The sequence below is a fragment of the Cajanus cajan genome, chromosome 2, assembly GCF_000230855.2.
Source record: "Cajanus cajan strain Asha chromosome 2, NIPB_CcT2T_4, whole genome shotgun sequence".
Lineage (NCBI taxonomy): Eukaryota > Viridiplantae > Streptophyta > Magnoliopsida > Fabales > Fabaceae > Cajanus > Cajanus cajan.
In genome coordinates, this window is record NC_138518.1 from 19,231,897 (window position 1) to 19,303,985 (window position 72,089).

The 72,089-nt window shown below is 36.2% G+C and overlaps 1 protein-coding gene and 1 long non-coding RNA gene across 4 annotated transcripts; one reads left to right on the forward strand and one right to left on the reverse strand.

The window, feature by feature from the left end:
- Positions 1-15,962: 15,962 nt before the first annotated feature.
- On the reverse strand, positions 15,963-17,161 carry LOC145955265 (uncharacterized). Its single transcript, XR_014431897.1, has 3 exons — positions 16,678-17,161; positions 16,175-16,423; positions 15,963-16,089 (listed from the first exon to the last, which is right to left on the reverse strand). It is a non-coding gene; the product is annotated as an uncharacterized LOC145955265 (long non-coding RNA).
- A 7,363-nt stretch (positions 17,162-24,524) lies between these two features.
- Positions 24,525-30,257, forward strand: LOC145954201 (GPN-loop GTPase 3-like). Of its 3 annotated transcripts, none has more exons than XM_083068012.1 (10): positions 24,525-24,680; positions 24,956-25,164; positions 25,447-25,555; positions 25,652-25,733; positions 26,001-26,086; positions 26,416-26,519; positions 26,656-26,786; positions 26,870-26,963; positions 27,706-27,761; positions 29,889-30,257. In XM_083068012.1, exons 2-10 carry the CDS (start codon positions 25,120-25,122, stop codon positions 29,983-29,985), a joined length of 804 nt encoding a protein of 267 aa, XP_082924138.1. In that variant the 5' UTR covers positions 24,525-24,680; positions 24,956-25,119; the 3' UTR covers positions 29,986-30,257. The 3 variants fall into 3 exon arrangements, with proteins under 3 accessions (XP_082924138.1, XP_082924139.1, XP_082924140.1); XM_083068013.1 differs by having other exon boundaries at positions 24,526-24,680; positions 25,051-25,164; XM_083068014.1 differs by having other exon boundaries at positions 24,558-24,680; positions 24,965-25,164.
- Positions 30,258-72,089: the final 41,832 nt, after the last annotated feature.

Consider the following 72,089-nt stretch of genomic DNA (forward strand, 5'->3'; position numbering starts at 1 on the left):
GAGAGAAGAATTCACACCCAATTTTATACTAGTTCAACCACATCCACTTGTGACCTACATAAAATCTCCAACCAACCCAATTGAGATTTTCCACTAATCTTCAATGTCAGAAGTTTTACAATCAAAATACCACATGCAATACACTTCTACACTATTAAAGAAACCTCTTCTTGAACCCTAAGCATCTACTTATAGCACCCCACTACACGATTCTCTCTTCTTAAGAAACCTACTTAAGATAACTACAAAATCAAAGAATTAATGGAACGAATTCACTTGATTTACATAACAGATTTAAGAAGGTGAATCAACCATGTAGCTTAACCTATCACCCTATGAAGATGATGATCAACTTAATTCTTGATACTTTCTTGAGGTTACCACAAAGGTCAAAGAACCTCTTTCTTGTAGAGAGAAATGTGTTATAGAGAGTATTTTTCATAAAATTATTCACAAAGATTCAAGTTCTAAGAGTTATCTATCCAAGGTGTGAAAATGATATATATAAGTTTTCTGAGTGAAATAATCAATTATTTACATGGATAATCAATTATTTTATTCTTAACAATTATGGTATATATATATATATATGTTTTCTATGTGAATTTATTTCTTGTTTATATATATTTTGGATTATGCGACTTAGCTGAGTTCGAGGGTGTTTGACCTTCGGCATATTGGTTAGGATGATATTGTAACATAGGTTTATTTCTTGTGTTGATCTGAATTATTGGAATAAATTTTTCGAGGTATATAAATTTATAGTTGATATGTTGTCGGTTTGTTTATGACTTTTCTTGTATTTTATTTTCCTTGGAGTGCTAGTATGATAAAAATGTTTTGTATTGTTTTCTTTCAAATTGGTTAGTGATAATTATGGTATGTAGAATTAAGTATTAAATAACAAAGTTTGAGTTATGGCATAAGGAAACTTTAAGTGGTCATGTGGATAATTACATAGATACACCGGGGTACAGGAAAAATGGTTCTTTTGACCTTGGGAAGTTGGAAAATGGTAAAACTGACCGGCATTTGGTGTACACATTTGACATGTTAGAAATCGTAGGCCTCACGTTCCATTTCTAATGCTGATGCAAGCTGTACTTTTAGCCAAGGGGTCGTATGCCCCGACATTGTATCTGTTTGGAGCGTTGACCAACCGGTAATTATCCACATGTGGCATAAGACCATCATGACTTAAAGGTTTTGATGGCAATGTTTGGGCCCAAGTTAACAAATTAATATGTTAATGATTCTTTTAGATACTTGAGTAAATTGTTGAGAAAACCATTGAGAATTGTTGGATGATTATGCATTTGTTTATTTTATGATGTATTATTGTATTTTTTTATGTTTGTGGAGTTTGAGGAGTGGGGGAAACTCACCCTTATAGCCCATATTTCAGGAAATGAAAACTCCACAAGGAACAATCTGTCTTACTAAGTATCGGTATACCCATAGCCATAGAAGCTAGGACACATGTATTTTATAGTTATTATAGATTTTTGGTACATACCTTAAGCGAGCAACCCCAACCACTAATTACAATAGAGGTGAATGTGACTTTTATGATGCCTTTCAACTGGAGGCCAGGCATGCAAATCCATCATGTACGATACTACTACGTTTATTATGGCATAGAGAGACCTGCAAATGCTTTAAGGTTTTATCAACAACTTTTTGATCATGATGCTTTTGGCAGGCCTACCCGTTAGACTTTTCAACAAGACATAGGAGTTCAAGTATATGCTGATGAGGGAGACTTTGATCTTGAAGCCTTGACTACAGAGGAACGAGAATTATGTGATAGTTTGTTTGATGAGGGTTAGTTTATATAGGTTGTTGTTTTTCTCTCTTATTTTGGGTAGATTGCTCTACGTATAGGTTATTTCCTTTTTGGGTTGTATATTTGGGATGAGAAATTTTCTATACTCTCTACGCTAATACTCAGTAATATACTTAGTACTTACACCTCATAATAATTTTTGGAGTTGCATATTTCATCTCTTTTGAAAAACAATCATGAATGTATATATTGTAGTTGTATGTATGACTTATTGACCGTTTTTGTACATTAAGTTACTTGTCTTTTGAATTATCGTCCTTATTTAATTATGCTTATTTCATCAATATAGGTTCAATTTATTTTTATAAATTTGAAGGCATAATTGAAATTTTTTATTATTTAATTTTATATTTATTTTATTTAACTTAACTTTATGATTTAATTTGGAATGATTCTAATACGAAAATATCTCCTTAAACGTATACATGTCTTTGAAAGAAATAATATTTGTATGATTTGTTTCCTTTAGTCAATGGTTTTAAAATAAAAAGGAAATATATTTTAATAGCATATTTTGGGCATTACACCACACGTAACTAACCCTCAAACCCGACTTTGGTTATAAAGACCAAAATTGACATTTTCAAAAAACCTTTTTCATTCTTCGATGTTTTGTGTAAAATATCGGTGGTGACTCCTTTGAACCCTTTTCAAAACCATCAAATGGAAGATTAGTCTAGTCTTTGGGAATTTCGATTCTAGTGAGATTTTCAAAACCGGAGGTCTAAACCATCTATTGGCAAGGTCAGAATTTTTCGGGTTTCAATAGGAATAATTTGAGAAATAAAGAAGATGAACTCATTTACTTGACAAGGCACATGGAGATATATCACCTAGTGTTATTTTCTACAGCTTGGTGAAGATTTGAGCCCAATATAAAGATAACATGATAAGTCCAAATGCACAGGATATAGAAGAAGCATTGATAGGCTGCAGTTTAATTAGTTTTGGGGCTAAACAATTTCTTAAGCCCATTTTGTTAATTATTAATATAATTTTTTTATTTTTTTATTCAAATAATTCATATGTATTTTTATATTATTTAGGTCAATTTTTTCAATGCTTTTAGACTTCCTATATCATAATGATAGTTAATGAGATAGTGGATAATCAATTCTAGTAGAAATTAAGTATTAGTGGAAAAGTAGTGGGAATTTAAGTCTTTTTGCCTATCCAAGCTTATAAATAGGAACCTTTTGCAAAGATTGTAGACAGAGAATAAATTATTTAGAACTTGGATATTTTTTCCAAATGAGAGGATTTTCTCTTTCTAGGTTCTTAGGAGCTACTTTTGATTCTTATCCTTGAATTTCCTAATTTAAAGTGGTGAATCTTTCTCAACTTATCAATCTTCAGGGATTTTGGCGTTGTCCTTCCATTTCTTACCTCAATCCATATTTTTCCTTTTTAATTTGTTATTTTTCTTATAAATATTGTTCAAAGAATTCATGTTTTGAGATGTTGGAATATTGATCCTATGAGATTCATATCATTTGGTATCCAGAGCCAATTTCAACATCTAATTTATGTCTTAAGGTGGCTGATCTAACTCATAATTGAGTGGAGATCTTCGCTGGCCTAAACCGAAGGTGCATGTTAATTGCAATTTGGTGATGTTGGATCCTAAAGTTGGTGTGTCATTAAGCTAGTTCACATCCTAATTCCCGATAAAAAAACTTAACCTTCACTTGTTGATTCATTACCATATCTTCTTTTTCATTAAGCCATTATAACTTGTAAGGTTTAGGATGAGGAATGGTAGTGAGGGCTAAGTTAGTAACCAACCTTGTACTACAACAATTTGAACTTGAACCAGTATCAACAATGAGAGAAAAAGTTTGTTCTAAAATTTTACATCTTATATGAAAGATGTTCTCTTTGTGAAATATTAATTTCACAGGGTTGACTTCCAAGAAGCCTTCGAATCAAGGTTTGGAGGTGAACTATAGTCACTACCATTTTGAGAAGTGTGTGAAGTGTTCTTTGGCATAATGCAAGTTTTTTAGAAAAATGTTTTTCCTATTCTAAATGAAATACAACCTAATGTGTTGTAAGAAGTCTTTGAAATCTCTTAAACACTGCAAAGCTTGACAAATAAAACAAAGAAAGTGATAAAGAAAATAAAGATGCAACTAGTTGTGTTCCTATTTGAACACATTTGAACAAGTACTAAACAAAAATTACTAAAGAAATTTTACAAACAAATTGGAAATTTTAAGTAGGCACTTAGGACCTCACAAAATCACTTCCTAGCGAAAGGCCTTTTCAAAACCAAAATTAAAAGGTGAAAATTGAAAGCTTAAAACAAAGGTACAAGTCTTCAAATATTCAAATATTCTCCTACACAATGAACAAAATCATTAGTGTAAGAGAGTTCTAGTGTTTGACACTCCACTCAATGGTGCTTAGCTCACAAGCTCCTCGAAAGGATAGCTTTTCCCAAGGAGTCAAGTCTCCTAGGTCTTTATCAACTTTCCAAGATGTTACCTTTGTGGCAAGAATGTTGTTCACCTTCACAAAGAAACTAGAACACCAAAATAACACTAGAAAGAAATTTAGAAGACAAGTAATAAAAGCACAATTAAAAATAGGCTAAACTCAAATGAAAATAGATGTGACAAAACTACAAAAAAAAATAATAAGCAAAAATTAGACAGGTAAAAATTAAATCACAATTTGGGAACTATGACAACAAAGGAGTAATCTCGAGATAGGTTCTAATTTTGGATCACAAAAAATAATAAACACTCAAATCTACTTCCAAATTAAATAAAAATTCATATATGGTTAAATGTGACAAACATTTAGTATTTATTTTTCACAAAATACTACAAATATATTTTTTTATCACAAATATTTTCTTATTTTTCTCTTGTAATTTCTTTGCATTTTCTTTATTCATTTTTCTTTTTACATTTATATATATTTTTTCTTTTGGAGCTATTTTATAACTATTTTCTTTGTTTTAGTTACTACAATAATGTCACAAAATGTTCCAAAGAAAAACACAAAATTGCAAAAAATTTAGAAGTAAAGAAAATTCAAAAGGACTCCAAAAATTGGTGAAAACAATGCTACTACAATTGTTTTTGACTATGTCTTTGATTTTCAAACTTTTTGAACTCTAAAAAGATAATTCAAATATCATACTATTATAGCCTCAAGAGTTTTAAATGTTTCATCAAAGCTTGAAATCAAATTTTATAGAAAATTTCAAGGAAACGAGAAATAGTGGAAACTACTATACACATATAAAAACCTTACTCTAGTAGGAGCATGTGAATGATCTAATAACATGCATGAACTTAAAAATCATAAGCAAAAAATCCTTTACATTTTGGTCCAACACATGTTATAACATATATTTTCAAGATTCAAAAACAAAAAAATACTACTAGAAGTGATGACATAACAAGAACTAAACATGACAATTAAAACATAGGCTAGGCTTTTGCATAGATTTCAAAAGCAAAAATGACTCAATCACCATACAAATTCCATGCAAATCATTTTCAGATTTTATACACTAGATTAAACATCAAAAATAAAAGGAAAGCTCAAAACAAGAATCCTATGGTAGAATATGCAAAAATTTATATCTAAGCAACAATTACTACACAAGACATATAAGGAAAATGATGGAATAACACTAAGGCCGAGAAGACCAAGAGGTGACATACTAAAGGAGGCAAGAGGAATGGGATAGTAAGGCCATTTTTGGACCATTAGCTCCTAAGTTTTATAGCATTTATTTCTTTATTCCTATTTTGCCCTTGTCTTTAATTTCCAATTTTACCCTTGTATTTTGGGGTATTTTAGTCATAGAATTTATTTTCTTGTATTTCCAATTTTACCCTTGTATTTTGGGGTGTTTAGGACTTAGAATTTATTTTCTTTTGTATTTCCCATTTTACCCTTGTATTATGGGGTGTTCTAGATGATTAGGGTTTTAATTTTGGGCTAGGGTTTAACATTAGGAGGTGACGCATTTTTTTGGTGACCTTGGACCTATTTTTGGTGTTAGAAAGGTTTAGGCCCAAGTGGAGGGCAAAGGTTGCATGGTCTTATCATGCACCTAGATATAGCCAATCTAAACCCATAGATTCCATCCTTGGCCACCAAGTTGCATCTAGGGTTCATTTGCATTTCATTTGGAATGCATTTGCCTACTCCAAATGCAACCCTAGATGGCTCCCCTCCTATAAATACCCAACACCCCACCACTTGTAAATACTTTGGATTATATGATATTGAGTGAGCTTTTATGCCTCAACATCTCTTCCTTAGTCATTAGGCTAACTTCGGCTAGCCTCCTTCATTCTCCACCCTTGGAGAGTGAAACCCTAGAGTGGCCTCCACCTATACTTGGAGTGAGCCAACCTTGAGCAACCAAACACCATTCACCTAAACATTTCCGCCACCCTAAACCTACTTCACGCCCATTTTCCTTTTCCCATCATAAGTCACCTTTTGTCTACCCTTTTGTGAGCCTAGATCAAGGGCAAGGAGTCTCCTTTCAACCACTATCATCATCCATGGAAGGAACTACTCCATCAGAAAACTACACAACATGAGCAAGTTTAGAGAAAATTTCCATGGAAGAACATAAGCTTATGATATCAAATATGATAAAACTAGCTTGGAGAAGATTGTTGAATCTCTTCAACTAGCTTTTAGTGCTCCCCATCTTCTTCCATGGATTTTAAAACATTAAAGAAAAACTCAAATGATGGAAGAGGAAGGGTTGAAGTTCACCACTTCAAAGTGAAGTTATGCAAGAGGGAGAATTTGCCACAAGGAGGAATTCCTTGATAAAAGTTAACAAGGATAGAATTTCTCTAAGAGAGAAAACTAAGACCTTAGAAGAGAAAAAATCTAAATTTTATTCTCACAATGATCAAAAGTGTTCGACCAATACAAAGGAATAACTATATATAGGGTTTGGTAGCTTTGTGGGGCAAGGTAGACTAACCTAGGTTAAAAATAACCTAGGTTAGGTTAACTTGAACTCAAGATTACTAACCCTAGTCTATTTAACCAATTTGACCAACCACTCCCAATATGTCACTATCTTAAATCTAGAATGGCCATTGATAGCTTGCCATGTGGCAAAGCAAGAAAAGTTTAACTCATCTCACCAACCTAGATCTAGAAGAGCCAATGGAAGGTTGTCATATGGCATGGTGTGTTAGGTGTGACTAGACAAGGTCATGTGACATGTTAGATCCTTGAATAGCCAAGGAACATCTTATCCCCACCATATTTTGGATGTCCAACCTACTTGCACAAGCAATTGGATGTCCACATGGTCCAAAGAAAGATGTTCTTAGGCCATGCAAGCCCAATAAGACAAATATCCTTTTTTAGTTGCACCCCGTCTAAACTGCTATTTATTCCCCTAAAATAAAAATATAGGACATAAATTGTTATACTACTTGACCCCAAATACAAGGTCAAAAATAAGGAAAAACTTTTGCAAGGAAAATTTATACACAGAAAAAAAAGTAAGCTATTAAAAAAGAACCCAAAGGTTAAGAAGATCTTGGGCTTTCTTTCTTCAAATCTAGCCCAATCCTTTTGATTCCATTAAGATTTAGCCCCTAGGCATAATGTCATCAACATACATCAGAATATAATGGAAATTATAAGGAACAAGAATCCGAAGGTCATACAACAAGATTTGGTTCATAGAGTACAAGATCCAAAAATTTTGAACCGAAATTCTCAAGATAAGAATATATCTATCAAGTATAGCTAATATGATCATCATTGCAACAAACTTATCATAAATTCAATTGGTTGTTAGAAAACATCCTCTAACATTCCACTTTTAAAGTGCTACAACTAATACACAAATTTTATATTATGTTTTCCACACCACAACATACGTCAAAATATAATGAAAAACATAAGGAACAAGAATCCTATGATTATACAATAAGATTTGGTTTATAGAGTACAAGATCTTAAAATTTTGAACCAAAATTCTCAAGACAAGTGTAGATCTATCAAGTATAACTCTTATGATCATCATTGCAACAAACTTATAAATTCATTTGGTCATTACAATAACCCCTATAACATTCCACTATTAAATATAACCTTCATTGTTGTATAGTTATTTCATTTACGTACCTTCACTTCTCGATTTACTTATTCATTTTTACTTTCTTGACCAAAATTAGTGTTGAGCTCAATTACTCATTAATTTTTAGCTTTTTGAGCTTCTACTCAATAGCTACTAACACATTTGTTGATGGAATCATGCCTAGGAAGGCAAGAGGTGACATATTGAAGGAGCCAAGAGGAGTTGGTTAGACATGAAGGTGTGGGCCAGTCAAGGCCCAATGGGCCCGATGGGCCTGGGAAGGCCCAAGTTGAACTTTTCATGGGCCATATTTTGTTATAGCTATTTTCATATGTTTTGTATACATCATGTTAGTATAGGTATCATATATTTTGGTCTTGTATTTTGGACCACATAGAGTAGCATTTTAGGTTTTAGGCTTGTTGGGCCTAGTTTTGGGCTTCATGGGCCTTTGGGCTTTTGGTACCCAATATTGGGCTCATTTTCATTCTTGTAATTTTTCCTTTCCATTGTATTTGTTTGACCATTGTATTTAGGTCATTAGATTAGGAATATACAAGAATTACTTAAATAGGTAAATTAGGTTAAACTAGGTTTAATTTGGAAGTCATTTAAGTTACATTTGAGTCACATGTTTAGCACCATGGGTGGCTGAACATGTGCCACTCAAATTAACCCTAAATAACTCTCAAATCAAACCTAAATGCATCTAGGCACCTAAATTTTCGGACTAGCACATGGGAGCCAAAATTTGAATTCAAATTTCAAGTTTGAATTCAAATTTTGGGCGCCACATGTAGCCTTGGATTTAGGCGCCCAAAGTTGCACACTTGGAACCCTACTTAAGTGATTCTTCCACTCTTTGTATTCACTTTTGAGAATAATGAAATTTGAGAGCTTATTCAGCCAAATTTCGTTCAAGAGTCACCATGAGAGAAAGCTTCACCTTAGGAACCCTTCTAGGATTTCCTCCTCTTTGAAGTGAGCTTTCCCTTGCACCTTAAGCTTGGATGCTTCCATCCAAGGCTTAAGCCTTCTTCCTATCCGAGAATCTCCTCCATCTAGTGTTCATCACGTTGGTTTCTATTTCCTTGAAGAAGATCCGTGCATAAGGAGAGCTAAGGAGAAGAACATTCATCACTCCTCCTTACCTTCTCCATCATTTTTGGTATCAAGAGCAAGGTCTTCAAGGAGATAAGTTCTTCATCTTGTTTTTGTGTCCGTGCTTGTGTTCTTGTATTTCTCCTTGTCTTGTTTGAGTTTCTCTTTGGATCTATATGTTTTAATTCATATTTTGTGTTCATAGATCCATGGTTGATTGTTCTTGATTTTCTTCCACAATCAATGTTTTAGGAACTATTTGCTTGTGCTTATTTTGAGTTTATTTTGAGTCTCTCCATTCCTTGTATGTGTCCGTGATTGGACCTCATGCATTGCATTTAGATTTTGTTTTTGAATCTTTGTTTTGTCTTAGAAGTTTATGTGTAGTCCTTACATGTTGCAAATTCCTTGAATAACATGTTTAACTTAGTTTTATTTTGAATTTTGTGTCTACATGTTGCTCTCGGTTTGCTTTAATTTGTGCCTACCTATATGTGCTTTTTCTTTTACCTTATTGTGTTCATAATTTGCTATTAGTCCTAGCAAGTTTCTTTAGAGTTAGGTTTCCATTGTGTACTTGAGTTTTCAAATCACTTTCCATTGAAAAATCTTATAAAAATTTTTGTGAATCAAAATTTCAAGTGCTTAATTCTACTTCTAGTGCACTCTTTCTTGTGGATTCAATTTTAAAAAAATTAGAGGCTGAAAACAGAGATAAAACAGAGCCTAAAACAAAAGAAAAGTTCTAAAATTCAAAAGAAAAGTGTGCAAAAAGATTTCAATACAAAAACCTAAGACTAGTGCACTAGTTTCCTTGTTTTCACTTGAAATTTGACCTAACTTGTAGTCTCGGTTTCTAGAGCTTGGAATCATAGAAAAATTTGAAACAAAAGGAAAATATACTCTCTGGACTCTTAACTTGAAACTGGAAAAAGAAAGAATAAAAAAAAATAGAGAAAGCAAATTAAAAGGAAAAAGCCGAGAGGTGTGTATTGATAAAAATCACTTGATTCCTTGTTATTGTTTTGACTACTACTTGTGCTATACTTATCCAATTGCTTTCAAATTTTTTTTTGTTTTGTTCATCTACTCTAGTACCTATCTAGGAACATTCCTAACTGAGTGCTAGCTTTTATTTGGAGTCTTAATTTTCAGTTTTACTTGTTGAACTTCTTTGAGTCTTGTCATATACACCTATTACTCTCAATTTTGGTATAAGCTTTCCAAATTGTGCTTTATTGCTTGTCTAGTTTTCTTTCAATAATTTTCCTGTGCTGGAAGTGGCCTCAAATCCTTGCTCAAGGATCAAGCATTGCTCAACAAAGAGTAGGAAAAGTTTGGACACTAAGACCTAAAAATTTGACCTAAATTAGTGACCAAAACTTCTCCTAAACTTCCTTCACTTGAGTGACCATTCCTTTCACTTTGTGAGGCAGCCACCATTAACCTCTTTTGTTGTGATTCTTTGCAGGTCCAGGAGCATCAAATTTGAAGGATTAGTGGCGGATTAAGACACTTAAACAAGTGTTAGAAAAGTTGAACACAAAACCGTCACTAATTGGTCACCAAAACTGCCATTTATTGCTTTCTAGGCTAGTTTAAATTTTGCAATCTCTCTTGTATTTTAAAATCAATTTGTAAAGCTTGGAGGGAGTATTAAGAAGCTGGTCAGGTATATCTAACTCCTTGTTAGTATTCTCACGTGTAGTACTAGTGGAAGTGGCTTGAAAATTTCATATGTTTCAAGCTTCCACCTAGGGCAAACCGACTAGTTGATTATCCTTGCTTCCTTCAAGTGTTTGAACTTTAATTGTGTTTACTTAGTTGCTTAAATTCGTCTAGACTTGTGTAGATTTACTTTTTCACGTTTAGTTTAGTCTCAAAAACAAACAAATTGTGAAAAAGCATTCAAAATTTTTGTGAAAAGTTTTGGGGAATTGGAAGTACCACAAAGGAGTTTAGTGATTTCCACTTAAAAAGGCTTGGTTATTAAGTGGCTCTTTGTAGCTCACCTCCCTTGATAGTGCAACTTGTACACTTAGACTTCCAAGTGTTATTTTCATTCCTAGAAAATACCAAAAACATTTTATAACTTTTTGCATAGCATATACAAAAAATTCTTTTGTTTAATCATGAGAAAATATTTCTCAAGTGGTAGTGAATTAAGCTCTCCAAAAGGTTTTTCACATTCTACTCAAAGGCTTAAATCACTAACACCTTGGACAAAGAAAGAAGCTTTAAAAAAAGAAAAAGAAAAACTTGAAAAAAAAGCACAAATTGCAATTTTACAGGAAGAAATTCACATTATTAAACAAAATAGAGAAAAACTTTTAGCAAAAGAAAAATTGAGAAAAACAAGAGAAAAAGAAAGAAAAAAGGCATTGCTCTTAGGGAAGAGTAAGGAGGAAAATAATTCCTCTAAAGGACTTGTGAGTGAAGAGAGTTGTTCTACCACTAAAAATCATTTACAAAATACTCTCTTCATAAATAAAGACCTTAACTCTTACCCTAATCTTACCACTAGTCATGAAGTAGAGATTCAAGAACAAATCATTCTAAAGAAAAATGAATCTCAACTTCAAGATGTAGTGAAGAAGGAGTGGACTACATTTAGTTCCACTTCTTGTGCTACTTCCTTGGAGGTGTCCAAGGAAGATAGCCTTCCTCTCTTTAGGAATCCTTCTACCATAGTTGTTCTAATAAAGCACCCAAATTTTGGAATATATTGTTTGATAGATACATCTTGTCATATTTCATATTCTATTTTTGATCTTATGGGAAGTTCATCTTTATTTGAACTTAATTTGCACCCTTCCCTACAAGACAAAAATAGTTTATATGAGTTTTCAAGATTTTCCAAGACATTTTATCTACCAAACAATATGATTCAAAATTGTTTAGGACGTTTTCTAGTATTCTTTTCTTTATATTTTAGGAAAAGCCTAGGCTACCATTTAGGGTACTTTAGGCAAGATATTGTAGTGTTTAAAAATCATTTTTTTCATTGTCTTAGTCATAGTGTTATTACATTCTTAGGTTTTACTTCTAGGTTATGCTTAGGAGAGGAGCCTATTTCTACTTTTAGGGAGTCTAATTTTGATAGTTTATTTTTCTTTCTTAGGCTAGATATAAGGACTCCTCTTAGGATCCATAATCCATTTTTTCATCATGTCACCTCTTATACATGGTTTGTTGTGTATGTAGGTGATGATTCTTATTCCATGCATCCTCGTGATTTGAGGACAAATCCTTTTCAAGAGGGAGGGGATGATGGAATCATGCCTAGGAAGGCAAGAGGTGACATATTGAAGGAGCCAAGAGGAGTTGGTTAGACATGAAGGTGTGAGCCAGTCAAGGCCCAATGGGCCCGATGGGCCTGGGAAGGCCCAAGTTGAACTTTTCATGGGCCATATTTTGTTATAGCTATTTTCATATGTTTTGTATACATCATGTTAGTATAGGTATCATATATTTTGGTCTTGTATTTTGGACCACATAGAGTAGCATTTTAGGTTTTAGCCTTGTTGGGCCTAGTTTTGGGCTTCATGGGTCTTTGGGCTTTTGGTACCCAATATTGGGCTCATTTTCATTCTTGTAATTTTTCCTTTCCATTGTATTTGTTTGACCATTGTATTTAGGTCATTAGATTAGGAATATACAAGAATTACTTAAATAGGTAAATTAGGTTAAACTAGGTTTAATTTGGAAGTCATTTAAGTTATATTTGAGTCACATGTTTAGCACCATGGGTGGCTGAACATGTGCCACTCAAATTAACCCTAAATAACTCTCAAATCAAACCTAAATGCATCTAGGCACCTAAATTTTCGGACTAGCACATGGGAGCCAAAATTTGAATTCAAATTTCAAGTTTGAATTCAAATTTTGGGCGCCACATGTAGCCTTGGATTTAGGCGCCCAAAGTTGCACACTTGGAACCCTACTTAAGTGATTCTTCCACTCTTTGTATTCACTTTTGAGAATAATGAAATTTGAGAGCTTATTCAGCCAAATTTCGTTCAAGAGTCACCATGAGAGAAAGCTTCACCTTAGGAACCCTTCTAGGATTTCCTCCTCTTTGAAGTGAGCTTTCCCTTGCACCTTAAGCTTGGATGCTTCCATCCAAGGCTTAAGCCTTCTTCCTATCCGAGAATCTCCTCCATCTAGTGTTCATCACGTTGGTTTCTATTTCCTTGAAGAAGATCCGTGCATAAGGAGAGCTAAGGAGAAGAACATTCATCACTCCTCCTTACCTTCTCCATCATTTGTGCTCCTCATTAGCTTTATAACTATTACCGTACAAAATATAGTCACCATCTCAGTGCTTCCTATTGTTGGCGATGAAATTTCATCCTTTTACAACCAATAATCTAATTATCTTGGTATTTCTTTTGATTGTTCTAGAAACAACTACACTCACTTTCTTAAGGCCAATATAAGGAATATTGCCAAAGTGTCTACCGAAGAGTATAATGTCTTCCTATTGAACTAGTACTATAAGTATTTCATGTGTTCCTCTTCAAAGGTTATGGATTTGAATATGGCTTCCATGTTTCTTTACTTTAGTTTAAGCAACCAATGGCTATTCACGTTCTATTTTTGTCTTCTCTTTATAAATCAATCTTCTTGATTTTGAAGAAACTAAGGATTTGTCAAAACATTACCAATTCCTCTAGTGCACCCTAGTTCCTTGTATTGTGAATTGTCAAGTATTTTCCCATGTTTGTGGCTAGAGTTTCGAAATCAGCTAGCACTTTGGAGTGCCATAACATATACCCTATCTTGGGTGAATCTCTTTGAATCAAGTTGTTAAGTCAGACGAAGCAATTCCCAGCAAGGTTTTGAATGAGACAAATATAATACATGTTGTTATTTTTAACAAGTGTGTTAGTGTTTCAAAAAAACATAAGTACAAACAAGTTGAAGAATAGAGCATGTGCCATTTCCTACACCAGAACCAAGATAAAGGCACTATTACAATATGTATTATCTACATCGGTTCTACGAGATAATCTACATCAGTTCGAAAACCGATGTAGAATAGGGCGACATAGAAATACATATACTTCTACATCATTTTTTGAAACCGATGTAGATTTGTGCAAAATCTACATCGATTTTGTTGACAACCGATACAAATCTACATCGGTTCTATTGACAACCGATGTAGATTGTATTTTTTTTATAAAAAAAATTCATTTATTTTTTTAGATTTTTTCTGATTACCTGTAATAAACATATATATATATATATATATAAATCTCAAACACAATTATCATTTCAAAGAATTAAAAAATGAGGGTTCATAAAAGAGGAATAAACCCTATAAACAGCAATAAACTATGAAATAGAAAATAAAGCTGATGACAAATGAAAATTAACAACTAGGAAATAAGAGAACTAAACCATAGAACAAAAGGAAAATGTTACAGCATTGTAATTGCTACAACATACATCCCTAAGCAGGAAATGAGAAGAATAGCATCCAATCCAATCAAATTCAAAACGAGTTTACTTACAAGTTGAATAGGTTTGTGTTACTACACTCATAAACTAGTGCGTTTTTACGAGTAAACACTCAATTTTGATAACCATGATTAAGACGAAATTTAGAAAAAAATAGCAAAATTTATTATCTATTAATTGATTGTACAAACTAAACCAATATTATGACCAACTGTAATAGGAAAGTAACATACATAGAATAAATATACTATTTTGCATTATTAAAAAAAAAAGCAGCATAGTAGAAGACATCCATTTTCATTTTCATTTTCATTTTCATTCAAGATAAAACAGGGGAACAACACTGGAAATCATCAAGTAAAGGATAATATGATGCGTCTTGGCATTTTGAATTTGATTTAGATACCAAGGCTCATTGTGCCATTTTATCTCAATGAGCAATTGAGCTCCCAATATGACTCCTGCAAGCTGGAAATAGAAAGATAAAATTCTTATATGATGATGTTTACAACTAACTAACCCATTTGCCTCTTTAATCAAAGATATCAAATAGAGGACAAATTAATTATCAACTCAAGCTTCTAGCATGAAGTAAGCATGTTAAGTATGTTAAGTAAGCTATAATCCAAGATTCCAAATAAATTATGTAGTAAAATCAATGAAATATGTCAATCAACCTCAACATCAAAACCAAGCCAAGAAGCTAAATAGATTTGGTCTCCAACTTATGCTTGCTACCAGCACCATCAATTCATCATGATGTAAGAAACAAACAAAGCAAAACATCACAAAATAAAAACAGGAAATTAATCAAAAAGGTCTGCCAAACCTTTAAAGAAGAAAAAACAAGAGGCGGAACAGTAAAAGGGAGACGTTTCGGTCCTCCAGCCAGTATGTGCTTCCTCACAGTATCTATGATCTGCAATTTAGAGCATGAAAATTATGACACAAATTAAAGGTTGAACTCATAAAATACAACACAACCCCCTACCCCCCTGAATAGGGGGTCAACAATGTAGTTTGCAGTCACATGCAACATATCAAGCATCATTATGCTCTAGTTAGAAACATTAAAATAACATAAAATATTATTTCAATTGTATTTACATAACACGTGCAATTAAGATTAAGAAACATTTACAAGTGCAAGAATTGATACCTGGTAGTATATGCCTTTAACAGATACAAATGTTTTTCTTAACTTGTGAGTGCGTGATATGAATGCTTGCCATTCATGTTCCAATCTAGCAAACAAATAACAATAAATATATATGATTAAAATCATAATATCGGCATGAAAATTTCATATTTTACAAAAAGAAAATTCAAGAAAATACAAATGAGATTTAACCATAATTTATTCCCCATGTCCTTAACTCCTTGTTTTCATAGGAATAAAGTCGCAAAGGCTAATTTCCTCATTACATATGAATCCAAAGTTATTCAAATTCCATGTATATACCTTCGACATTTGTGGACACTCTCCATTTCAATTTTTTTACTCTCTGATACAGGTAATGCTGCAAAAAGGTGCACCATTGTAAGGTAGTCATCCAATTCTCCAAGTGCATCCACAAATCTCGGGTACCTATAAATTCAAAGAATAATCAATTAAATTGGAAATTCATAAATAGTTCCACAACATAAATTGAAATCAACAAAACCAAACGAACCTCTGCCGAATAATCCTATCTATCTTGGGTTTGGGTGTTTTCTCCCGCAACCTGTTTGCACGTTCATGATTTTTCTTAGCCTCTGCCTTCTTTATTTTTCCCTCATGCACTCTTATTGCTCTATGTATTTCAACCAAAGGCTCATGATGAAGAAAGGTAATATCCTTCACATGGTAATAAGTCTGATGAGTTCCCTTGAACTTTTTCTTCGGCTCCCGAGGAGTTACACCTTTCAAAATGCATAGTTTCCTAAAATTTGAAAAAACAAATATTAGAATCAAAGTCACTTTACCAAACTTTTGTTTCCAAAACGTTTCAGAGTCACAAAAACATGCAATTTCCAAACAACATCAATTCAGTAATGACAAAAGCTATAAATGAAACAAACAAGTGACTTTAAACTAAAGGCACCATCCTTTTCATCCAATGTATTCAAGTACAGAGTTGAACCAACTACCTTAAATTGATTTATATATGATCATGTGTTTCATTCAGAGTGATACCTGAAAAGGGGTAGACTAATTTGAAGTTGCTTGAGCGCTTGTGACCTAATGACAAACTTAGCATCATTTCCCTCTTTTTTCTTCCCCTGAAAACACAAAACAACAACAAAAACAAGCTTTTAAAGCACTTAAAAATTCAATAACTACAGGCATAATAATGAATATAGAGAAAAGGATTAACTTTCTGCTAAAAAAATTCAATTTTTTCCCTCTAATTCATTATTCCAAATGAATAGAAGCAGCTGAAACATTAGTATTCCAAATTTTCTCACATCCAACAAATAATCACAGGTACCAACCAAAAGACAAAAACAAAAAACCTAAAATAAAAAGAAGGTTACAAGGATTCAACATAGAATTGGAAAAGCATGTTGTGTACTCACTGGGGGTCTATAGTGTTTCACCATTGACGCTGTTATGCAATGTGCTGAAGAAGAGAAAAACACAGCTACGACAATAAGTTGATATAGGTGGAGACAGAAAACAAAACCTCCGTTTATGCCTCTGTCTTTTTTGGGCCTTTACCCCTTCCTCTTTTCCTTTTATAGTGAACTGCTGAAGCCCATGCAACAATACCCAAGGCCCACAACCTTAAAGAGCACCCAACCGTTGAAGAGAGGAGGCTATAGATCGGGAGTTGTTGGTTTTGGGTGAAAAGTGATTTTGAAAGCTGATTTTGGGTGTTCGACGATGGCGAGGTTCAACCGCCGTTGGTACTCTGCCACTTTGGTGATAACCAACGTCATTGCGAACCCAATCGCGAGTATAAACTTTACAATCCCCCAGAGCGTCTTCACTCCCCCCCACCATGCAACCCAAAGGCTCCACCGCCAGCGACATGAAACCCAAAATGGCTTGGTCAGTCGATGGTGATCAACGGAGTTAAGGTCTTCGTCGTTGCTCGCGACGGCTGGGAACGTTGCTGATGAGTGATAGGGTAGTGTGCCTTCACAGCCTTCGCAGGGTGAATATTAGGGTCTTAATTCTACATCGATCATAAGCAAAACCGATGTAGAACAACCCCCAGATTTCATTTCTACATCGGTCAATAATAAAACCGATGTAGAATTGCTCATATTTACATCGTTTCTCCTTCCAACCGATGTAAATATGTTTGTATTTTGTATTTATTTACAAGTATGCCATCGCGTTTATCATTTACATCGGTTCTACTAGAACCGATGTAAATATAGCAATGTTAAACAGTGATTTTGTAGTAGTGAGAGTAAAAGCTTCAAGCATCAGATGGAAAGGTCAAATGAAGTCAAGCCTAGCACAAGAAGAAAAATGATCAAGCTTTAGATGATACAGACCACAGACGAAACTTCTTCAAGTACAAGACGAAGATTAGTCAAAGTAAAGCAGATCACGAGGATTAGACAAAGTAAGTCAAATGATAGATAGAGTAAGACATGAGCGCCAGATGATGATAAATCAAATATCAGATGAAGGTGTGTCAAGGAAAACCTAGAGCGCAACATAAGAACTCAGACGAAGGTTGGTCAAAGATCAGAAGGAAGTCAACTACATATCAGACAAAGGACAACATAGACTAAAAAGAATTCTAGACAAAAACAAAGTTTGTCCATCTACAATGTTGACCAGACCAAAGAAAGTCAAAACATTAATGACAAATGCTTAGACGAAGATCAAGGCTTGAGATGCACATGGACTATTAGACGCAGACGAAGACTGCCATGCAGGCATTTGAAGAATCAAGTCTCAAGGGACAACTCAAGCATCGTATACAATCATACAAAAGCTCTCAACATGATCGCACGATGAAAAGAAGAAAAGAAAAAGAAGGAAAGCAAGCGCAAAAGTAAAAGCATGCATGTGCTAGAAAAAGTACATTACTTTTTCAAATAAGGACAACGCCTCTGTAGTGAGCGGAAAAGGACAAAGAGTTCCTAGGTCTTAGTTAAAGTCAGACACTGTAGCTAACAAACATAGAAGACTTCATGCAATGTCTATAAACAGGAAGCAACATTTAATACAAGATCTAATGCATTAAATGAGAAGATCGACCAAGTCATGAACGACTACATCCTGGTTCAACGGACATTTGCAACGGGCAAATTTTACAAGCCTATATATATGTCATGACTTCAAACCTAGAAAGGCTGGCGAAGAGTGATATCAAGCCCATGAAGCAATGAAACCAGAGACAAAGCTTATAGAGTCAAATGTACATTATTGTAATTATCTTTGTAGACTGAGGAGTTCTAAGTGTAACTTAGGAACATGAACCTTAGTGAGTGTATAAAATCTTTGTATCCTCTCTCTGAGAGTAAACCACACACTCAAAACCAAAACTATCTATCATTTGTAAAGCCTGAAGAGGCTAGGAAAAGAATACTTGTAAAAGCCTGGAGAGACTTGTCAAAGAATGCTCACTACGAGCGTGAAGAGGTTAAACAAAGAATACTAGCGCTAATGAGTGAAGTTAGCAGGCCAAGAGTGGTCGAGAATACTCGCTGAGAGCTTGAAGAGGTTGAACAAAGAATACTAGAGCTAATGAATGAAGTTAGCCAACCAAGAGTGGTTGAGAATACTCGGGACCAAGAGTGGTCGAGAATACTCACTACGAGCGTGAAGAGGCTAAACAAATAGTACAAGCACCAATGAGTGAAGTTGGCGAACCAGGAGTAGTTGATAATACTCGGGACCAGGAGTGGTCGAGAATACTCTCTACGAGCCTGAAGAGGCTGAACAAAGAATACTAGCGTTGACGAGTGAAGTTGGTGAGCCAGAAGTGGTCGATAATACTTGGCAAACCAGAAGTGGTGATAATACTTGTACTTCATTGAATATCTAGTGGAACCCTTCAATTAAAGGAGACTGGACGTAGCTCAATCTGAGCAAATCAGTATAAAAATCCTTGCATTGTTTATTTACGTTTCAGACAAAATTTTTCTTAATTGATAAATCATATTGAAAACTTCGTCCAATGCTTATTCTTCGCAATGACTCTTTTCAGTCGTAAAATACACGTGCTTAACTGAATATTTCTTAAGAAACATTTTCCTTGTGTAGACGATAAACTTTCAGATGGAAAACCTTTTGTTAAGCCAATCTTGCACAGTCTTTAAATATTCAAAATAACTTTTATTGGACGAAAAAGGATCTCTCTGGGAAAATGGTTTTAAAGTTTCTTCATTCACACACACACATATTCAATCCCCCTTTTATGTGTTTTTCGTCTAACTTCACAAGCCATTTGTTTCTTTATAGAATTTATTTGTTCATATAAATGATGTTGTGCCTTGTAAAATCCCCCATATGATGAAACTAGTGGAGGAGAGGCTTGGTGTTTCTCTTCAACTAACTCCATTGAAGCTCTCAATCTTTGTCTATGGGTTCATAACTTGTAATCAAAATGAAAATGGTGGAGAAGAAGAGAAAATGATGTGCTACTTCAACTAGAAAATAAGCAATAGGTGAAAAACTTGTTACAATGAGGAATTTTTTGATAAAAATTCATAAGAAGAAGTGTTTCCAAAGAGAGAATTAGATGTTTTTGAGAGAGAAATTTGAATTTTATTTCTCCACAACTCAAAAGTGACATCTAGATATAAGGAGAGTCCTATATATAGAGTTTATTAGCTTGTGGTGCAAGTTAGGCTAACCATGGTTAAGTGTAACCAAGATTAGGTTAACTTGTATTGAGGAAGACTAACTCTAGTTACATTTTAAAATTTGAATTTTGCTTCTAAAATGTCACTATCCTAGATCTAGAACAGCCAATAAAATCTTGCTACATGGCAATGCATAAGAAGCGTGACTCATGCCAACTTCAGAAATCTAGAAAAGCCAATGGAGGTTTGCCACATGGCAAGGTGTTAAAAGTGTGACTAGAGAAAATCATATGACTTTGTTAGAGTTTGAATGACCATGAGACACCTTGTCACCCCCTCAAGTGGATGTCCAAACTCTTGTGCCCCTCAAGTGGATGTCCCATCTTAATGGCCATGCATTCAAGATGTGTTCTCATGGGCCATTCAAGCCTAATATATCCATATATCATTTTCTAATTACACCCTCCTAAAATACTATTTACACCTCTAAAAAATAAAATTACAAAAAAAAAAGTAATTTCCTATACTAATTGACCAAAAAAATATAAGGTTAAAATCAAGAAAATATTTACAATGAAAAATATGAAAATAAGAGAAAGTAAACTACTATAAGTGACCTAAAGCTCAATAAGAGCATGGGCCTTCTTCTTTCAAGTCTAGCCCACTCCTCTTGATTTCTTTTGAACTTGACCCTTAGGCATGAAGTCATCAACATATTGGACCATGTTGTTTCAGATTGGCTGAAACTTGATCCCCATGTTGGCTCTAGGGTAAAGGCCATGTAGATTGCTAATTAGGTTAGCATCCTATTAGTTAGGGATTTGTTATGGTGTAAAAACTAAATCTCATTACAACAAAGTCTTAGTAAAGCCCTATAATTCCTTGTTTGTTACTCATCAATTTGGTCCCAACTAGCATCTACATGTGGCAGTTTTTACAAAGACTTCTTAGGTGATTAATGAAATCATGCTTAGGGGCTTAATCTTAAAGAGATCAAGAGGAGTGAGCTAGACTTGAAGAAAGAAGGCAAGCTCTTATTGAGCTTTGGGTTTCTTATAGTAGCTTGCTTTATCTTATTTGTGTATATTTTTCCTTATAAATATTTCTTTTATTTTTGACCTTGTATTTTGGTCAAGTAGTAGAGAAATTTTCGTTCTTGTATTATTTTTAATTTGAGAATGTAATTAGTAGTTTAAAGGAGGTGTAACTAGCTAAAGACATGTTGGACTTAATAAGCTTGGATGACCCAAATTTTAATTGGGCTATAGGCTTGGATGCCCACTTGCACAAGCAAGTGGTTTGGACATCTAAACCAAAATAATTAGGCCATCCAAGTGGTTAATTAGTCACATGGCTTATCACAGTGACATCTAAATAACTTGTAGGAAAATAATGATTAGTTTGTTAGGTGTAATGATTAGGTTTGGTACTTATAGTTAATCTAACCTAGGCTTATTTTAAATCTAGGTTAGCTTGGCTTGCTCCATATGAAGTTAGACATGAAAAACACATAGAAGGAGAGGGGGTTGAATATATGTGTGTTAGTACGAAGGAATTTTATAAACATTTTCGCAAGAGTAATGCTCTTTGTCTAACGCACTTTTGAATGTCATTGCATTTGAAGGATTCATCGTCTACTGAGAAAAATGTTTTATGATGATAATAATGAAGTTCTAACATTTTCCTTTTCAAGATAGTTGCATTTAAAGATAAGTAGAGGATAAAGATTTTCAGTCTAATATGTTTGTTAAACAGAATTTGCGTCTTCGTTCGAAAAATGGTTTTAATGAAGAATATATAGTAGACGAAGAATAATTGTGATTTGACAATTGAAAATAATCTGCATCTGTAATATAGATAGAGTAGTGCAATCACTTTTATACTGGTTTGCTCAACTGAGCTACGTCCAGTCTCCTTCAACTTGAAGGGTTTGACTAGATATGAAATGAAGAACATTTGAGTATTCTCGACCACTCCTGGCCCTGAGTATTCTCGACCACTCCTGGCCCGTTGGCTTCACTTACCAATGCTAGTATTCTTAAACCACTTCTGGTTCTCCAAGTATTCTCGACCACTCCTGGCTCGTCGACTTCACTCACCAACGCTAGTATTCTTAAACCACTTCTGGTTCTCCAAGTATTCTCGATCACTCCTGGCCTGCCAGCTTAACTTTCCAGCGCTAGTATATTCTTCTCAGCCACTTCTGGCTAGCAATGAGTATTCTTTGACAAGCCCCTCTGGGCTTTACAAGTATTATTTCCCTAGCCTCTTCAGGCTCTACAAATGATAGATGTATAATCAGGTTTGAGTGTTTTGGTTACTCTCACAGAGAGGATACATATAGGATCTACACTTTCTAAGGTTTTCTACCTTAGTCTTATAGAGACTTCTGTTTGAGTGTTTGAGTTACTCTCATGGAGAGGATATATAGGTTTACGACACTCTCAGAGGTTTAGTCCATTAATGACATTTCGAACACCTTAGTCTATAGAGATAAAAATACAATATTACATTGTACATATGACTATGTATACTCATCTCTGGTCTCTATCTCGTGGGATTGATATCACTCTTTTTCTTCCAATTGAAAAGCCAACATTTTAAGGTTTGAAGTAGTGATATATATATATATAGTCTAGTGGAAATCTGCCCGTTGCAAGTGTCCGTTGAAGTAGACATAGTCGTTCACGACCCATTTGATTTTGTCATTTAATGCTCAGATTCTTGCATTAAATGTTGCTTCTTGTGATAGACCTTGCGTGAAGTGATCTTTGTCTTGGTAGCAGCAGTGTCTAAGTTTAGCAGAGACTTAGGAACCTTTTTGTCCTTTTCTAGTCTCATAGCTGTGAAGTTTTGTCCTTGTCTGAAAAAGTAATGTACTTTTTCTGACACATGCATGCTTCTAGTTCTGCGCTTGATTTTCTCCTTTCTTCTTTTCTTCTTACAATTCTGATAACTTCGTGTGTTCTCCTGTGAGTGTGGACGATATTCAAATTTTCTTTTGACCCATGATTTCTCAAGTGATTATGTGTCATTCTTCGTCTGCGTCTGATAGTCGACATTTAGTTCAATACTTTGACCTTTGTCTGATCAACATTATGACTTTTCCTTTTGTCTTGGTCAACCCGGTATATGGTCAAGCTTTCCATTTCTTCTGAAGTTTCTTCTTGGTCGTTGACCATCTTTCGTATGAGTCTTTATGTGCTGCCTTAGATTGTGTTTGGCATGGTCTTGTTCTTGATTTGGCTTGTTGAGTGCTTATGTTGGCCTTTCGTCTTATATCATCTGATGCTTGTGCCTCTTTGTCATTTTACCTGTTCTTATGTCTTTCTGAAACACTAACTCACTTGTTAGAGATAACAACATATATTATATTTGTCTCACTCAAAACCTTTTTGGGAATTTCTTCGTTTGACTTAACACCATAAGCTTCCAAACATGTAACTAGAGTTGTTAGACTAAGTGCAAGACAATTAACCTTAGTTACATTTAACCATTCGTCGAGTTGGCACCATGAGCTAGCCAAATTCTATATATAGCTTTTTCTTGTATTGACCAAATTACTTTTGATGGTATATAAGAATGAACCTTTGAGTTTTGTCTTCTAAAAGCCTTAGTTTTCCACTTTGGATAAATCTTTCCTTAAGATATTTTATTAAAGAATTTCTCCTTGTGACAAGATCATTACCTCTTGGTTATCTCTCTCCTAAAGAAAGTGACACACCCATCCTTTAAATCTCTCCATCATTTTTAGTTTTTAAAGCTTGTTTCATCCATGAAAGAAGATTGGTCTCAACAAAGAGACCAGTGAAAGAAAACATCAACTATCTTTTCAATGATTTTCATCAATGATTATAATTAGTTTAGATGAAAGAGTATTATTTTTTGCATTAATACCTACAAAGTATATTTTCGATCGCAACATATTCAACTCAAAAATAAAACATCAATCTTTGATTAATAAACACTTGCCAATGACCTTTAGTAAACTAAACATTATTATTTCTTTTAAATCAAAAATTTTATATTATCTCTTATTTATTTCTCTCTTTTCTATATACTTATTTATTTTCAATCTAATTTTTCAACCCTATTCAACATGCCATTCATCTTTGGGATTTTTTTTTCTTTTAAAAAATATTAATTTTCATTAACTTTTATGTTATTTTTCATTGTTATTTTCCGTGGAAATGAATTAAAGTAAAAGACGTCTATTGATATATATTTTTTTATGTATTAAAAAAAAAAAAACATGATCAAAAAAGTTAACGACATTTTGTATACATATGTACGAGTACGATCTCCGCAACCTTTTTGAAGCCCGGAGACCTTTCATTCCGCGTTTTTCTTTACAGTTCGCTCCTTCTTCAAACAATCCAACCCTAACTCGTTCAACACTGAAACACTCACCGACGCAGCTCACAGGTCCGTTCGTGACGGTGACTTTAGCCCTCTCTCTCTCTCTCTCTCTCTCTCTCTCTCTCTCTCTCTCTCTCTCTCTCTCTTCACTACCATGATCAAAATTCATTGACCCACTTGCTTGCGTTTTTCGTTATTCTAATTTGGCTTCTGTGCAATTGACAAGAAAACCCCCAAACTTGCCAATTTGCATTGCATAAACAGTGACAATAAAAAATGGGAATGAAGCGTTTTATTTTCTATTTTTCATTTTTTTGGGTTTGATATTTGCTAATGTTCAGGTTTTGTAGTACTGTGTCGTTTATGGCCTACACTGATGTCATGACTTTGTTGTTGGCCGTGGCGGTTTGGTGCACTGCTTATGTTACTGTTGCAGTTCTTGCCTCCTTTCGAGCCGTAAATTACCTCTGCACTTTCTGAAACCTTGCAATTCGATAACGTTGCCATGGGTTATGCACAACTTGTAATTGGTCCTGCTGGTAGTGGCAAGGTAATTTTATTGTTTTTGCCTCATTTTCCGTGTTAAATTACGTATCATGGTTTTGAATTGCGGTTGCATTGCAATGAATTTTGGAAATTGCAAAAACTTGCTGATAAATGTGGCTGCAATTGCGGTTTAGAGAGTTCTTGCTGCTATAGCGGTTACTAGCCACAGTTTGGAACCTTGATATGTGTGTACTTGGTGCATGCTTTGTTTGCAAAGCTGCCCCCTCCCCTGAAAACTGAATGTTGAGATGCTTATTAATGTGTGTGTTTTGCCTTTTGCTATCAGTCTACGTATTGCTCGAGTTTGTACGAACACTGTGTGGCTGCGCGTCGCACAATAAATGTGGTGAACCTTGATCCTGCTGCTGAAAATTTTGACTATCCCGTTGCAATGGGTATGTAGAATGTGTGTTATGTGGTTATTTCTTATGCGGGTTTCGAATTTGTGATTTTTGGAGCCTGACTTTTATTTTTGGCTGAGATGCTTGCAGATATAAGGGAACTGATTTCCCTGGATGATGTTATGGAGGAACTTGGATTGGGTCCAAATGGCGGTCTTGTCTACTGCATGGAGTATCCTTTTCTTTCTTAGATTTTTTCTTTTTCTGTCTATGTTCTATGGCTTTTTGAAGGGCTGTTCTCTATCTTCTCCACAACCTTCTGTGAAACAGTGATTCTTGTTTGTTTTTTTCAGGCTGTCTTAAGTAGAGATTATGATTATTACCAGTACATTTTTTTTTGTTTCACTGTTTCTCCTTTTCCCCTTTATCTCCCTATGCTAGTTATTTTCTGTTTTTAAAATTTGATTTAAAAATTTGTTTCCTTAATAATCATATTTAGACACCTTGAAGATAACCTAGATGATTGGCTCACTGAGGAACTGGACAATTATTTAGATGATGATTACTTGGTTTTTGACTGCCCTGGTATTCGTGTTCTTCTCTCTACCTATTTTGTTTTATTATATGTATATATGTTTTAGCATTGGAAAAAAGTTTCACATTTGGAGAATATTGTGATTGTGAGGCGATAATATTGTTATAATTATAAAATATAAAATGCAATCATGAGTGTGGCCACAAAATCAGAATGGGTTGTATAATGAACTAGTAAAAATTTTCCTTTTAGAACCAAACAGTCATATGACCAGTTTCTGTAATGTTGAAGATTATCTTAAAATTGTTTATAAATTTTGATGGTTGCAACTAACCTAACAAATTATGATCAATCAACTCTACTTTGTAATGTTTTGCAGGTCAGATAGAACTTTATTCACATGTGCCAGTACTTAAGAATTTTGTGGAACATTTGAAACGGAAAAATTTTAATGTTTGTGCTGTTTACTTACTTGATTCACAGGTTTGTGGTAGTTTTCTGAAATCATTTTCCTTTTAAGCTATTGGTTCCCTCATATTTCTTTAGAGTGTAGACTTCCAGTTATTGCATATTTGTATTATTATCATTGTCGACTCTTAATAATTTTAAAATCTTCCAGTTCATGACAGATGTGACCAAATTCATAAGTGGTTGCATGGCATGCCTTTCTGCTATGGTTCAACTTGAACTACCTCATGTTAATATCCTCTCAAAGATGGACCTTGTGACAAACAAAAAAGATCTTGAAGAGTAATCACTTTTACTAAAATTTCTTTTCCAAATTTGTTTACATCATTTCATTTGTTTAAATTCTAATATATTTTTGCTCCTAGATTTTTGGATCCAGAGCCCACCTTTTTACTGTCTGAATTGAATCAACGGATGGGTCCTCAGTATGCAAAGCTGAATAAAGCTTTAATTGAGTTGGTGGGTATCATTTGATTTTTTTTAAGTTGTGCTTTTTTCCGTCTTTCCCAATAATATTATAAATTAAGTTAAAATTATGTACATGTTGGTTTTCAATGTTAAACCATTATTAATGTCCAGGTTATTTGCCATGTCATAATAAACTTTTACAATTCAATAGCAATTTACACTATAGTCATACACGGGAATGGGGTGTTGTAGAATGTGAGACTACTATCAGGGAACTTATATAGCAATTTTATTAGAATTGTTATAGACTGAACTCACTGAAGTATTGTTGATTTTTGTAGATAATGGTCTAATAAACAATTTAGTTGATTCTTTCTTTTTTTATAAAAATATTACTTGGGTGATGTTTAGCAACAACAAATGTTGGTTGGTTGCTTTCTGAGCAAGATAACCAGGGGAGACAATTTTTTTCTTTAAAATGATATTTTAGCTGAGTGCTATTATTTTACCCATGATTTTCACATTTGCTCCTCACATCATGTGACTATTTTATATATATTTGATCATCATCACTTCTTCAAAATAAATATAAAATTTGCATCCGCTTTGGGTCAGTGTCTGTCATCTAAAATAATTAAGGAATGTAGGTTCCGTTCAACTCATTCTCACATCTCTGTGGGTCAGCCATTCTGATTATTCTCTTACCACTGAGTTTTCATAGAAATGTTGATTAAACTCTGTCACTTTATTTTGGTTCCAGCAGTTGATTTATTTATGCATTCCTTCTGAACAGGTGAATAACTACAGCATGGTGAGTTTCATACCACTAGACCTCAGGAAGGAAAAAAGGTACACTCCTCTCTATCTTTTCCTTGCATATCGTAGCTACCTGTACATTTATCGAAGAATCTTATACTGTTAGCATAAAAGGGATATAATTTTGCATGTGGCTGTGTCATAGATTGATATTACGTATTTGACATTGATGATGTTGAAATATCAAAATTGAATTATATGAACTGAAACAAACATACATTATTTTTACCAAAAAAAGAAAAAAATGGCAGAACTTAAACTATTAAAGTTGATGATGGTACCATGGACACACAGTAGGCTCAGGGGCCCAAAAAGGATCTACAATATACCATTATACCTATATGCCTAAGGCCCAGTGATATCAATTGCAAATTGTGGAAAATGGCAGAAAGTCAATAATCTGCTATATCATACAGTGGATAGCGTTTCAGGCAAATAGTGGAAGTTGCTTAGCAGTTAAAATATATGACATATATCAATTATCTATGTATAAAAATGTTGTATGCAAATGAAAATAAAATGCATAAAAATGGGCAAAAGATTAACTCAAAAGTTCAATTAGTTGGAGACTCCGCAGAGATAACTAGAGGATGTAGGATACATGCTGAAAGCCTGAAACATGACACCATAGTGGCTGCTATAGTTGACAGAGTCATGATTGTGGATTCAAGGAATTCCGCAATGCAATAGTCTTAAAATGCCACATAGCGGCTATTTAAAAACAATGCTAAGGCCAAAACTTAGCTTAATTGTAATTTACATGAGCAAAGGTGAGTGGAGGGAAGTTACAAAGAGAGAAGATATAGATATGATACAAAGAAAATAGTGGGGGGAAGGAGAGGACATGTTTTATCAGTTTCTTAGTTTATAGCTGGGACCATAGGATTTACCCTTGGCTGGGAGAAAACATTGTTTTTATGTTACTTTAGTACTTTCTTATTTTCTTAATCAATACAAATCACCATTTTATTATATAGGAACTGATTTCTATCAATGGAACTCAAATTATGACTCTTGTAGCTTGTGTACTGGAGGCTGTGTTGATAACTGGTTACGGGCTTTGTATACATTTTGACTTGATTTCATGAAAGAGCTTGCCTCTCTAGTTTAGTGGTGGAAACAAGTAGAATATACAGTCTGAATACTGTGGGTGTGGGGGGGGTTGGGGGAGAGAATACAGGTGTCATTGCTTAATAAAATATGATTGCTGTAGTTGTTGTCTTCCTGAGATATATGAACTATGCTGTGCTCTTGAATTAGCATGCCAAATTTGTTACATTATGTAGTTCTTGTTAATTTGAATTCAAACTTGAACCATAGTTAAAGTTTGCTACATTAGCTGTCTCTGTTGTAGAACAGTAGTCTGCAACAACCGGATTATTTCCTGGTTCTTACTAGATAAAGAGCATGTTTGGGAAAGTTGTGAAAACTGAAAATTAGATTATTCCAATAATCAATATATGTATAATTGATAATTGTTATTATTATTGACTATAATCATAATGAATTTTTGTTTGGATAAAATTGTTGAAAAGTGTTTTTGAGATGTTGAATTTTGTTTGAATACGAAAAAAAGATAAATAAACCAGTTTCTGTGCACTAATTCATCTTTTAAGGAAGATAAAAATTACTGAGAAATAATTATAAGCTTCAAACTTTCGGCTTCATGAAAACAACTTAGTTTTCCGAGAAAAAAGTTGTTTACAAAGTTAAACCTTCAGTCTTAAATGTACAGTTTTTTCACCCAAAAAACAGTTGAAATGTTGGATTATAATCTTCCCAAACATGCTCAAAATAGGTTTTGGGTATTGTATTGAATGAGGCAACTTTAACCTTTTGTTTAACCTTGGATGCAGCTTGTGTCATTCCTCTTATGTTATGTAGGACTTGATAAGTGCTCATTCTTGAATTATTTTCACTTAGGCTATAAAGTGGGCTTCTGTTCATTAATTTGGAAGTTATGACTTATCACGTTGATTTTGGTCAATCCTGTTCCCACTTCAATAACCAAATTAATCTTTTGGTAAACTACAGGAATGACCTCTTCATAGTTGTCTTTAAAGTCCAGTCTCATGTCCTTTGTTTCATTTGTTAAACACTACCTTCAAAAGTGAAGTCATTTTTTTGTTATACTTATTATTGGATTGTTCTCATCTACAGTATTCAATATGTACTGGCCCAAATTGACAACTGCATTCAGTATGGAGAAGATGCAGACGTGAAGGTTAAGGATTTTGACCCTCAGGATGACGAGTAGCAAATTTCCTTATGCAGCATTGCTTGGTATTATTGAAACTTCTGCTTAATGTCGATATAATGGTGTACCAAGCTGTCGTTGTTATACAGTATGTCTTAGATTGTTTTAATGTTGCGGACGTTGAACATTTATAAAATTTATCCTCCAAATGGGAAGAAAAATTGGCGAGCTTGGTCATTCTCTTGCAGTTACTGGCATCGTTGTAAGAAGAAACGCATGGTTGGTTATAAATAGATATTACCTGATAAAAATATAATCTCGTAATTTATTAATATGATTATGTTTTATGTGAATATTTAATTATTTTTATTCCACCCATATTTATATTTTTGACCTGTTCAATTTACACAATGAAAGTGATATTCTACAAGTTTATGAAATAATAAAAAATATGTCAATTTGTATTGTCTCAATATAATTGTGTTTAATTAGAATGCTAATGTCCGTCTGGTGGCGAAAATATATCTTGTTATAATCTGATGATTGTTGCGGATAGATTTATTATATTCTATTGGTCTAGTATATTTCTTTTTATTTGGAGGAGTAGTTGAGTTGAAGCAACTCCATAGGATAAGATCTATCTTTTCTATATTATATTATGATATATTATTATTGAGGAGAGATCTTTTACTCTAAGAGTAAGATTATCTAGATTTATTTTATTTAATAATTCATGTTTTGCATATAATTTCAACGATTTAATCGTTGAAGTTGAAGTTCTTAATGCATATATTAAATGATATTATGACTGTTCATTAATTTGAAGTAATGAAATGAAATATTAAATAATTTTTAAATATTTTAAAAATTTGTAGATTTGATCAATGGATTTGATCAATAAAATAATAAATAATTTTTAAATATTAAATGATTTATAGATTTTATATCGTTGACATTTGGTGTAGAATATAAGTTATTAGATAGAGTAAGTCTAGATAGATTTCTAGATTAAACGAATCTCTTTCCATTATTATTATATAAAATAAAAACTATAATAAATATAGCATTATATTAAATATTATTTATAAAATATATAGAAATATGTATTATATTATAAATATTTATTTTAGTTAAAATATTATATATTTATATTCAATATTTTATTTTATGCTACCTTTGGTTGGTTCTTATTATAAAGAATTGTAAGGTCTTTTTTATAAGATCTTTTATAATTTCTTTTGAACATTAATTTTATTTTTTTATTTTTAAATTTTTATTAAAGATTTTGAGAGTATGAGTTTCTTTTACTTTTTTAATTTTTTTAAAATTATTATCTATCATTTTTATTGGTATTGGTGCATAAGCTTTTATATGGATAATATCTTCATCTCTTATAAAAATTTAATGATAAAATTGGTAACTCATTATTTTTTTTATAAACTTAATAAAATCAATTAACATAATCATTTGTGTTAATTCGTTTGATTTAATTAACATTATCTAATTATAAGAATTTGAGGAAGCATATAATATAATTATAATAATTTTGATGTGTAAATATAAAATATATTATTAACCAAAATATTAAAAAAAATGTATTATTTAAATAATTTTTAGATAAATATTTGAAAATTATAATTTTAAAAATATCATATAATTTTAACAGAAGTAACTATCCAAATTAAAAAAAATTATGTAATATAGTTAAAGTTATATCTTTTTGCATATGAAAAATTTATAAAATTAATTTAATACTCATTTTTTAAAAATATTTTACGTAATTTTAATAAAAAAAAATTTTATTATGTAAATATAATATATAATAACTTATTGATATATATTAAATGTTGAATATATAATATAATAAGTTTTTTTTGGACAAAGTATAATGTTATTATAATATAATAATGTTTTTTTTATTTGTTAAAGACTTATGAATCAATTTCCACTAAATAAGACCTTGCTTACTTTTTCGGCATCCCTCGCCTACTCTTTTCAGCCTTTGTCTTATATCAGTCAAATTTATCATAAATCCTAAGGACCGGAAAACACTGGATCAATGGTTCATAGCGTTCTGTTGTACAAGATTCTCTTGAAGAGGCGAGCACAGAGCATACTTGCTTAAACACATGCTACTGAGAACATAATACTATAATAGGATCAAGAGCTTTCGAAAGAGAGAAAAATTTATTATGCTCTTATCATATTTTATTTTTATTCTCTTATTTATATGATCATTATTGTTCTCACAATTGAATTCCAATTTTAATGGTGTTATATGGATTTGTAACCATCACTACTAACCTCATTATCTTTAATGTCATTGTCCATGTACCAATGCGAATCCTTATTTTTTTCACCAAAGATATTTGCAACAGAGATTATTTGAGATTTTGATATCCAAATATTTTTTGGTCTTTTTTTGTTAGTACCCTTGACCTTAGACTTATTTCTCTATTTTTGTTCGCTTTTGCATTTACTAGGGGATAATTATTCTTTTCATAGATGTTACAAAGAATAGTCTTAGATTTAGAGTATGATGTATTAGACTATGTTTCATCAAACTCAAGACCACTTTTATGTGTAACACCATGTTTTCTTAAATATGGTTATCGTTACAAATATAAGTATTGTATTTCATATTATTTTGTTGTTGTAGCTTTGGTTAGGTGGAAGTTAGAGTTTTGATAATTCTAAACTTAAGTTATAAAGGATATAATAACTTAAGTGTGTGAGAGTTGGCCTAGGGAGGGTTGTGGTATATAAGGTGAATTTTGAGCAATGAACTTCATAAGTTCATAACTCTAGAATCGTAGAGAGAAGTTAAAGAGAGGAGCTCTGGAAAGTGAGAGAATCTCTTCTTCTTTGAGACCCCTTTAGAGTCCAATGATCCCCCTCCGAAGCTTAGATGTAGTAGTGGTACTAAGATTCAAGGCTCGGAAGGCTGAGATTTGAGTAGTGATGGTTTTGTGTAGCATTTCACGAAGTTTGGTTTCTTCTTCCTTCATCCTCATTCTCTTCAAATACGAGGTAATGGAAGCTAGAATTCTTGCTTTAGTTGAAATGTTGAGCTTTTGAGTGATTTATGAACTTAATATTGATGGAATCTTTGAGATTCATAGCTATGGGGATCAATTTAGGAGTGCCTTGCTTGTTGAAATATGAATTTTTGGTGTTCTTGATGAAGGGAGAAAGATTGATACATTGGTTGATGATTTGGTGTTGGATGTCTCTTTTTCTTCGATTTCTAAGTAGCATGTTGTTATAATTGGAAGATTCTAAGGTTGTGTGCATTCATTATTGCATAAGTTTAGAGAATTTTGGAGATTAATTGGGTGGTGTTCATATATGTTGGGTTGTTCTTCAACTATGCATGATTTTATGAGTTTCTAAGGTTAAGCATGAGTTTCATGCTTAGTCTAAGGACTTGGATGTGCCTCTGGAAGACCGAGGCTAAGTGTGAGTTTCACATTTAGCTTAAGAACTTAGGTGTGCCTTTGGAAGGTCGGGTCTAAGTGCGAGTTTCACGCTTAACATGAGAAATGGCAAATTTCTTACTTGATTCTTTGGGAACTTGAGCCTCAACGTGAGATTCTACGTTCAACTTGGGAACTTAGTCTAATAACTTTCTTCTCTAATTGAGCTGGTTGCTTATATGATAAATGAGTTGTATGATGAACACTTGTTGTTTAAGTTGTTTTATGGATAAATGATGATGAATAAGTTATATGGATGATGTTATATGATAATGAAATCTATATGTTGAAAATTGGTATGTTGTATGTTGATGATTATGTTGTAAGTTGCCTATTGTGATAAGTTGCCTAATGTTGCAAGTTTTCTATTGTTGTAAGTGTTGGTCCCGGGTAGAACATGAATCTAGAAGGGGGCTCAAATAGATTCTTTGCTTAGAAGACTTCTAATGGTCTTTCTTGCTCTCTTGAGAATTTCTTTCTTTCTTATACAACTTTTTACTAACCACATTCAGATTACAAACCAAACAAGATACAAAGTATATCAAATTTATTATAATCAATATTATAATCAAAAAACACAATCACCTAATCTTGATCCCATAAGATTATACAATCAGTAGAATTCTTGCACCTCAAGAATCCATTGAGAAAACCTATCTCAAGATTTCTCTTTCACTCTTTCTTGAGATACCCTTATCTCAAAGAGTCACATGCCATAACATACCCTACTATCCAAACAAAAGGTTAAAGATCAAAATTGATGCACCTCATGTGTAGATTGATTTTCAATAAAGAATTTTTCAACAATCTTTAATTTCTTGAACTTCTTTCGAGGTGATATCTTTCTTGAATTTTCTTTGCTTTTTGATTGTTTTAAAAAATATTTGATCTTCACTAAAAAATAATTTTTAGATTCTTGAAATTTTTTTTTTCTTTTTCACTCTTTGATCTTTCTAATCAAATATGTCATCCTTTTTCATATCTCTTTTAGCTTTTGAAAAGAGTTATATTTACAGAGCAAATAAGATTTTATCATTAAAAACTCGTAATAGTAGTAATCTATTACCAATATTAGGTAATCTATTACCAACTTTTAATGAAATTGAAACTTGTTGAAACAAGACTAGAGGTAATCAATTACTGATCCTGGTAATCGATTATCTCGTGTTTCAGGAACTTTAGAACTCATTTTTCATCAGAGGTAATCGATTACTGAAGTTGGTAATCAATTATCTCAATGAATTTTCAACTTGTTTCACTGAAAAGTTACCATGGTAATCAACTATATGAATAGGTAATCAATTGTCATAGAGAGGATGTTGAATCCCACTTAAAAACTAAGTTTTAGTAATCTATTACCTCACATGGTAATCTATTACTTGACTTAATCACAAATTCTTTTGAATGAACCAAGTTTCATTTTATGTCAAAACATATTGTAATCTCTTGCATTATGTTTTCACATGAAATGAGAAACATTAAGTTGAAATATGAGTTTTATGCTTTATAAAATAAGATGTAATTTTGAAATTAATTCATCATAATAAGCAAACACACTCAAGCCTAAGTCTAATAACAAGCAATACAATATCATTTTCAACATAGGCCATGAAATACAAAAATGAATGAAGAAATCTAAATAAATCTATACAAATCTAATGCTAACATCATCAAAACTAAAACTTCTTCAGTCTTCATAAAGATCTTTATGAGGGGCTTCAATAATTTACTCAGTAATTAACTCAACAATTTCCATAACTTCAACAATCTCAACAATAAATTCAATAGTAAGTTGCTTAAATAGTATGATGTTTTACGTTGTGTTATGATTGTATTGATGATAAATTTGTGTTTTAAGTTGATACATCATTTATGATATTATGATGATAAGTTGTAAGATGAATGATGATAGTTAAATTGTTAAAGTTGAAAAGTTTTATGTTGATTTAAAATTTTGTTCATGTAATATGCATTGATCTATGAAAGATGATGCTTATGAATGATACTAGTGGAAAGATAAATTGAGTTGTATGTTGTTTAGTTGAGTAGCTATACTGAATATGCTTTATGCATGATGTTGTTGTTGTTGAGATGATGAATGTTGATAATGCTTTAGGCATTTAAGCATGGTGTTGAAAGTTGAACTGTGTTGATCAACCTAGGACTATAGAAGAGGTTGTTTTAAAAGTTATCCCATTGTGTAGATATTGTATTGTGGTGCTTTGAGAGCCTAGTTTATTAAAAACCCTTATTGGGAAAGTTGATCCTTGAAGTGAAAAGTTGAGTCTTCTCTAGGTTCTTAGTGAATATGGAGTGAAGTATGAAGTCAAGGGTAACATAGTGATCATGAATCACTTAAGTATTTGAGGGGTCAAGGAATGTTTAACAAAAGACATTCAAAGTGGTTAGAATTTCTTGAACAATTTTCTTATATTATCAAATACAAAAAGGGAAAAGATAACATTGTGACTGATGCCTTGTCATGATGGCACACCTTCTTTATTACCCCTAGGTCACAAATTTTAGGGCTTGATAATTGTAGACACCCAATTTCGTATGAACCAACAAAAGCAATGAAACGAACGTCTATTATCAAAGAAAAGAAGCTCCCAAGTATAGAAACAACAGGACACGACATTGGAAGGCCTAAATCCCAAACAAGCTGGTTTTAGTAGCCCAGAATGGGCTGTTCTAAAATCGGAACGAGCCTTCCCATCTCGGAACGGACTGTTCCTAAATTGGAACGTGCCATTCCAAACTCGGAACGGGCCGTTCCTAAACTGGAATGAGCCGTTCCAAGTTACTCAAAAGGCCTAAAACCCTAGTTTGGAATGGGCCATTCTAGAACAGGTTATTATGAGTAAATTTCGAACCTAGAACGGGCCGTTCCAATTCTGTAACGGGTTGTTCCAGATTCATATTTTACCCATAACATACTAGCCCAGAACAGGCCGTTCTAAATCCAAAACGGGCTATTCTGGTTAGTTCTGACGTCTATAAATAGACGACTCGGACACAATTCTCAGGGCCGAAGAAAATTTCGTATAAGACTCCTTTGAACTCGAAATTTCTCTCTCTCTCTCCTTATTGTATTTCTTTAGATTTGGTGAGACAATTATAGTGTGAAAGGTTGCCACAAAGCACCTAGATTTTCCATATTTGAAGATCTAACAAAGCTTGCTACGAGGAATTTCAATTAATATTCTTCTCTATCTTTTATTTCTCATCTTTATCTTCTTCTCTATCTTTTATTTCTCATCTTTAATAGACATTGTTATAACAAAAGCAATCATGTAGACATTTTAGGGTCAATTGTGTAATTTAAATTTTAAGCATGTAAATAGTCATCAATAAAAGGGGATTCAATATTTATATTATTATTTTTAATGTTAACTTCATCATAGAGTACCGATTAAGGGCGTTGTAGGGGTGCTTAATACCTTTCCTACACGTAAATGACCCCCGAACCTAATTCTGGTTATCAAGGCCATTATTGGATCCTTAAAAAGCTTTTCTTTTCCCAATGTTTTGAGTAAAACATTGGTGGCGACTCCATGAACCTATTTTCAAAATCATTAATTAAGGATTAGTCTGGCTTTTGGGCATTCCTTAATTGATGAGATTTTCAAAAGGATGTCTAAACCATTAGTCGCAAGATCAAAAATTTTTGGGTTGCGACAGATGGCGACTCCACTGGGGAAGTTTAAAGAGGGTTAGGCCCATATAAATGATGAAGTTAATAAAAGAAGAATAAAAATTTAAATATTTTTTCCCTTTACTTTGTTTGTTTTATTTGTTTGGCGTTAATACCTGTTTGTCTGTTTAAATTCTGCATTTGTTTGAATAAAAAATTGTACACAAACCTTTGCACACAACAGTCCCTCTACACCTGGGGGCATGAGGGTATTAAATATAAGGAGTGATTGACGTACGACCGGCCCAAGTTTGGCCTTGGAGCCTGCGAGCCTTGTCGAAAATCACACTCAAGGTGATAATCGGTTACTCTAGCCTGAAATACTACGACAGACCTTAGAGTTTGCCAGGTGACGGTAACAGAGATACTGGGTCCCTATAATGGGGGCACCCTGGGGGCCTTAAGACTAGTGAGATTAGAACCTTCCTATACAACACACTTTTCATACAGGGACCACAAACCAAGGATTTGAACGTGACTGTCCGCGGGTGTACATTTGTTTGAGCATATGCGTGTTGCATTTGTCGTGTTCTCTTTTTGTTCATTTCAAATAAAAAGTAATTATAGACAAACAAGCATATATCAATAAAAAAACTAACACTCTTCTATATACCCTAGCTCTAAAGCATCATATAGGATAGTTTGTTTAAAAAAATATATATAGCAAAAATCATGCATCATAACCTTTAGTAAAAAAAATGATAAAATTTAGGCAGAAAACAAACATCATGCATCTCGTAGCATAGTACATTATCATACATTTATTAGAAATGGGAGGCACATATAATAGCATGCAAAGATGTTCTCTAAACAAGAATCAATGAGAATGATATTCGTTGAATTTCTCAAGTGTCTTTGCATCCTATATTACGTTTCATATAAATAACACGCCTTCCTTGTAAATAATAAATAAGAATAAAAAGGGAAATCTAATCTGTGCGTGTTAACCGGATAATGGAAATTACTGTAATCAAATGTGAACCTGACACATCAAATCGGGAAACACTTATCAGTAATTGGGGGCATCACACGCCCAAATCGACGATTCAAACACCGAGACTTTCCCATGCGGAAATGACAATTGTCGGGATAGGAGGAATGATTAAGAATGGACAAGTCCTTGCTTCTAGGGAATTACAAGAAAAAACCCAATTGAAGAATAAAGGCATTGCATGAAAAAAAACCCGCTAGGATGAAAACCCGTAAAGGGTGTCCTAGGCAAAAATTAGGGTAAAGAAAAAAGAATCAAAATCCCGATAGGATACGTCCTATGCAAAAGTTAGGGATATATAAAAATAAGAAATGTCTATCTGAGTTGAAATCGAAAGGTGGCTCGAGTATTCCCTTTGAAAGCAAGAATTCATAAAGGTTTCACTCCAAATTCAAAACACCAACGTTCAAGCAAGTGGAACGGTTTTTTTTTGAAATTATTAAATCATCCATGACTCTCTAGGGGGCAACCTCCGTCTATCTCTCTGTGTATAAATCACGAACTCGGGGCACGCTCGGGCCTTCAAGCTTTCTTAAAGGGGCACGTGTAAATTGAAAGTACTGTTTTAAATGCCATAACACTCTTTCATTTCTCTTCTCCCTTTAAATATTCACTTTAGGCCTTATCCATAAACCCTTAATAAACAAAATGTATTTGCGACAAACATGTTACTCAATAATAGCATGGAAAGGATAACAAAGGAACAATCAGGAATTCAAACATGACTAGGGTTTAATAAAAATAGGGCGTCCCACACAAACGCTGCAAAAATGAAAGCCTGGCAGAAACCCACTAAGAGGGCTGCACAAAATTAGGGCAAGATCCGCTAGGGGACCCACAATCAAAAAAGAGTAACTTAGGCAAAAGTAAGGATCAAAAGGAAATGTCTGCTAGGGAACATATCCCAAGTGACCTAGGCAAAAGTTAGGACGTTAAAGTAGCAACCTGAGTTGAAAATCAAAAGGCGGCTCACGGGAATCATCCAATTAGAGCACGACCCCAAGTCATCACTCCACTTTACAAAAAGGATAAAACACAATGATAACTTCCTTGCAAAAAATACGTTTTGTTTGATAACCCTAAACACTAAAGCCTACCTTAACCAACCATTCTTCTAAAAATCCCTTTTAAAAAAAATCCCTTCTAACAACCCTTTTGAAAAAAATACGAACATCCCTTCTTTCTTTTCTCTTGACCCTTATGACATTAAAATGGTACCAAAAAGATACACGGAAAATGCACAGTGAATAATCGCAGAGGGAAGGCCGAGATGTCCTCGAAAGGAGTTTGAAGACGCTTAACTACGCATCAACGAGATAATCAAGGAGCCACTAAAACCTAGAGTTCAAAGGAACATATCCCGACAATAATAAAAAATGGCATGGATTGAGAGGAATCGTCAATATTAACCTTAATGCGTACAGGTTAATTTCCCAACATTAAAAACAAAAAAAATGAATTGCATGTTTAGGAACAAACATATGAGCGTAAATTGCATCACATGCATAGGAGGTAGGGGCATATGGAAGGGCGTTACACAAAAAAAGGAAGTAATAAATAATAAAATCATTCCTGTCTTGCATTTTCATTGCATCCATGCATCCATGCATTCTACTTGATATTGGTTAGAAAGAGTGATAAGGACAAAGCACTCGTAAAAGCTAAATAGTCGACCATGAGCCAAAGAGATGTCAAACGACAACCCCAAGTGATTCTATGTACCCACTAAGCAAAGACATATCGACAGTGTAATAGAATGGAAAAGACCAAACAAGCAAGTCTATAAGCATGAAGAGGCCACTACGCCTTACTTCTTCACCAAATGAAATATGATCCAAGAGAATGCCAAGACTAGGAATGGTTTCTTCACCAAAGCTAGGAGTGGCTTCCAAAATAATACTCATTAATAAAGATTTAGCAAATAACATCATGGGAATAGATCCCTCCACCAATGATGACAATAAAGAGAAAAATCAACAACATGAGAAAAAAACAAGCTTCGTAAATGTTGAAAAACGCCGAAGCATTCAAAAAAATAATAGCAGAAAAAGGCAAGCTTCAAACATGAAAAATCCGAAGCTAAGAAAATGAAATTCATAAAAAATCTACCAGAAATCAAGCAAATCAACGAGGGCACCAACGGTTTCCTCAAATACAATAAAGGTCTGGAGAGACGGTACTCACATCTGAATCTGGTATATGAAAAAGCTGTGAGGGAAAGGTCTGGAGAGACTGTACTCACCTCCCAATCCCGTATATGACAAAGCCGTGAGGGAAAGGTCTGGAGAGACAGTACTCACCTCCCAATTCGGTATACGATAAAGCCGTGAGGGAAAGGTCTAGAGAGACGGTACTCACATCCTAATCCGATATACGATAAAGTTGTGAGGGAAAGGTCTGGAGAGACGATACTCACCTCCTAATCCAGTATACGACAAAGCCATGAGGGAAAGGTCTGGAGAGAAGGTACTCACTTCCTAATCCGGTATACGAAAAAACCATGAGGGAAAGGTCTGGAGAGATGGTACTCACATCCTAATCCGGTATACGACAAAGCCGTGAGGGAAAGGTTTGGAGAGAGGGTAGTCACCTCCCAATCCGGTATACGACAAAGATGTGAGGGAAGCTGAGCTACGAAAATACTCGTTCTTCAACAAGCTACAAATAAAAGAACGCACTATCACAAGAGAAACAATGGAGCATCTACTTGAAGACGAAAGATCAAGTGTACAGTTTGTCAGCCTTGTTACCCAATAGAGTACGCAACCAACACTCAACTGCTCTAAAGGGCGAGGATATGAGCAAATACACCTATCCAAGGGAAATAACACAGAAGCGCCAGCACCAAAGAGACGAGGAGAAGACCCGGACAAAATGTCTACGTCTTTACTTGCCTTTGGAAAAGCAACATATAGCTACTCCAAAGGACAAGTAAAGAAGGGCAGCTGTAGACACCCAATTTCGTCCGAACCAATAAAGATAATGAAATGGACGTCTATTATCAAAGAAAAGGAGCTCCCAAGTATAGAAACAATAGGACACGACATCGGAAGGCCTAAAACCCAAACAAGCTGGTTTTAGTAGCCTAGAACGGGCTGTTCCAAAATCAAAACGGGCCTTCCCATCTCGGAATGAGCTGTTCCTAAACTGGAACGGGTCGAGCCAAACTCAGAATGTGCCGTTCCAAGTTACTCAAAAGGCCTAAAACCCTAGTTTGAAACGGGCCGTTCCAAAATAGGGCCCGTTTCAAACTAGGTTGTTATGAGTAAAATTCGAACCTAGAATGGGTCGTTCCAATTCTAGAACTGGTCGTTCCAGATTCAAATTTTACCCATAATAGACTAGCCCAGAACGGGCAGTTCTGAATCTGGAATGGGTCGTTTTGAATCTGGAATGGGTCGTTCTGTTCAGTTTTGACGTCTATAAATAGACGACCTAGGCATAGTTCTCAAGGCCAGAAGAAAATTTTGTATCAGACTCCTTTGAGCTTGAAATTTTTTTTTCTCTCTCTCTCTCCTTATTGTATTTCTTGAGATTTGGTGAGGCAATTGTAGTGTGAAAGGTTGCCACAAAGCACCTAGATTTTCCATATTTGAAGATCTAACAAAGCTTGGTACGAGGTATTTTAATCAATCTTCTTCTCTATCTTTTATTTCTCATCTTTATCTTCTTCTCTATCTTTTATTTATCATCTTTAATAGACATTGTTATAACAAAAGCAATCATGTAGACATTTTAGGGTCAATTGTGTAATTTAAATTTTAAGCGTGTAAATAGTCATCAATAAAAGGGGATTCAATATTTATATTATTATTTTTAATGTTAACTTCATCATAAGGTATTGATTAAGGACATTGTAAGGGTGCTTAATACCTTTCCTACACGTAAACGACCCCTGTACCTAATTCTGGTTATCAAGGCCATTATTGGATCCTTAAAAAGCTTTTCTTTTCCCAATGTTTTGAGTAAAACATTGGTGGTGACTCCATGAACCTATTTTCAAAACCATTAATTAAGGATTAGTCTGGCGTCCGAGCATTCCTTAATTGATTAGATTTTCAAAAGGATGTATAAACCATTAGTCGCAAGATCAAAATTTTTTCAGTTGCAACAATAATATGAAGGACTTGTTTGAGAAAGATCTAGACTTTGCTTCTATTTATTCTTCTTGCATGCAAAAAGCTATTAATGGTTTCTATGTTTTTGAGGGGTATTTGTATAAAAAAGAAAAATTATGTATACCTCAAGGATCCATCCATAAGAAAATTATTAATCAAATAAATTTATGAAGGTGGCTTCATGGGGCATTTTGGAGTTGATAAAACTCTAGATTTGCTAAAAGAAAGATTTTTCTAGCCTCACATGAGAAAAGAAGTCTAAAGGCATTGTGCTAGATGTATTGCTTGTTTGCAAGCTAAGTCTAAGATAATGCCTCATGATACTTATACACCTTTACCTGTTGCTTTTTTTCCTTGGGTAGATATTAACATGGGTTTTGTGCTAGGTTTAGCAAGATCGCACATTTTATCACATGCCACAAATTGATGATGCAAGCAACATTGCAAGACTCTTCTTTAGAGATGTGGTCAAACTTTATAGGTTACTTAAGTCTATAGTTTTTGATAAAGACACTAAGTTCCTTAGCCAAACTCTTTGAAAAAGGCTAGAAACTAAACCACTATTCTCTACCACTTGTTATCCCTAAACTGATGGGTAGATAGAGGTAGTCAATAGGTCTTTATCTATTATGCTCAGAGCCATCCTAAATAGAAACCATAAATCTTAGGATGAGTACTTGTCACACATTGAGTTTGCCTATAATATAGTAATCCATAAGATTACTAATATTTCTCTTTTTGAAGCTGTATATGGTTTTAATCCCCTAACTCCATGGAATTGATACCCCTTCCTAATGCTCCACATTTTATTCACAAAGAAGGGGCATCACAAGCTGAATTTAAAAAGAAACCTCATGAGAAGGTTAAAACTCAAATTTAGCAACAATCCGAGAGATATACAAAATATAATAACAAAGGCAAGAAAGCCATCATCTTTGAGGAACGTGGTTGAGTTTGGCTTCATCTTCGAAAATAAGATTTTTCAAATCAAAGGAAGTCCAAACTCAGTCCTAGAGGAGATGGTCCTTTTCACGTCCTTCAGTGAATAAATGACAATGCATATATGCTAGATCTTCTTGATGATTATGGAGTAAGTCCTACATTTAATATTTGTGATTTAAAAGCTTTTTGTAGGAACTATTGATGATGATGAAGAGCCTACAAATTCAAGGACAAATCATCTTCAAGAGGGAATGGATAATAGAGGAGCATGGACCAAGGGTCCAACCACTAAAACCATGGCTGTGAGGCTACCAGAAGATTTGGTTAGTTCTGAGCTTAGTGGGATTGGTGAGCCCAAGTTTCTATTCCCATGGGCCACATCATAGCCATGGGCCACATCATGGCAGATCTTAGATCAATCTTGGAGAAAACTAAAACTACTTGCAGTTAGTCAATTAAGTCATTTATCCTAGGTATTGAATATTTTTTCTCGATGGTCAACTTGTTTAACTTCCTATAATCCACACTCAACCCAACGCCCCTATCCTTTTTCTTTGATAAAAATATCCTGATCCCCATAGAGACACACTCAGTTTGATCATCTATTTCTTCAAGAGATCTTCTACTTACTTCCTCAACTCTAATGACTCGACTAGAGCCATCTGGTTAGGAGCTATTGACATTAGTCCTACACTCAAAACCAAGTCAATACATGTCGAAACCTGAAAAAATTTTGATCTCGCCCATAGATGATTTTGACTTCCATTTGAAAATCTCACCAGTTTAGGAATGTTTGAAGATCAAACTAATCCTTCACCAATGGTTTTTGAAAAAGGTTATTAGGAGTCGCCACTGACATTTTACTCAAAATATCAGAAAAAGGAAAAGATTTTAAAAATCAATAATGACCTTGACAACTAGAATTGAGTTCGGGGATCGGTTACGTGTAAGGAAGATGTTAGACACCCTACAACTCCCTAATTCAGTACCCTATGACAATTTTAACATAATAATAAATAATAATTTAAACATTTACTCCTTTTATTAATTAATCATATATCAAACGTATACATGGTGAATGATATTTTTATGGCAATAATATAAATAAAATAATTAAATAAACAATGAAAAAGAGAGAAAAATTGATGAAAATACCTTCGTAGTAAGCTTTTATAAAATAATCCTCCAGGTGTGGTACACAGGCACGTTTTGACAGGCTTTCGCTCTACAAAAACCTCACAAACACTCAAGAAAGTACAAAGAAGGAAGAAAGAGAGATTTTGCTTGGACTAGGTCAACTGAGCAATGTGTGTCAAAGAATGTGCCTCAAAAACAATTAAATAGGCCTCTAAGGGTGTGGAATAGCTATACCCAAGCTTGGAACGACTGTTCTAGCTCATGAATTTACACATGAAATGGGCCTTTGGAATGAATTATTCCTAACTAGGGTTATAAGCCATTTATTTAGTTGGGAACAACCGTTCTGGGTTTGGGAATGACCGTTACAAGCTTGAAATTAGGGTTTCAAGGTTTGGGGCATTTTTGTGCTATCCCGATCCATTTAGGTGCTCTATTGGGCCCTTAAAGGCTGCTTGTGTCGTTCTAGCAGTCCTTGTCCTTATTCTTGGCAACCTGGACAAAATCTAGTATCTACAACTGCCTTCTTTACTTGTTCTTTGGATAGCTAGATGTTGCTTTTCCAAAGACAAGTAATAACATAGATATTTTGTCTAGATCTTCTCTTCGCTTCCTGATGTAAGGGCCTCCACATTGCTTCCTTTGGCTAGATGGGTTTTCTTATATCCTTGCTCTTCGGAATGGCGAAATTTCAGGGTCGCTTCCTCCAAAGATGGGCGAGGATGGCAAAGTGTGCCTTAAAAACCTATAACTTCGTGTGAATGCTCCATGTTGCTTCTTCTGGTTGTTCTTTTGCAGTGGTGAGGTGAATATTTCTTCCAGGTCTGTTGCGAAGTAAGTATATTCTAAGATCAACCTCTCCAAGTTGGACTAATATTAGGGCTTCTAACAGGCCCATGTGAGGTGAGTATTTTTTAGGTTACCTCTCCAAGCTAATGAGTACTACTTGTTGTAACCGCTCTAGGTCGATGATTGAGTATTTCTCAAGTGACCTCTCCAGGCCGGTGAGTACTACTTATAGTAACCTCTCCAGGTCGATGATTGGGTATTTCTTAGGTGACCTCTTCAAGCCAATGAGTATTGCTTGCTATAACCTCTCCAAGTCAATGATTGAGTATTTCTTAGGTGACCACTCTAGGCCGAGGGTGAGTATTTTTTAGGTGACCTCTCTAGGCCAAGGTGAGTATTTTTTAGGTGACCTCTCCAGGCTTGTGTTGTCGATGGTGAGTATTTTTTAGGTGATCTCTCCAGGTCGGGCTGAGTGATTTTTAGGTGAATTTTCTAGGCCTATGCTGTCAATGGTGAGTATTTTTTAGATGACCTCTCCAAGTCGAGGGTGTTTCTTGTTGTCGATCGTGAGTATTTTTTAGGTGACCTTTCCAAGACGAGGCTGTCGGTTGTGAGTACTTTTTAGGTGACCTCGCCAGGCTGGTAAGTCAATAAGTGCACTAGTGTCAGCCGACAAAGGAGTATTTTCTTGTAGAAAGATCATAGCTTGTGATCTTGTGTGTTCTCTATTTGAGGATTTTGTTGGTAGAGTTCTTTGATTGCTTAAGAATTGATGTAGAGTGTCCTTAAGAGGGATTGCGAGTTGGGATCCTGTTTCTTTTTGCTTGAGTGAGTTAGTAGGAATGGAGTCTTGTGTCTCCGTTCTGGGAAAATGATGGTGAGTGGTACCTACTGGTGATGTGTTTGATGTAGCCCCTTGTTTAGGTTGTTTTTTGCTTGTTATTTAGATTATGTCAGCTAAGACTTGTATTTCCCTTGTTGAGTGAGTATTGTGGAGCCTCTCCAGGCTTGTGCTGTCGGGATTTAAAGCTTGAGTATTGTTTGAGTTGAAGCCTCTCTAGGCTTGGTCTGTAATATGAGAATCTATCTGTGTATTATTTACCAAAGCCTCTTTAGGCTTAATCTATGCTTTCATAGGGATGTTGAGGAGTAGGATACTCTCTTAGTCGGATTTTCTTGTGTGGGTCTTAGTTGCCCAGTAGTCGATTCATCTTGAATGGGGATCTTTGCAACTTTTCCCCTTATTTGAATCTTGGGCATCCGGTAACCCGCATGGCTGTTAAGTTTTACGTTGAATATTTTCCATGAGAGAGATTTGGGGCAGATGTGGCAATCTTTGCCCCTTGTTTGGATCTGTTTAGCTCTTTCTTGGCTCTCAATTGGCTCCTCTCAGGGAGAATGATTTCTTTGTTTTGGATAAGGGAGGTACGATGATTTTGCCCCTGTCGCAACCCAAAATTTTTGATCTTCCGACTTATGGTTTAGACATCCTTTTAAAAATCTCATCAATTAAGGAATGCCCGGACACCAGACTAATCCTTAATTAATGGTTTTGAAAATAGGTTCATGGAGTCGCCACCAATGTTTTACTCAAAACATTGGAAAAAGAAAAGGTTTTTAGAAGTCCAATAATGACCTTGATAACTAGAATTGGGTTCGGGGGTCAGTTACGTGTAGGGAAGGTATTAAACACCCCTGCAACGCCCTAAATCGGTATCCTATGATGAAGATAACGTAATAAGAATTAATAGTTTAAATATTTAATCCCCTTTATTAATGATTATTTACATGAAAATTAAATTACATGATGAACCCTAAGATATCTACATGATTCCGTTTATTATAATATATGAAATAAAAGAAGAGAAAGATAGAACAAGAGATTGATGAGTAATATCTCGTAACAAGCTTTATTAGATCTTCAACTATGGAGATTTTAGGTGCTTTGCGGCAACCTTTCACACTACAATATGCCTCACAAAACTCAAGAAATACGATAGGAGAGAGAGAGAGAGAAATTTTGAGCTCTAAGGAGTCTTGGAGGAAATTTTTGAGGCCCTAAGAACTGTGCCCAAGCTATCTATTTATAGGCATCAGAAGGGTGCCAGAACGACCCGTTCCAAAGTTAGAACGGTCCGTTCTAGATCTGAACGTTATGTGTTAAATTCTTACCCTGGAACGACCTGTTCTGAAACTAGAACGGCCCGTTCTAGGGTTGAGATTAACACAAAAATGCATTGCTAGAACGGATCGTTCCAAACTAGGTTTTTTAAGCTATTTAGCGTTTTGGAACGACCTATTCTGGTTTAGGAACGGCCCGTTCCAGCCTAAGATTTTTAGGCCTTTTTCCTGGTTTCGAACGGTCCGTTCTGGTTTTGGAACGACCCGTTCCAGACTAGGTTTTTGGGCCTTTTTTATGGCTTGGAACAGCCTGTTCCGATAACAACCCATTCCGGGCCACTAAAACCAATTTATTTGGGCTTTAGTCCTTCTGATGTCCTGTTCTGTTGTTTGCATGCTTTGGGAGCTCCTTCCCTTCATAACAAAGGTCCATTTCCTTGTTTGTATGCCCCCGGATGAAATTGGGTGTCTATAGTTTCCCCTCTTTACTTGTCCTTTGGAATAATAATGTGTTGCTTTTCCAAAGGCAAGTAAAGATGTAGACATTTCGTCCGGGTCTTCTCTTTATCTCTTTGGTGCTTCTACATTGTTTCCCTTGGATTGGTGTATTTACTCATATCCTCACCCTCTAGAGCAGTTGAGCATTGGTTGTGTACTCTATTGGGTAACAAGGTTGATAAATTGTACACCTGATCTTTAGTCTTCGAGTAGAAGCTCCATTCTTTCTCTTGTTATAATGTGTCCCTTTATTTGTAGCTTGTTTGAAAGGGAGTATTATTATGGCTGGCCTCTCCAGGCTTCCTGCTGAACGGTGAATATTATTATGCCTGACCTCTCCAGGCTGCCTACAGAACGGTGAGTATTATTATGCTTGGCCTCTCCAGGATCCTTGCTGAATGTGGAGTATTATTATGCCTGGCCTCTCTAGGCTGCCTACTGAATGGTGAGTATTATTATGCATGGCCTCTACAGGTTGCCTGCTGAATGGTGAGTATTGTTATGCTTGGCCTCTCCAAGCTGCCTGTTGAATGCTAAGTATTGTTATGGTTGGTCTCTCCAGGCTGCCTGCTGAATGCTGAGTATTGTTATGGCTGGCCTCTCCAGGCTGCTTGCTAATGCTGAGTATTATTATGGCTAGCCTCATGATGGAGACCTCCCTTCCATGGTTGATAGTGATGTAATGAAGAGAGTCACCTTGCCCATGATCTAGGTTCACCAAAGGGAAAAGGATATGTGGATGTGAGGGTGAAAGATGGTTTTGGACATAAGGTGATGAGGGGTGAAGGCGAGGTGTATGGATGCTCAAAAGGTTGGCTCACTCCAAGTGATGGTGGAGGCCACTCTAGGGTTTCACTCTCCAAGGGTGGAGAATGAAGGGGGTTAGCCGAAGTTAACCTAGAGACTAAGGAAGAGATGTTGAGGCAAATAATGCTCACTCAATATCATATAATCCAAAGTATTTACAAGGTGTGGTGCATTGGGTATTTATAGGAGTGGGAGGCATCTAGGGTTGCATTTGGAGAATGCATGGCCGAAATTCACAAGGCAAATACACTCCAAATGAAATGCAAATTAACCCTAGATGCAACTTGGTGCCCAAGGATAAAATCTTTGGGTTTAAATTGGCTATATCTAGGTGCATGATAAGACCATGCAACCTTTGCCCTCCACTTGTGCCTAAGCCTTTCTAACACCAAAAATAAGTCCAAGAACACCAAAAAATGCGTCACCTCCTAATTTAAAATCCTAGCCCAAAATTAGATCCCTAATCATCTAGAGCACCCCATAATACAAGGGTAAAATGAGAAATACAAAAGAAAATAAATCCTATGACTAAGATACCCCAAAATACAAGGGTAAAATTGGAAATACAAGTAAAATAAATTCTATGACTAAAATACCCCAAAGTACAAGGGTAAAATTGGAATAAAACAATAAAATTCTATACTACTCAAATTGGGCCTAGGAGATGGATCCATACATGGTATCTCTCCATTCTCCTAGCCATGAACCATGTGATGGGTCTCACATGAAGTACCAAGGATGGTCCTCCATCATCCCTTCCTTCTTGAGAAGGATTTGACTTCAAATCTTTAAGCTCTTCCATTCCATTGATCCTTCAAAAAGATGTGAAACCACTATTAGGGAAGTAAAAATACAAAAACTTAGCTATGCAATCCTTAAGTACACAATTTGTTGAATGAAAGTGTTAGGGTCATTGAGGAAGCCAAAAGGCATAACCATATAAGAAAATTTTCAAAAGTTTTGGTGACTCCATGTAATTCATTCATCAAATCATCTATCTTAGAGATTGGGTGCCTAGATTTTACTGATGGCTTTCTAAATTGGTGCACATCCTCTATTGCCATCTTTCTTTGGCACCAAAAGAATGAGGATGGCACAAGGGTTAAGGTTCTCTTGAACCTAGCCATTTTCTTCAAAGGAAAAATTCTTTTTTTCTTTTCTTTTCTTTTTGTTTTTGCTTTTCTCCTCCTCATCTTTCTTAGCTTTTAATTTGAGTTGGTCCTCATTCACTTGAGAAGGTGATAGAGGACACCACACAAATTTCTTTCCCAAGTGTTGGAAACTTATTTTATTGGTGAGCCCATCATGGATTGTTTGCTTGTCAAATTGCCATGGCCTCCCAAGTAATACATGACTAACCTCCAATGGCACTATGTCACACAAAACTTATTCTTTATAATTGCCAATGGAGATTGGTATGCTTGCTTGTTGGTTAACTACAATACCTCTCTCCTCATTGATCCATTGCATTCTATAAGGTTTAGGATGAGGTTTTGTAGTCAAGGCTAACTTATCAACCAATCTAGTACTACAACAATTTGAAGTTGACCCACTATCTACAATGAGAGAACAAATGTTTTCTAGAATCTTGCATTTTGTTTGAAACAAGTTCTCTCTTTGAGATTGGTCAATGTCACTAGGTTGATTGTTAAGAAGCCTTCTAACCAATAGTAAGTCTCCTTCACAAGGTAAAATTTCTTCCTCGGAATCTATGGCTTCTTCTTCACTACTAGAGGAAGAAGAAGTAGCTTCATCAAGGCTACTATAGTGATCTTGGGCTTTTAAAACCATAGTTTTCTATGTAGGATATTGAGAAGCAATATGTCCTCTTTAACGACCCACCCTAGGCCGTCACATCTAGAACCAACCAAAGATAAATAATATATATAAAAGAAAATAGAATAAGAGCCGGCTACGTTAGAGTGTAAATATACAATAAAATATAAAATTATTTCTAAAATATATAACATAATTTTATAGTAGAGTCATCCTCAGTAAGGTGATACAGTAATCCAAAAAGGTAATATAATTACAACGTCATGAAGACATCAAAACAAGACACCCTAGGTGCTGGTCAAGCTCTAAACCTAGCCACTTCTCAAAGCAGCTATCCAAAAGACTCCTGGTTATCCCAAAGCCTCATACCTGATCTGCTCCCCCACATAGTGAGATCATCACAGTCCATCATGGAAATATAAGGGTTAGCACATATAAAACCAATCATAGTACATCATAATAAAATATCATTAAACAGATATTTATCCACAGTATTTATCCAGACCAACAAGTCATTTCCAAGCTAAATATAGACCAATCCAAAATATAATGTATACACATCCATGCCAATGTATACGTATTTTATGATAATAAGAAAATCCATAACCAATGTATACAATTCATACCATATGTATACATATTCCACATCCAAAACAAAGTCACACCATTGTATAATCCATGATGTAACCAACACATCCAAACCAAATGTTGGCCTCAACACCATCCAAACCAAGTGTTGATACGGTGAAACATGTCAGCAACCCATGTCCCACGCCTAACCTCTCATGGAAAATATACAGTTGGATTACGTCGTCACGTAACCCCGGTGGGGTCACCTCATCCATCGGTATGACTCGGCCTAGACCCATACCGGTAGTAAATAGAATACTTAGAGGAGTACTTCAGAATCCACCTAACATCTGAAGTGGTTTATTATATAATCTTTGGAAAAGTTCCATATTGGAATCCTCACCATGGGATTCCCAAATTCCATATTTTTCCAAAGATTATATCCTGATCTCACCAAGAGATCTAATCCATACCATAACCTTACTCCTCTAAGTCCTATTTACTTTTCCAAACCACATACACATAGCATATTCCATAATTACATACCAAAAATTTCCATAACCAAGCCAAAATATTCAATATAATAACATAAATAACTAAACACTTAAAACAACCATCAACTTAAACAAATGATAATCTTCATATAAACAAAATAACATATTAAAAGTTATACTACCCTTATCATGCTCATACATACTAGATTAAGTCTTATAAGTACTACCCTTACTTGGATAAACCTGAACCAAAATTCGGGCAGAATCTCCTCCTCTTCCTTAAACAAGAACCGAAACTCGGGAAGAATCTCCTTCTCTCCCTCCTCTTTTCTCTCCCCTGGCAGAACCTCCTCTACTAGATTCCTCTTCCTTTCTTTCCCCTCCTCTCTCTTTTTCTCTCTCTCTCTCCTCTTTCTCTCTCTAGGACCCTCTCTCTCAATCCTGCTTTTCCAACACCCCCAACCCCCTATTTATAGAGTTCTGCCTGCCTAACCCGGAACGGCCCGTTCCAAAAGCGGAACGCCCGTTCTAGGCCTGAAAAATCCACGTAAAATTTTGAACTGGAATGGCCCGTTCCGAAACCAGAACGGCTCGTTCCGAGACTCATCCAGAACGGCCCGTTCTCCTTCTGGAACGGCCCGTGCTCCTTCCAGAACGGCCCGTTCCAAAATCAGAACGACCCGTTCTCCTTGTTGGAACGGCCCGTTCTGGACCCGTTCCCAACTTAAAATTTAGTGTCTTTTTATTGCTTGGAACAGCCCGTTCCAAGTTACCCATTTACCCCTCTAACTTTAATAAAATTGCGAAAATGCAATTAATGAAAATTACAAAAATACCCCTTTTAAAAAAATGAATATTACAATTCTCCCCAACAACAAAAATTTTCGTCCTCGAAAATTCACTTACTTAAAAAGAGATATGGGTATTGATCTTTCATCCTATCCTCCAACTCCCAAGTGGCTTCATTAGTAACCTCATCCCAAATAACTTTCACCAGATTGATAGATTTACCCCGCAACTGTTTAACTTTCTTATCTGCCACTGAAACTGGTTGTTTCTCAAAAGTTAGATTCTCTTTAATTTGCAATGCCTCTGATTCCAAGACATGACTCGGATCGTGAATATACTTCCTCAATTGTGAAACATGAAACACATCATGTAGATTAGACAGAAATGGAGGTAATGCAATCTGATATGCCACTGGTCCAATCCTCTTAAGAATTTGATACGGCCCAATAAACTTAGGATTCAACTTCTTAGCTTTGATAGCTCTTCCCACACCTGTTGATGGAAACTTGCTTGGAGAATCCGGATTGATGTGAATCCTCTTCAAGTTCCTCCCTAGATCTTTGGCTCCTTGATTCTTCCTAGGCTTGGCTAAGGTCTCCAAGGGAGGAGGAGACCTTAGAACCACCACGGTTGGTGGAGGAACACTCCCAAAAGGCGCCACTCCTTGGAGAAGAGATAAGCCCCTTCAATTCTCACCACACTCTTCTATGAAGGGATAAGAGAATTAGATGCACTCAAAGAGGTTTAGGGACTTTTGGAAGAGAGAAATCTAAACTCTATTCAGAAAATACAATCTCAATTATCTCAAAAGTGTCTTACAAGGTAAGGTTTACAAGTATATAGGAGTAGGAAGCTTAGAGAGCAAGCTAGTCTTAACCATGGTTCATTAGGAACCATGGTTGAGTCTAGCTACAACCGTCCAAGTTAAGAGGCTTGGAGGGCAAGCTTCTCACTTGGCTTGCTTGGGAAGCTAACCAAGGAGAAGCTTGTGCTTCAAGCTTCCAAGCTTGAGAGCCTCCAAGAAATTCGGCCAAATGAAGTGTGAATCACAAAGTGTGAACACACTTCCAAGGTGGGCGGCCCATTGGGTTTATTTCACTCCATCCGTTCTTAAAATGGTTAATTTGGTTTAGTTAGGTTCATCCAATGTGAATTGAACCTAGCTAAATCAAATCTATGAAAAATTAGGAGTAAAATGAGCCCAATATTAAAATTTTAGCTTAGGACCACCTTTGGCTAAATTGCTAGGAGCACACTCTAGCTTACTAAGGACACTCTCTATTTTACTAATGCCACTCCTACTAGAAAAATTAAAAAGGAATGTATTTCTAGGTTAGGTTAAATGGAGTCAAAGTGTCCAAGTAACCTACCCTAGAAACAATATACAAAAGTTACTAAAAAGGAAATAAAGTGCCTTACAAATACAAAGGCAAAAATATACCTATACAAGTATCTACTATATACAAGGTACAAGAAAACAACTATACAAGTATGTACAATGGAGACTCCTTAGCTCAACCTTCACCCTTCTTGGTCTTACCTCTTCCAAAGGGATCGTTGGGGATTAGATTTCCATCATACCCTCCCCCTTCGAAAGGATTTGTCCTCAAATCCAGTGGTCCTTCCACAAAGATATCATCACCTACAATGAAAACAAAAAACAAAGCATTAGGGATGACATATTCATATAATATATGTGGAAAGTGCACCCTATGAGGAATTCCTGCTATAATCCTAGCAAGGGTCCTTAGACTAGGAAGGATAGGTTCTCTAAGCATAAGAATAGGATCCTCACTATAGTGTAGGCTAAGTGTAAAACTAAATTCTAAAAATGTGAAAGTGCTAAAACTATAAGAAACTAAGGAAGTAGTCCTATATACTAAGATATCTTGCCTAAAGCACCCTATGTAGTAACCTAGGCTTCTACAAGAAAACACCAATGATGGAAACTTGCTTGGAAAACCGGATTGATGTTGATTTCCCTTCAAGCTCCTCCCTAGATCCTTGACTCCTTGATTCTTCCTAAGCCTTGTTAAGGTCTCCATTGGAGGAGGAGACCTTAAAACCACCACGGTTTGGTGGAGAACACTCCCAAGAGGCGCCACTCCTTGATGAAGAGATAAGCCACTTCAATTCTCACCACACTCTTCTAGTGAAGGGATAAGAGAATTGGATGAATATCAAAGAGGTTTAGGGACTTTTAGAAGAGAGAAATCTGAACAATATTTCAGAAATGAAATCTCTATACATCCAAAAGTGTTTTACAAAGAGGGAAAAACGAAAATATAGGAGTAGGAAGCTTGGAGAGTAAGCTAGTCTTAACCATGGTTCACTAGGAACCATGGTAAGGTCTAGCTAACCACCCATGGTCTAGAGGCTTGGAGAGCAAGCTCCTCATTTAGCTTGCTTGGTAAGCTAGCTAAGGAGAAGCTTGTGCTTCAAGCTTCCAAGCTTGAGAAGAACCAAGCTATTTGGCCAAGTGTGAGCACAAGTGTGAACACAAGTGTGAACATATCTAGGTGGGCGGCTCTTTGGACTTAATTTACTCCAACTGGTTTTGAAATTGATAATTTGGTTTAGTTAGGTTCATCCAATGTAAATGGAACCTAGCTAAATCAAATCTATGAAAAATTAGGAGTAAAATGAGTCCAATATGTAAATTTTAGCCTAGGACCACCTTTTGGCTAAATTGCTAGTAACACTCTCTAGCTTGCTAATGGCACTCTCTAGCTTGCTAATGCCACTCCCAATCCTACTACTAGAAAACTAAGAAAAGAATGTATTTCTAGGTTAGGTTAAATGGAGTCAAAGTGCCCAAGTAACCTACCCTAGAAACAATATACAATAGCTACTAAAAAGGAAATAAAGTGCCTCACAAATACAAAGGCAAAAATACACCTATACAAGTATCTACTATATACAAGGTAGAAGAAATCAAACTATACAATATATTTACAATAGATACTATGAGACTAACAAGAGGAATCATACTCAATACTCATATTGAGCATTGTCGCCACCCGCCGAAACGGACCTTGGCATTCGCGACGATGGTCGGACTCTTTTTAAAGGTTTGAAAAGTGGTGGATTGTTAGAACGACTTATTCTCAAACTGAGACCTCATCGAACTAACAATTTTATTGAATGAGTCACCAATCCATGTTAATCCCAAGCGGGACCCTCCATGGATTAGTGGTTTTCGCAAAAAGAAGGGTTCTTGGAGTCGCCACCAATGTTTTACTCAAAACATTGGAAAAAGGGATAAGGCAATTGATTTTCGCAAATCAACCTTGGCCATTACAACCAGAGTTGGGTAAGGGAGTCGGTTACGTGCGGGGAAGGTGTTAGCACCCCACAACGCCCCTTTCGGGTTCCCTATGACGGATTATTTCATAAATAACAGTGTAAAATTACTAAATTACCCCTATTTATTAGAAACGATTATAAGCGAAATATTTACATGATGAATAATTTAAACATGCGATGCAACAATCAGAAAGCAGTAAAAGGAAGGATTTTGAAGAAGAAACCTTTGAAGCGTGCTTTTATATATTCAAATAATAGGAGGCTTTTTGGCACTCCCTCCCACTACACGCTCGCTCGCTCCTTCCCTAAAAATTAATCTTTACTATGGAAATCAAAAAGATTTCCCTTCGACTAGTTCGAATTCTCAAGCTAAATGCTCAGAACTCAAGAACTTCGTCGGATCGGCTCTCGGAGAGAATTCTAGGGCAGAACACTGCTCAAAAACCCCAGAATACTCAGCAAGAGGGTCCAGAAGTCTGGAAAAAGTCTGGAATGACGTCCAAATGACGTCCTATATATAGGAGTGAGGCGCAGTACGGCCTCTGACATCAATACGGCCCGTACTGAAGATTTGAACTACAGTACGGCCGTATTGAATTCAGTACGGCCGTACTGAAGTTTCAAAAACTTCAGTACGGCCGTATTGGTTTCAGTACGGCCGCACTGAAGTTCAAAAACTTCAGTACGGCCGTATTGGTTTCAGTACGGCCGTATTGTAGTTCAAATTGTTCAGTACGGCCGTACTGAACTTCTAGGAGGCCGTATTGAGCTTCAATCCTCCCACATCCTTATTTTAAGCTACTCTAAGACCTCTAAACCTACAGATAATCATCCTAGGGTCTTCCAGGAGTCCTTCTGGCTGACTTTCCTTCGGTCTTTGAGAGTCTTCGAGTCTTATTTCCGACCCGGACAATTTTAGGGGTCTACAGCTGCCCCCCCTTTACTTAGTCAAACGGCTTTTTGGTGTACCGGTTGACAAGTAAAGGAGTTGACCCAATTGTCCGGGGAATAAGCCATCCTTCCGAATTGTAGTGTCTTCCGGTGGAAAATTGTTGAGTAGCCTCTCCAGGTTGAGTATTAGTCGTCGCCTCTCCAGGCTCGTGCATACCTCGGTGTTTCTGACAACCTCGATAGCTGAGTACCCGCCTCTCCAGGCTCTACCTCCGTGTTTCTGACGACGTTAGCAGTTGCACACCTCCGTGTTTCTGACGACGTTGGTGGCTGAGTACTGCCTCTCCAGGCCCTGCCTTTGTGTTTCTGACGACATTGGCAGTTGCATACCTCCGTTGTTTCTGACGACGGGGTAGCTGAGTACCGCCTCTCCAGGCTCGTGCATACCTCGGTGTTTCTGACAACCTCGGTAGCTGCATACCTCCGTATTTCTGACGACGGGGTAGCTGAGTACCGCCTCTCCAGGCTTGTGCATACCTCGATGTTTTTGACAATCTCGGTAGCTGCATACCTCCGTGTTTCTGACGACGGGGTAGCTGAGTACCGCCTCTCCAGGCTCGTGCATACCTCGGTGTTTCTGACAACCTCGGTAGCTGCATACCTCCGTGTTTCTGACGACGGGGTAGCTGAGTATTAGTCGTCGCCTCTCCAGGCTTTGCCTCGGTGTTTCTGACAACCTTGGCAGTTGAGTTTGCCCTCTCCAGGGTCTGCGGTTACCGTGTTTCTGACGACGTTGGCCGCTGCATACCTCCGTGTTTCTGACGACGGGGTAGCTGAGTACCGCCTCTCCAGGCTCTGCCTCTGTGTTTCTGACGACATTGGCAGTTGCATACCTCCGTTGTTTCTGACAACGGTGGCAGTGTGAGTTTGCCCTCTCCAGGGATTTGTGATGATTTTGTCTCCACAGTCCACGATGCTGTTTCGACGGTTTGTTTTCGATTTTGATGCCGCTGAGGGCTGGATAACGCAGGGATCCGTCTAGGGGATGTGCAGTTACTCATAGGTTCTTGTGTCCTAACTTTCCATTGCGTAGTTGGTGCCCGTTGGGGAATTTCTGATTCCTTGGGGTGTAGACACAAAGATGCTCTTTCTGAGATGAGCGATGCCTTATGATTGGCTGACGTCCTTTCGACGTTGGTGGAGTATCCCGGTTATCCTTATTCGGGTGACTCTTTTTGATTTTCTGGTTTTATTGCCTCTGTGTAGGCTGTTATCCACTGGGGGATTCTGTCGTATGATTTTGTCTCCACAGTCCACGATGCTGCTTCGACGGTTGTTTTTTATTTTGATGCCGCTGAGGGCTGGATAACGCAGGGATCCGTCTAGGGGATGTGCAGTTACTCATAGGTTCTTGTGTCCCAACTTTCCATTGTGTAGTTGGTGCCCATTGGGAAATTCTGTTTCCGTGGGGATGCAGACACAAAGATGCTCTTCCTGAGGTGAGCGATGCCTTATGATTGGCTGACGTCCTTTCGACGTTGGTGGAGTATCCCGGTTATCCTTATTCGGGTGACTCTTTTGATTTTTTGGTTTTGTTGCCTCTACGTAGGCTGTTATCCGCTGGGGGATTCTGTCGTTGATTTTGATTAGCCTCTTCTGTTAGGTGGATCATCTTGACGTACAATGATTGGCTCAATGCCGAATTCCGCTTGGGGAATGATTATTGATCTTTTTTTGATTTTTGCTTTTTGAAGGAGTGCCTCTGAGTAGGCGAATTATCTTGATGTTTGGTGTTCGGCTGAGTGCCGGATTCCGCTTGGGGAATGGTTATTGATGTTTTTGATTTTTTTGCTTTTTGAAGGGGTGCCTCTAAGTAGGCGAATGGGGATTGAAGATCTTATGTATCCCAGAGTATTATTTAGAAAGCCTCTACAGGCTTAGCTTCACTCTTCGCTTGAGTTGGAAAGCTATCTTCCACTGAGGAAGTCTGAGTCCTTTGACTCAGATATTTCGTGTTTGGGCGACCATGCTTCCATTGGGGAATTTTACTGGTCTTGCTTTGATAGCTCTTACTGGGGATTTTGATCCACGAGAGTGAGCTGAGAAGTCTCTGGGGAGTATTATTTCGACAAGCCTCTCCAGGCTCAATTATTCTGTGTGATGAGGGAGTATTATTTCGGCAAGCCTCTCCAGGCTCAATTATTCTGTGGGAGTATTATTTCGGCAAGCCTCTCCAGGCTCGGTTATTCTTGTACGTTTTATTGATTTTTTGTTCAGCCCAAGAGTGCAAGCGGAGATGTCTCTTGGGGAGTATTATTTCGGCAAGCCTCTCTAGGCTCAGTTATTCTGTATGATGCGGGAGTATTATTTCGGCAAGCCTCTCCAGGCTCAGTTATTCTGTATGATTGGGGAGTATTATTTCGGCAAGCCTCTCCAGGCTCAGTTATTCTGTATGATGAAGGAGTATTATTTCGGCAAGCCTCTCCAGGCTCAGTTATTCTGTACAATTTGTTGATTTTCTGAATTTTTGCCTTTTTTGCTTTTTCTGTATTTTTGCCTTTTTTGTTGATTTTTGGCTTTTTCTGTACGGAAGGATCTCAAACACACTCACAGATGAAGTATGCAGAGGAATGAAGATGTTGTGATGAATGAGAATGGGCCAATACGGGCCGTATTGAATTCAATACGCCCGTATTGGTGTGGACGTTATGGTCAATGCTGCCGTATTCATTTCGGTACGCCCGTATTGAGTTTAAAATTTGTTCATAACCCTGATTTTAGTACGGGTGTATTGAACATGGTACGGGCGCATTGTTTTTTCTGAAGTTTATATTTTTTGTTTTTTTGTTTTTTTGTTTTTTCAATAAACAGAGAATAAGTGATCTTCCAGTACACCTATCATCTGTATGCATGTATGCGGTATGATGCACCTAATTCTATTTGATTTATTTTTTCAAAAGAATTAACCGATGCGTTTCTTTGTTTGGATTTTTGCCATTCCTCTAGACGGGCTGTGCGTTGCCGATTTCTGTAACCGAGGAATGATGCGTGTTATATTGAGATGGGCGTCATCAACCCAGTGATCCTCCCCTTCCTTTAGAAGACGTGTCAACCCTCCTATTGACCACTATATCTCCATGTTTCCACTAGATTATTCTAAAATCGTTTGGGACAAGAGAAAAGAAAGGAAAGATATTTTTATTCGAAAGTTTGTGTTTTAGAGGGGATTATTTTTTTTTCGAAAATGGTTTTTGTAAGAATGGCTGGCCAAGGTAGGCTTATGTGTTTAGGCTTGTTTGATTAAACACTTATGAAGTTAAGAAAATCTTGTTATTGACGTTGTGATTTTGACAACTTAGATAGCTTCCCTTGAACCTTTTTTGAATTCGGCTCATGGTACCATCATGGATTTATTTTCGCTTTTTGATTGTCCTTATTTTTGCCTAAAACACCCCTTTGTGGCGTCTTAGCGGACCTTTATTTTTGTTTATTTTTTGCAACCCTAATTTTTGCCTAGGTCACCCTTTTGTGGGATTCCTAGCGGGTTCTTTGCTCTTATTTTTGCGCAGTCCCCTTTTTGGGTTTCCTGCCGAGCTTCTTTTATTTTAAAGGATTTCTTTTTATCCATGATGGCACTTGTCGAGGCCAAGGGAAGGTGCTCCAAGTTGTCACACACACTTCCACATAAAAATGATGCGGGTTTATTATTATTAAGATGATTTTAACCTCATTCATGTTTATTCAAACAGGGTTAAAAAATAATGTGGTTTAGAATTTTATTATAAGCAAGAAAAGAAGCAGTAAGAAATGATAAAGAATGATTTTATTATAATCATAATGGAAACATGTGCCCTATCGAGGCTCGGGGGTCGGGCTGTCCCCGAGGAGTAATCTCTAATAGTCATCAGGTCTATACATCCCTATCGGAAGGAGAAAAACACTTGACGACGACGACCGACCTTACCGCTTGTGAACCGGCCTTCCTAAAGATCTGGCTTAAAGAACATCGAGAAGGATCTTTGTTCCTCTTCGTCCTTTGATCTTTATTAGGGTTGTATCCTAACCCTTGTTTCCCCGGATTATCCTTAATAGTAGGTAGCTCGGGAATTCCTTGGTGAGCATGGAGGCTACCTTCTTCATTTCTCGGGGAAACGTTTCAACATTGGAAATTTCCAATGCTTGGAAGGCGGTTTCTAGAGCTTCCTCTGCTGCATCCACGTAAGGTATGGCAGATGGCTTGCTGATGAGTATGTCATCTTCAGCTTGTACGGTCACCAGCTTGTCATCCACTATGAATTTGACTTTCTGGTGGAGCGTAGAGGGAACAGCTTTCGCATCATGAATCCAAGGTCGGCCGAGGAGACAGCTGTATGCGGGAGTAATGTCCATCACTTGAAATTTGACGTTGAAGATGGTGGGTCCAATTTGGATTGGAAGATTGAATTCTCCCACCACTTCTCTTTTAGAACCGTCGAAAGCTCGGACGATCATATTGCTCGGGCGCATTTGGATTCCCTTGATTGCCATTTGATCAAACGTTCTTTTTGGCATCACATTCAAGGAAGATCTGTTATCCACCAAGACTTTAGCGATGTGATATTCCTTGCACTTTACAGAGATGTGCAAGGGCTTATTGTGGTTTGGTCCCTCAGCGGGGATTTCTTCATCGGTGAAAGTGAGGTGATCATTAGCCGTGATGTGACTAACAATCCCCTCAAATTTGTCTTGGGAGATAGTGTGCGACACGTATGCCTCGTTCAAGACTTTCAACAGAGCTTGCCGATGCGGTTCGGAGCATAGGATCAACGACAACAGGGTAATCTTTGCGGGCGTCCTATGAAGTTGATCCACGATGGAGTACTCACTCTGTCGGATATACTTTAACAGCTCATCAGTCTCCTCCTCGGATTCTTTATTTTCCTCGGTTTTTTCTTCTTTTTCTTTCCCTTTATTCTTGGGAGCTTTGTCATGAAGATCTTCGGGAGTGTAGATCCTGCCACTCCTAGTCATGCCCCCAAGTCCAGCGATGTTAGAGATATCACTGTCGGCAGAAGAATGGATGTCGTATATCCATGGCACAGCCTTATTCGATTCGTAGGGAAAAGGTCTTGGAGCAGTGATCCTTAACGGTGTTGGACCTTCCCCTTTGTTCGTCTTGATTACCAACAATGGAGTTGACGTGTGTTCGCTTGGCGCGGTTGTTGGCTTACACTTGATAACGAACGGCGTGCGATCCATTCTTTGAACATACGCATCAATTAATTCTTTCTTTTTATTAATGTTATTTAATGAATTACTAGGAGGGATGTATGCAAATGAATGACTCCTAGATCCCTCCATGATCTATAATAAGAATGCATGATATGAGATGATGGCGTTGAATATGCATGCATTGTGTTTATTCAACTAAGCATTATCATGTTTTTAGGATGTTCCTAAGATGATGCATGATATTGCTTGGTTTGGATAAATAACTATTTTTTCGGGTATTTTGTTTTTTGTATTTTTTGGGTATTTTGTTTTTTGTATTTTTTTGGGTGAAAAGGGAAACTACCTATATGAATGTGATGAAGGTAGATGTTAACACCATGTAATGGAAGATTTTTATTCCTATTTATTCTTATTTTAAAAGGGAATGTTGTATGTTTAAATAATGCAATGTATGCTCAAACAATGTCACATAAACAATGCACAAACAATTCACTCATCCACGAACAGTCACGAGCGAATCACGAGGTAGGGGTATCCTGCAGAAAAGTGCATATTCAAGGAGATTCTAACTGTTCTCACTGGTCTGAGGCCCCCAAGGTGCCCCCATTATAGGGACCCAATTCCTCTCGTCGTAAGTCGATGGAAAGTTCCAACGCACTGTCGGACTTGAGTTCATGGTTATCACCTTGAGTGATGTTTTCCGACAACGGTCTACGGGCACCTATAGACCCATTCGACAACCGGCCGTACTAACATCCACTCCCTATGGCTTTCCACTCATGCCCCCGGGTATAGAGGGAACTGTTGTGTGCAAAGGTTTGTGTGCAGTTTTTATTTCAAACAATTGCAAAAATTTAAACATTCAACAGTTATTAAAAGCCACATAGATAAAACATATTATCATACAAGCGAGGGGTAATGAAGTAATTTTAAACTATTATTTTAGAAGTAATCCATCACTAAATGGGACTGACTCTCGAGGCTTCCCCAGTGGAGTCGCCATCTGTCGCCACCCGCCGAAACGGACCTTGGCATTCGCGACGATGGTCGGACTCTTTTTAAAGGTTTGAAAAGTGGTGGATTGTTAGAACGACTTATTCTCAAACTGAGACCTCATCGAACTAACAATTTTATTGAATGAGTCACCAATCCATGTTAATCCCAAGCGGGACCCTCCATGGATTAGTGGTTTTCGCAAAAAGAAGGGTTCTTGGAGTCGCCACCAATGTTTTACTCAAAACATTGGAAAAAGGGATAAGGCAATTGATTTTCGCAAATCAACCTTGGCCATTACAACCAGAGTTGGGTAAGGGAGTCGGTTACGTGCGGGGAAGGTGTTAGCACCCCACAACGCCCCTTTCGGGTTCCCTATGACGGATTATTTCATAAATAACAGTGTAAAATTACTAAATTACCCCTATTTATTAGAAACGATTATAAGCGAAATATTTACATGATGAATAATTTAAACATGCGATGCAACAATCAGAAAGCAGTAAAAGGAAGGATTTTGAAGAAGAAACCTTTGAAGCGTGCTTTTATATATTCAAATAATAGGAGGCTTTTTGGCACTCCCTCCCACTACACGCTCGCTCGCTCCTTCCCTAAAAATTAATCTTTACTATGGAAATCAAAAAGATTTCCCTTCGACTAGTTCGAATTCTCAAGCTAAATGCTCAGAACTCAAGAACTTCGTCGGATCGGCTCTCGGAGAGAATTCTAGGGCAGAACACTGCTCAAAAACCCCAGAATACTCAGCAAGAGGGTCCAGAAGTCTGGAAAAAGTCTGGAATGACGTCCAAATGACGTCCTATATATAGGAGTGAGGCGCAGTACGGCCTCTGACATCAATACGGCCCGTACTGAAGATTTGAACTACAGTACGGCCGTATTGAATTCAGTACGGCCGTACTGAAGTTTCAAAAACTTTAGTACGGCCGTATTGGTTTCAGTACGGCCGCACTGAAGTTCAAAAACTTCAGTACGGCCGTATTGGTTTCAGTACGGCCGTATTGTAGTTCAAATTGTTCAGTACGGCCGTACTGAACTTCTAGGAGGCCGTATTGAGCTTCAATCCTCCCACATCCTTATTTTAAGCTACTCTAAGACCTCTAAACCTACAGATAATCATCCTAGGGTCTTCCAGGAGTCCTTCTGGCTGACTTTCCTTCGGTCTTTGAGAGTCTTCGAGTCTTATTTCCGACCCGGACAATTTTAGGGGTCTACAAGCATAGGTCTAAGAAGCACCTCCTCTAGCCTCCTAACCATGGACCTAGTTAAAGGCCCAATGGTCTTCAAGTGTGAGCATCCTTGGATCACCCTTCACCCTTCTTGGTCTTACCTCTTCCAAATGATGGAAAACTTGTTGGAGACCCGGATTGATGTTGAGTTTCCTTCAAGCTCCTCCCTAGATCTTGAACTCCTTGATTCTTCCTATGCTTGGTTAAGGTCTCCTATGGAGGAGGAGGCCTTAAGACCACCACGGTTGGTGGAGAAACTCTCCCAAGAGGCGCCACTCCTTGAAGAAGAGATAAGCCCCTTCAATTCTCACCACACTCTTCTATGGAAGGGATAAGAGAATTGGATGCACTCAAAGAGGTTTAGGGACTTTTGGAAGAGAGAAAATCTGAACTCAATTTCAGAAAATGAATTCTCAATACATCAAAAGTGTTTTACAATGAAGGAAAAACGAAAATATAGGAGTAGGAAGCTTAGAGAGCAAGCTAGCTTTAACCATGGTTCACTAGAAACCATGGTAAGGTCTAGCTAACCATCCAAGGTCAAGAGGCTTGGAGAGCAAGCTTCTCTCTTAGCTTGCTTGGTAAGCTTGCTAAGGAGAAGCTTGTGCTTCAAGCTTCCAAACTTGAGAAGCACCAAGCAATTTGGCCAAGTGTGAACACAAGTGTGAACACAAGTGTGAACACAAGTGTGAACACAAGTGTGAACACATGAACACAAGTGTGAACACATCTAGGTGGGCGGCCTTTTGGACTTATTTTACTCCAACACGTTTTAAAATTGTTAATTTGGTTTAGTTAGGTTCATCCAATGTGAATGGAACCTAGCTAAATCAAATCTATGAAAAATTAGGAGTAAAATGAGTCCAATATGTAAATTTTATCCTAGGACCACCTTTTGGCTAAATTGCTAGTAACACTCTCTAGTTTGCTAATGGCACTCTCTAGCTTGCTAATGCCACTCCCAATCCTACTACTAGAAAACTAAGAAAAGAATGTATTTCTAGGTTAGGTTAAATGGAGTCAAAGTGCCCAAGTAACCTACCCTAGAAACAATATACAATAGCTACTAAAAAGGAAATAAAGTGCCTCACAAATACAAAGGCAAAAATACACCTATACAAGTATCTACTATATACAAGGTACAAGAAATCAAACTATACAATGTATTTACAATAGATACTATGAGACTAACAAGAGGAATCATACTCAATACTCATATTGAGCATAGGTCTAAGAAGCACCTCCTCTAGCCTCCTAACCATGGACCTAGTTAAAGGCCCAATGGTCTTCAAGTGTGAGCATCCTTGGATCACCCTTCACCCTTCTTGGTCTTACCTCTTCCAAATGATGGAAAACTTGTTGGAAACCCGGATTGATGTTGAGTTTCCTTCAAGCTCCTCCCTAGATCTTGAACTCCTTGATTCTTCCTATGCTTGGTTAAGGTCTCCTATGGAGGAGGAGGCCTTAAGACCACCACGGTTGGTGGAGAAACTCTCCCAAGAGGCGCCACTCCTTGAAGAAGAGATAAGCCCCTTCAATTCTCACCACACTCTTCTATGGAAGGGATAAGAGAATTGGATGCACTCAAAGAGGTTTAGGGACTTTTGGAAGAGAGAAAATCTGAACTCAATTTCAGAAAATGAATTCTCAATACATCAAAAGTGTTTTACAATGAAGGAAAAATGAAAATATAGGAGTAGGAAGCTTAGAGAGCAAGCTAGCTTTAACCATGGTTCACTAGAAACCATGGTAAGGTCTAGCTAACCATCCAAGGTCAAGAGGCTTGGAGAGCAAGCTTCTCTCTTAGCTTGCTTGGTAAGCTTGCTAAGGAGAAGCTTGTGCTTCAAGCTTCCAAGCTTGAGAAGCACCAAGTAATTTGGCCAAGTGTGAACACAAGTGTGAACACAAATGTGAACACAAGTGTGAACACATGAACACAAGTGTGAACACATCTAGGTGGGCGGCCTTTTGGACTTATTTTACTCCAACACGTTTTAAAATTGTTAATTTGGTTTAGTTAGGTTCATCCAATGTGAATGGAACTTAGCTAAATCAAATCTATGAAAAATTAGGAGTAAAATGAGTCCAATATTTAAATTTTAGCCTAGGACCACCTTTTGGCTAAATTGCTAGAAACACTCTCTAGCTTACTATGAACACTCTCAAATTTGCTAATGCCACTCCTACTAGAAAAACTAAGAAAAGAATGTATTTCTAGGTTAGGTTAAATGGAGTCAAAGTGTCCAAGTAACCTACCCTAGAATCAATATACAATAGCTACTAAAAAGGAAATAAAGTGCCTCACAAATACAAAGGCAAAAATATACCTATACAAGTATCTACAAAGTACAAGAAATCAACTATACAAGTATGTACAATAGAGACTCCTTAGCTATATGTGGAAAGTGCACCCTATGAGGAATTCTTGCTATAATCCTAGCAAGGGTCCTTAGACTAGGAAGGATAGGTTCTCTAAGCATAAGAATAGGATCCTCACTATAGTGTAGTCTAAGTGTAAAACTAAATCCTAAAAATGTGAAAGTGCTAATACTATAAGAAACTAAGGAAGTAGTCCTATATACTAAGATATCTTGCCTAAAGCACCCTATGTAGTAACCTAGGGTTCTACAAGAAAACAAAGTGAATATAATAAGGAAACTACCTAGACAACCCTTGATCATATTATATGTTAGATACATCATGGAAGAGGGTGTAAAGAGTTTAGAAAAGTCATAGAATCTAATTTGGTCTTGAAGGGAAGTAGTAAAATTAAGTTCAAAGAAGTTTGAACTTCCCTTAATATCAAAAGTAGAAAATAAGACACCATGAGATGTATCTAATAAACAATATAAACCAAAGGTTGGGTGCTTTATTAGAACAACTAAAGTAAGAGAAGTCCTAAATAGACAATGGCTGTCTACTTTGGGCACCACCAAAGTAGTGGCATAAGAAGTAGAACTAGGTGAAGTCCACTTCTTCTTCACAAGACTAAGAACTTGAGATCCATTATTTTCAAAAATATTTAGGTGGTGGATCTTAAGCTCTAAGGTTGTGGCAGCAGTAGAAAAAAGAGCTAAAATCTTTATGAAGAAGAAAAGTCTTTTTGCAATCATTTTGAATTAAAAAGTGACTTTCCTTTTGCATAAGATCTTTGGAGGAGACACTATCCTCCTTACTCTTTTCCAAGAGTAGTGTCTTTTTAGTTTTAAGAAGGTGTAGAGGTTGTTCAACTAGAAGACATTTCTTGATAGAATGTTTTATTAAAAATTGACTTCTAGGAACAACTTCCTTGGAGGGGACACTTCCTTCCAACTCTATAAACTTCTCTTCCTCCTTTTCAAGACTTACGAGGTTTTCTTTTTCTAATTTTTCCTTTTCCTTTTTTTTTTCTTCCTCAATTTTCTTTTTCATGAATATTTGATCCTCCAACACTTGGGAAGGTGTAAGAGGAGACAAAGTATGTTTCTTGCCCAGATGGACTAGGCGGATTTTATTGGTGACACCATCATGAATGGCTTTTCTATCATGTTGCCATGATCTCCCAAGTAAAATGTGGCTTGCTTTCATTGGAATGATATCACATAAAACTTCATCTTTGTATTTTCCAATGGAAAAAGGCACATTTACTTGATCCTTAACTTCTATAGGTCCATCCTCATTAAGCCATTGAAGTTGATAAGATTTAGGATGGGCTATAGTAGTTAAGTGAAGTTTATCAACCAACCTTTGACTTACAAAATTATTACAAGAGCCACTATCAACAATGAGAGAACATGTTTTCTTGAAAATTTTGCATCTAGAATGAAAAAGGTTCTCTCCTTGTGATTGATCTTGTTCTTTTAATTGGTTGGTTAATAACCTTTGGGAAATTAATAGATCACCATCACATGGTGTTTCCTCATTTTTATGTCTATGGGACCTAGAAGGCCCTTCACCATCATGTCTTTTGGGCCTAGAAGGCCCATGACCCTCGTTGGCATGGGGTTTCCTAGTCTCACCCCCCACCACAAGTTTATTCAACAACTTTCTTATTGTCTCTTTGTTTTTTTCATTTTCTATCTCTTTTTTCCTAATATAATCCCTAAGTTCTCTAAGTTCTTCTTTAGTGCTTTTATTACTCCTAGGAGAATGATGACCATGCACACTACTCTCATGATAATGATCACTCATTTTTGCAAGGTAAAAGGTTTTCACAAGTCTTTAAAAATTTTTGCAAAGTGAGTGATAAAAATTTTCACAAAGAGTTTTTCTTTTTGGCGTAAGACTAAGTATTTGGAGGTCTAAGTATACAAGTTGCACTATCAAGGGAGGTGAGCTACAAGGAGCCACTTAATAACCAAGCTTTTTCAAGTGGAAATTACTAAACCCCCTTATACCTTTCTTACAAAACAAATTTTTCACACAAACAAGTTAAGTAGTTGTGTGTGTGTGCACGCAACCCCTATTAGGCAAATGAAGCCTTCTAAAACGAACTTAGAAGCTAAACAAGTAAAAGGAAAGCAAGTAAAGCATATACTAGTCGTAGGGTCCTAATGTGGAAGTCCAAGTGGCACTTGAAGCTTTTTTTGGGACACTCCCACAAGTCTAAACGAAGTATGAAAGCAATAAAGCTAGGCGTGTCCTAATGGAAGCCCAAATGGCACTTAAAGCCTTTGGGGACCCTGCCATATGTACTAACCGAGTCTAATAGTCTTTATTTAGAACTATTTAGGAAGTGGTGGAACTTAAACAATGTCCCAAACAACCACTCCTAAATGTAGGTTTGTATACACGTAAATTTAACCAAAACTAACCCAAGGTAGGGTTAATGAGTTACAAGACAAGGAAACTAAACAAATCAAATTCTTCTTGAAGGATTTCCTCCAAGGGTAGTTAGGACAGGTCTGGAACAGCCTTGAATTCAAGAGAAAACATCCCAAATTGGTCTCCACCAAGCCTTCACCAAGCCCTCCAAATCCGTCACTAATTTCCTCAAATTCCGTCACTAGTTTGTCTCCAAATCCGTCTCTATTGTTAACCTAAAATCAAACAATTTCTTGGCTGCAAAATTAACAAACAAGTGAGCCTATCCAAAGGTGTTTCACTCAATTTATGTGTACCTCAATCTCCTTCAAGTATTGACCCCTTTGAGATTAGCCAATATGTCTCAATTATTCCTTCCTTCCAAGTGTGATGGCTTGAAAAAGGATTATGTCTCACCAAGGCTTAACAACCATACAAGAAAGAGTAGAGGCCAAGGAATGAAAACTGAAAAAGCACAATTTAGAAAGGCTACACTCTAATAGGAATTTGATATGACAAAACCAAAGAGAGCCAAGAAGACACAAACCAAATTAAGGCAAATTTTAAAAGCTAGCACACAAAAGAATAAACCTAGGAATGGCTCTAGAATGGATTATAAAAACCAACATAAAATTTGTGCTAATGTTTTGAGGGTTTTAAATTCTTTTTCCAACCACTGGACAGCAAGCAAACCTCACAAAAAATTCACACAAAAATTCAAGGCCAAGTGCTACAAAAATTGTTTTGTTTTCACTTTGATTTTTCTAGGTTTTCTCTTTTGTTTTCTTTTCTTTTTCTTTTCTTCTTGTCTCTTTCTTTTCTTTCTTTTCTTTCTTTTCTTTAAACACAGAGAGTAAGCACTTAGAACAGAGGCCAAACAATTAATAAAGAGGTTTCCAAGTGGTGGAGAAAAGAAGAACAAGAAGAGTAGAAGTGTAAGTGTACTAGTCAAAAATTTCAACACAAATTGTTACTAGTTTTAGTACTAGTTTGTTCACTTCTTTTGTACACTTTAATTTTCGTTTTCAATACACTTCTACCTCTGTTTTATTTTGTCAAAACAAGCACAAGACACACAAGGAATTGCGGGTTAGAATTTGCTAAGAAACAAATAGCAAAAGAAGTTCACAAAAAAAATTGACTCTAGAACATGTTAGGTCTAATAACATGCATTGGAATCTTTTATGAGCACTCTAAGATTTATAATGTTCAACCAGAAATGACACAATATAGGAACAGATATTAACAGATTAAGATTCAAAAAGAAAAAAGGTACAACAAGGATTTAATGACAAGAAAAACAACTACACATGACTCTAAGACAAAACTAGTAGATTAAGAAATGTAAAAAGCTTGAATTCTTGTTTCTTTTTGGAGTTTCTTTTAAGACCGAATATTATAGGAGTCCAATGGAAGATAAAAGCAATCCTAAAACAATCAAAAAGACATACAAAGAATACCTAAAGGTTCATACAAAGATTGATTCACAAGAAATTATAAAATGAATCAAGAAAAACAAGACAAGGTGAGTGTGTTCTATAGATTTATGGTTGTGACACAAGAACCACTCAAGGCACACAAACTCAAGACTCAAAAAGGAAATACATGTGAGAAAAGTTTAGACACAATACAAGATTGATTGAACCGATCAAAACAAGACAAAGAAGCATAGGAATGAATTTACCAAGGAGACCTAGCTCTGATACCAAATGATGGAAACTTGCTTGGAGAATCCGGATTGATGTGAATCCTCTTCAAGTTCCTCCCTAGATCTTTGGCTCCTTGATTCTTCCTAGGCTTGGCTAAGGTCTCCAAGGGAGGAGGAGACCTTAGAACCACCACGGTTGGTGGAGGAACACTCCCAAGAGGCGCCACTCCTTGGAGAAGAGATAAGCCCCTTCAATTCTCACCACACTCTTCTATGAAGGGATAAGAGAATTGGATGCACTCAAAGAGGTTTAGGGACTTTTGGAAGAGAGAAATCTGAACTCTATTCAAAAAATACAATCTCAATTATCTCAAAAGTGTCTTACAAGGTAAGGTTTACAAGTATATAGGAGTAGGAAGCTTAGAGAGCAAGCTAGTCTTAACCATGGTTCACTAGGAACCATGGTTGAGTCTAGCTACAACCGTCCAAGTTAAGAGGCTTGGAGGGCAAGCTTCTCACTTGGCTTGCTTGGGAAGCTAACCAAGGAGAAGCTTGTGCTTCAAGCTTCCAAGCTTGAGAGCCTCCAAGAAATTCGGCCAAATGAAGTGTGAATCACAAAGTGTGAACACACTTCCAAGGTGGGCGGCCCATTGGGTTTATTTCACTCCATCCGTTCTTAAAATGGTTAATTTGGTTTAGTTAGGTTCATCCAATGTGAATAGAACCTAGCTAAATCAAATCTATGAAAAATTAGGAGTAAAATGAGCCCAATATTAAAATTTTAGCCTAGGACCACCTTTGGCTAAATTGCTAGGAGCACACTCTAGCTTACTAAGGACACTCTCTATTTTGCTAATGCCACTCCTACTAGAAAAAATAAAAAGGAATGTATTTCTAGGTTAGGTTAAATGGAGTCAAAGTGTCCAAGTAACCTACCCTAGAAACAATATACAAAAGTTACTAAAAAGGAAATAAAGTGCCTTACAAATACAAAGGCAAAAATACACCTATACAAGTATCTACTATATACAAGGTACAAGAAAATGATAGACTATGGCCAAAGCCAAGGAATCCAAGAGGTGATATACTAAAAGAACCAAGAGGAATGGGATGATCTTAAAGACCTTTTTCATATACTTTGTAAATAGTCTCTTGTATAGGTTATTTTTGCCTTTGTATTTGTGAGGCACTTTACTTGCTTTTTCTAGTGTTTGTATATTGATTTTAAGGTAGGCTACTTGGAGAGTTTAACTCCATTTAACCTCCCTAGTTGATACTTTCATTTTGTATTTTTTTAGTAGGGAAAAGGGGGTGACATTTAGCAATGCTTGAGGGTGTGCTTAGAAATTGGGTCTGAGTTGGGCCTAGGCAAAATTTTGCATATTGGACTCATTTTGCTCCTAATTTTTTATAGATTTGAATTAGCTAGGCCTCATCATCATATGATGGACCTAGCTAACCCAAATCAAAGATTTGCAAATTAATTCATGCAGCATTTTGAGAACAAGGCCGCCTAGCCTACATGTGTTCCTTTGGCCGGATTTCTAAAGCCCCTCCTCTTGGTTTTTGAAGCTTGCCTTGCAAGCTACTAAACCAAAGGAGGTTAAGCCAACCTTACCATGGTTCTTAAGTGAACCATGGTCAAGGTTAGCTTCTCTTAGAAGCCACCTAAACCGTAGGAGTTAAAGCTAACTCTACCATGGTTCCTAGTGAACCATTGTTAAGGATAGCTTCTCCTACAAGCTACCTTTCCCTATATATTTCTAAATACCTCATTTGTAATCACTTTTGACATTTTTGAGAAATAATATTCAGATTTCTCTCTCAAGAGTCACTCTCAAAACCGTGGAGATAATTTTGTCTCTAAGGTTTCACCAAGGTTCC

Coding starts and splice junctions, on each gene's coding strand:
- LOC145954201 (XM_083068012.1), top strand. CDS start 25,120: ATGGGTTATGCACAACTTGTAATTGGTCCTGCTGGTAGTGGCAAG. Junction 25,556..25,651: donor TGACTATCCCGTTGCAATGG/GTATGTAGAATG, acceptor AGATGCTTGCAG/ATATAAGGGAACTGATTTCC. Junction 26,787..26,869: donor AACAAAAAAGATCTTGAAGA/GTAATCACTTTT, acceptor TTTTGCTCCTAG/ATTTTTGGATCCAGAGCCCA.